Below are 72,089 nucleotides of genomic sequence, written 5' to 3' on the forward strand. Positions count from 1 at the left end.
AATGTATGTAATTTTATTTTTGCTTATTGAACCACACTTTTTTCTTCAAAATAAAAATTCTAATGTTTCCTAGATTACTCACTCTTTAGGAAGGAGAAAAGCTAGAGGGTTTAAATGAATTATATTGGAATGAATCTAAGATGTTCTCCATCTGCTTCTGTTATTGAAATCTGATGTCCATCATCAGAGTTTTCTTCTCCATTTTTGGAAATTTTCAATACTGTAGAAATTTTGAAAATGTTAAAAAGACTGCATTTTAAGAGTAATTGCACTTTATTTTATGCCAACCTTAAATGATATGATAGAAGTAAAACTGTGTTTATATAGAAACACAATCAAATTGATAGCCATTGGAAACCACTCAAAAGAATAACATGTGGCTCCCACTCTGAAATAAAATTTAAAAATAGGGAATGCATAGATAACAAATTCCTTGACTTTTTTTTTCAGATATGGATGAATGTTTTGAATGTTCAGAAGATCATTATCCAAATAAGGAAAAGATAGAATGCATTGTGAAACCGGTGATCTTTCTAAATATTGAAGAAACCCTAGGAATTGGTTTAGCCTCAACGGCTCTTTCTTTCTTCTTCTTCACAATGTGGGTACTTGGCACTTTTATTAAACACAGGGATACTCCCATTGTCAAAGCCAACAACCGGTCCCTCACCTATACCCTGCTTGTCTCTCTTCTGCTCTGTTTTCTCTCCTCTTTGTTCTTCCTCAGCCAGCCTGGTAAAGTGATCTGTCTTCTCCGACAATCAGCTTTTGGCATCACTTTCTCAGTGGCCATTTCTAGTGTACTGGCCAAAACCATCACTGTAGTTGTTGCTTTCATGGCCACTAAACCAGGTTCTCAGATGAGGAGATGGGTGGGGAAAAGATTGGCTTTTTCTATTGTCCTCTCATGCTCTCTCTTACAAGTATGCATTTGTATTTTTTGGTTGTCAACATCTCCCCCATTCCCTGAGTTGGACATGCACTCAGAGCTCCAAGAAATGATTTTACAATGCAATGAAGGATCATCTTTCTTCTTCTATTGTGTCTTGGGCTACATGGGTATCTTGGCCATCGCCAGCTTTATTGTGGCTTTTCTTGCCCGCAAATTACCTGACAGCTTTAATGAAGCCAAGTTCATCACCTTCAGCATGTTGGCCTTTTGCAGTGTGTGGATCTCCTTCTTTCCAGCCTATCTGAGCACAAAAGGAAAAGCCATGGCAGCTGTGGAGGTCTTCTCCATCTTGGCTTCCAGCGCTGCATTACTGGGATGCATATTTTTGCCAAAATGCTACATCATTGTTTTCAGGCCTCAGCTAAACCACAGGGAGCAACTAATAAAGAGGAATTAGTACATCATATACTTTTTCTTGCTATACTGACAAAGAAGAATCAAAAGTCTATTTGCTGTGTATATGAAACAAATAGAAGTTATTTCTGTGAAAGGAGGATATTTGGAAGGTTATTATGATTATTAATATTTATTAATGTCACCCGTTCAAAAAGAAGTGTTCATGATGCTGCATTTTCAAATATTTTTGAAGATTGTTTAACCTAACCTCTCTCATCCCTTCAACACCTCACCTCAAGAAGATTTTGAGAATCTAGATTTCTTTAATACTGTTAGGGGATTTCAGATATTGACTCAAAGGATATCCAAACTCTTTCATGGTTTTTATACTTTTTGTTCATAAATCACTGTATCAATAAAGTAAAAAGCTGATTAACATTTCATGAACATGTATTTGGTACAGTATCATGGGATATCAGTTTTCAATTGTTTAGGGTTCTTTTGAAATGTAAAATTTAAAAAGTTTCTGAATCCGGTACATTTAATTGAATTTGAAGGTCACAAGCAGTCATCATTCTATTTCGATTGTGACCTATTATCTGATTTTAAAAATATTGGAAATGTAGTGAAATGAAGTGATGTGAACTGGATTCTTTCTGTCTTGTCCTTTATTTGACACATATACTTTGCCGTATATGTACATATAAAATTTAATTTGCTTTGGTATACATTGTTCCTCTGTAACCTTTCCATGGAATTGTGGAAAAATAAATTGTGGATATATCAAGATACCAGGGTGCCTACCGTCCCTGTCTTACTATCCCCATTTATCTGTATTTACTTCCTTTGTTCATATTTATGTTGATACCTATACTTGTTATCTTGTACATGTTTGACAAATAAAAAAAACAAACAAATAAAAGTTGTAGTGTTCTGTTTGTTATTCTTCAGAAGGAGAATCCCGAAAGCACCTAAGGACAGAATGAACTTGCTATGATGGGGAGGTGATAAAAGATTGAATAAGTAAATGATTGCCCATCCCCAGTCAATTAACATTTCTTCTCCTACTTTCTGGTGCTTTGAAAAGTACATTGACTCCCCTCTTCTTTGTGGCAGCCTCAATAAGATAAACAAATTACTGAAGTGGTGGATATATTTTTTTTCTCTTAACATCAACTGTGAACAAGAAAGGAATCAGCACTCATGAAATAGGTTGTTGACTTTCATTTGATAGGGTAACAATAAAAGTTTAAAAGATGTTCAAATGCAATCTGAATGGAACCAAGACAAGTAGATAAATGGCTGATTGGCCCCAGAAAAAAAATAATATCCAAATTATACAATTAGTTATTAGAATTTGATAGAGCAGAGGAGGTGGTAAAAGAACCGATGATCGCATGGGCTAAAAATATAGGGCATAACATAAACCTAGATGATTGGGAAGCTATCTGGAACAAAAATTACACGTTAACAAAATTGGTGGTCTATAAGGAAAATCAGTATAAAATGCTCTATTGTTGGCACTTAGCTTCAGCAAGACTGGCTAAAATATACCCAAATCTAAGCCCCAAGTGCTGGAAATGCAATCAACACCAAGGTACCTTCTTTCATGCTTGGTGGTTATGCCCCGAAGCGAAAAAGTATTGGACCAAAATACAAGACTGGCTACAAGATTTAATAAATTGTCAAATTGAGTTAAATCCGGAAACATTTCTCCTGGGAATATTAAAAACTAAATTTGATAAAAAAAATAAGATATCTGATCCTACATATACTAACAGCAGCAAGAATTGTGTTTGTGCAATATTGGAAAGAACATAACTTATCACCAGAGGGATTGATTATCCAAAAAATATTTCAATGTGCCGAAATGAATAAACTAACTTTAGAATTTAAAAAAAAGAGGATTCGGAATATTATGTGGTTTGGGAAAAATGGTATAGATGGATAGACAACAGAAACAAAAATAGGTAATATTCATAAGGAAGTTGAGGATGCATATAATGTAGATTTTATGTGAACTGTTAATCAAAGTATATAAAAATGACAGTCTGTTTGAATATGTATTAGTGTTTTGGAAAAGAAAAACTACAATAAAAATTATTTATAAAAAAACCAGAAAAAAACCCAAAACAAATGCAAACTGAAGTTCATGGGATTGTCCAAAGCAATGGTGGTATAATTTTGAAACTTTGATGAATACCATGTTCTCCCATCGTAGAGGTAGATTCAGACGATCAATTCTAAACATTTTCTTGGAAGCTCACATATCCAATGCCATGAATAGCTACTAGTAGTGAGCATATTTGTAGAATAGGTTTAATTTTCTCCAGGTGTCATTATTTCTGGTCCTCATGACACAAGATGGACCTCAGGGAAGGACTTTAGAAAAGTAGAGGGAGAACCAGATTATGCAGATAAATACTTCATTCTTTAAAATTGGTTACTTACAACTTGGCAGGGCTTCCAAAGAAAAGGAAAAGAGAGAGAAATTTATACTGCCATTGTTAATTTCCAACAATCTGGTGTACACAAATTGGAAGAGAGAACTGAATCAAACAAAGATCAGCTTCCTTTTAAAAAGTGGAGGAGGTTTTCATAAGCCTGGTGACTGGTAAATAATTTGTTAGAAGCTCAAATGTTTCAATATTCATTAGATTTAATTGCCCATTAAAAAAAAAAAACATTGAAAAGATTAGTTTATGCTCATAAACAAATGGCATTTCCAGTTTTCTTGGATTTTTTTTGCCATACCCTAACCCCGTAAACTCCCTCTCAGTTGTTACTGAAATTGTCACATCTACAGGGTGGATTTTCATTGTTATCTTCTCCAAGTTTTTCATGACCTCCCTTCTACAATAAGTACAATCTCTATAAGGACCTGTATTTTTCAAAATCGCTGGGTTTTTTTTTTTTTTTTTACACTGATACACCCAGTTAACGTTGTAGTCTCTATTTGATTCTATAAGTGGCTGGGAAATATTGCAATGGTTAATGAAAATTGAAGCATTAATCTTTTCTAAGCAAAAATTCTTCAGTTCCATGCTAAGCTAAATAATAGCTATTGCACATCTTGTTTATTATGAAGTAAATAATTAACTTTTCCTTGAAGAGTCCAAATTACTATAATGGGTTTATCTGCTTTAAGCTCCAGAGATTTTCAGGAATCGGTGAAAACTAGAAAGCATGTTTGAAAGAGGTTATAAATTAACTCTGGTTCCATGAAGAGCTTGAGGTGGTGGGAGGAGTCAAACAGGGCTATTGAGTTCGTTTCCTCCAGCATCTGTTCTTTCTTTGATCAGACCAATTTCAGGTTGTAGAAATCTCAGTCATTATATATTTCTGTATCTCCATTGAAGTTAAAAATTTAGGCTGATGCTTTTCTCTTAGGAGGCATGTTGGGAAAACCCAGGATGCTCAGTCACATCCATTGGTGTGGGTTGATACGTTGGAGACCTCTTTTAGAAGATTTTTTGACTATTGATGTATTGTTCTTTCTGATGTTCCCCGTGATCAAAGTGAATGCACTCAAGTGACCAGAGGTTGATCCTTTTCCAGTTCCACATGAATGGTACCAACCTGGTGATGTCCTCATTGGAGGGATGGCTTCACAGAACCTCTATGCCTTCAGTGAATATTAATTTTATGAACATCCATCTCAGGAGCTCTATGAACTTTCAGAGTAAGCAAATCTCATACCTTTCTTCACCTAATGATCGTTTCTAGATATCCAAATCACTTCCTTCAATTTACAAGGGTCTTAAAGAAGGCAGATGAAGTCAGAAGTCAGACCAATCATTTCCTGATTTTGTTTTGAGATTTCAGATCCTTTGTTCCTATAGAAATGAGAGAGACTTTATAGTATTTTGAAAAAAAGTGATACAAATATGAATTTGAATGTCTAAGGAATAAATACCATATTTTTCAGAGTATAAGATGCATCTTTTTCCCCCAAAAAAAGAGGGTGAAAATCTGGGTGCGTCTTATACTCCGAATGTAGCCCCACCAGCTTCTCAAACGGAGATATCAGAGGCTGAAAAAAGCATCAGAAAAGAAGCCCCCAAACAGAGATTCAAAAAAGAAGCCCCCAAACAGAACTTCAGAGGTTTTTTTTCTGAAGCTCAGTTTTGGAGGCTTTCAGAGACAGGAAAAAAAGTTTTTTTCTGAAAAAGAGTTTCAGAAGTTTCAGAGACAGAAAAAAAGCAAAAAAAAAAAAAAAAAAAAAAGCAAGGCACAGAGCTCACAACCAAGGAACCTGTTGCTAAAATTCACCTCTGTGAACAGCTGATTGGAGGTATTTTGGGAGGCTGATCCATCTGCCAATCAGCTTTTTTCTTATTTTCCTCCCCAAAAAGTAAGGTGCATCTTATACTCCAGTGTGTCTTATATTCTGAAAAATACAGTAGATTACTGATGAGACAGAACACCATGTAGTTCAGGTGTAAACCATATAATACTTCATGCTGTTTAAGCTTGATTATTTTTTTGCAGATATTTTGTTATTAGGTTAGGTAATATCTTTAGTGTTCTAAACAGCATTGCAAAGCTTTTAATATGTTACCTCCTTGGGAGGCAAAATATTTGAAAGGGAAAAATCAAGCTCGGAGAGCACCACACACTTCACAATACCTAGAATATAAATACATAAAAGTAGGAATTCATAATATAGGAAGAAAATGTTCAGAAATGATCACTCATCTTCACAATCAACACATTTTCTCAGAAAGAGGAGGAAAAGGAAGAACAAAAATTGCTCAAAGAAGAGTAAAATAAAGAAATGGAGTAAGTTTAGTTTCCTCTATATCAGCGGTTCTCAACCTGGGGGTCACGACCCCTTTGGGGGTCGAACGGCCATTTCCCAGGGGTCGCCAAAGCCCTCTCTCGCCCCCCCCCCACGCCTTCACTCACCCTCACCCTCTGCCGGATCGCCCGGTCGCCGTTCGTTTACCCCGCCCACTCCCAATCTATTGCTGCCTCCGGAGTCCCAGCTGATGGCTAGAGGGGAAAAAAACTTTAAATTCTTGCCGCGGGGCTTCAAAGAACCGCCCTACTCTCAACTGTTTTGCGGAGGGCTCTGTTGCTAGCTAGCTGCAAAGAGGTAAATTCCTGGAGCAGATTTTTCCCCCCCTAGCTATGCTGAGAAAGGGAAATTGAAAGTAAGCAGGGTCTTGGCTGCAACGTGACAAAATGAGGCAGAGAGATTTCTTTTTCCTCACCAAAAAAGGTAGGTGCAAACTGCAAACAATGGGAAATTTAGGGCAAGAGGAGGTTCAAGATTTTAAAACACAGAAGAAAAAAAGCTCTATTTAACTAGGGAATTGTAATAATTGAGATACTATTAATTGTATATTGTGTTGAAAGCAGAAATGATTAAATTGTGGTTTGGAGGAATATATGGGGGAAATAATTTGGTTTATTATTATTGGTAAATATAATTAATTGATTTGTAAGAAATTGAATTGCATGGAAATAATTGGAATATTCATGTTCATATTGATTAATATACAAAAAAGGTAGCTATATAACTAATTGATTTATATTAAAATGTTGAATTTGTATTAAACAACTGTATTACATAATTAACCAATGTGAGGATGGATATAAAAATAGATGACAATGGGAAGGGGTATAATATAGAATAGAAGGGAAAAATTGAATTTGATTAAGATTAGAGATGAGGATGAAGGGTAATATTGGTTTTTTAAAAAATAGATGAGGAATAAATATGATAAAAAGGAAATATAAAAATTGTAAATTTAATTGAAATGACTAAATACTGTGTTGGAAGAAATATCCTTCTGGGTTCTGCTCCAAGTGGGGAAAAAGACACTGGAAACATGGAGACTGCTTGGAAAGATGGTTTAATGGTGGACAGGATCACATGGCTTGATGGGGCCCATTGTGTTAGTTTCTGTTGCTATTGTGTTGCAAATGTCCTTTGACAAAGGATTGAGTTTCTGCCTCTGGCCCATTAACAAAGGGTGGGGGGCAGGAAGGTGGGAGTTGCTTTGTCTGTAAAATATGCTTCTCCATTTCTCATCCAGGTAGGGAAATATAATATTCTGCCTTTTTAATATTTCCCAAAATATTTCATTCTTCTAGGAAAGGGGTGGATGCTAACCTCCTACAACTGTTTAAATTTGTGAACCGGCCAAATACTCTGTTCAAAGAAAATATGTTGTATGTTTGTATGTGTGTTTCTAATTATTGCTATTTATTGCTATTTGTTCTCTTTTATTCTTTAAAGTTTAACAATTCATTCTTTATCTTAATATCTTAATATTTGTTTGGGGTTGGCTTTCTTCCCTTTCATCTTTTTTATTGTACAGCAATCTTTCTCCTCAAACCTACCACCTCTCTCTTTTCTTTTCTTCTTACTTTCTCTTCCTCCCCTTCTTCTTCTCCTCCCTACTTCCTCTTCCTTTCTCCTTCTCCTCCTCTCTTCCTCCCTCTCTTACCCTCACTCCTACTCTAATTTCCCTTCCCTTCCTTCATCCCTCTCTATTGCTGTATCCTTTTATGCATATGGACTACTCAAAGGGCTGAAAAAGTTATTTTTGACTGGTCCTCGCACTTTTGACCAGTCCTCGAATTTACGACTGTCCTCACATTTTACGTTTTTTGCCCTATCTTATACCATGTTGAAGAGAAGCAGTTGTGAAATGAGTGACATGGTTGTTAAGAATGCTGCACAGGCATAAATGTGAGGATGGTCATAAGTGTGAGGACCAGTCAAAAGTGTGAGGACCTGTCAGAAATGACTTTTTTCAGCCCTCTGAGTAGTCCCTATACATATAGCCATGGCCACCCGGTCACATGACCAGCTAGCCACGCCCACCCAGTCACATGACCTCCAAGCCACACCCACAAAATAAGCCATGCCCACAGAACCGGTAGTAAAAAAATTTAGAACCCACCCCTGGTTGGGGTCACCACAACATGAGGAACTGTATTAAAGGGTCGCGGCATTAGGAAGGTTGAGAACCACTGCTCTATATAAAACAGAACACACAATCATTCCCATTGGCTATTAATAGAAAATCTAAAAATATAGTGTCTTTTTTAATGAATGACTTCCATGATACAGTACACTGCACAAGAAAATCACAATAATTTGAAGCAGTGTAAAAGGAATTTAATCTTTTTAATTTCAGTCACAGGTAGAAAGGGCTGTCCTTGATGATCAACTAATTCATTCACTGTAGAATTGTTTTCTAAAAGACATTCTTTTACTTACAGTCTGATTACAAAGTTCTACCAACATGTCCTTTCCTTGGCCTTTGCTGTCAAGGAAATCAATGAGAATCCAGAAATCTTGCCCAATATTACTCTTGGGTTCCATATCCATGACAAGGATAATGCAAGGATGACTTATCGGACCACGCTGGACCTGCTCTTCAAATCAAATTTTTGTTTTCTTTTAGCTCCCATATGGATCCTTCCCCCCAAAAGAATTTCATATCAGTAAGCTTTCTTCTATTTATTTTATGGCACCAAATGAAGGTCTTGTATACATTGGGATTATCCAATTGCTTCAACATTTTGGATGGAAATGGGTTGGACTCTTTGCTGTTGAAAATGAGAGTGGAGAACATTTTTTGAAGAAGCTACCAGAGATGTTTTCCCAGCATGGAATCTGTCCAGCCTTCATAGAAAGAATCCCCCTCATGCTTCCATTAGATGACATCCATACATTTAGTGATAAGATGAAAAGTTTGTATAAACATCTCACAGACATTAAAGCAAATGTATTGATTCTCTTATGGAGAGTCTTATACACTTCTCTGGCTCACATCTCCCATATTTATAAGCGATCCTGAAGATAAATTAAATGCATCCCTTAGAAAGGTATGGATCACAACAAGTCAAGTGGACTTATACTAACAGGAAATCTAAAGATTTGGAATCTCCAATTGTTCGATGGGGCCATTTCTTTTCAGATACATTCAGGTGAAGTTCTAGCCTTCAAAGAATTTCTGAAGTCTATAAAACCTTTTTGGAGACAAAGAGATGGATTTCTAAAGGATTTTTGGGTACAAGCCTTTGACTGTTTCTATTCTGATTTGGAAACACCAACAATGGGCATGGGAAAATGTACTGGGGAGGAGAATCTGGACAGTCTTCCTGGACCTCTCTTTGAAATGCAAATGACAGGTCATAGTTATAGCATCTATAACGGTATTTATGCTGTGGCTCATTCTTTGCAAGCCTTACTATCAAAAGAATCCAGTCAGAGTAAATCCTTGGTGGATAAAATCCCAGAACCTCAAAATCTACCACCTTTTAAGGTAAAGTTGTCCAAGAAATGTGAAAAAATTACTAGAAAATGACTTGGATCACAAAATGAGCTGAAACATGTTTTCAGACACAATATATCAATCAAATAGCTATGATTAAATCAATCAATCAATGATAAATATGTAAGGAAAGTCCTGTTCTTCTGCACTCATTAAATCCTACCACTGGGTTCCATTCCACTTTCTAACCAAGAGGAAGATGTGAAATACTTTTGACAGTAATATATTGCCTTTCAAAGCTGCGTTTCAAAGCTGAAGAGCCAGGGCTGTCCGAAGACGTCTTCGTGGTCATGTGGCCGGCATGACTCAATGCCAAAGGTGCATGGAACGCTGTTACCTTCCCACCAAAGTTTGTCCCTATTTTTCTACTTGCATTTTTATGTCTCTCTTCCTTGTTATTCCTTAGTCAACCAGGGAAAATAATCTGCCTTCTCCGTCAACCAGCATTCAGCACCATCTTTTCAGCTGCTGTTTCTTGTGTGTTAGCTAAAACTATTACCATGGTTGTCGCTTTCATGGCTACTAAGCCAGGTTCTTCAATGAGAAAATGGGTGGGAAAAAGATTGGCTCTTTCCATTGTCCTTTCTTGTTCTTTTTTTCAAGCAGGTCTTTGCATTCTGTGGCTGGCAACATCTCCTCCATTCCCTGAGTTAGACATGAATTCCCTCATAGAAACCATGATTTTGCAATGCAATGAAGGCTCCATCTTCATGTTCTATTGTGTCCTGGGCTATCTGGGCTTCTTGGCTATTGCCAGCTTCATTGTGGTTTTTTTTGTCCGTAAATTACCTGATATCTTTAATGAAGCCAAGTTCATCACCTTTAGCATGTTGGTTTTCTGCAGTGTGTGGATCTCTTTTGTTCCAACTTATCTGAGTACCAATGGAAAAGCCATGGTGGCTGTGGAGATCTTCTCCATTTTGTCCTCTAGTGTTGGGTTATTGGGATGTATCTTTTTCCCAAAATGTTTCATCATTGTTTTTAAGCCAGAATTAAACACCAAGAAACGACTAATAAAATGAAGTGATTACATCAGGTGAATATTATTTTTCCCCAAGTATACTGAGCTTAAATGAGATGGCTATAATCAGTTAAGAATTAAGCAAATAATTATTGGGGTTACTTATTCATTTATTTGTTATGGCATAATAGAAATCCCAACAGGTTTTTGCTGACCAGGAAGGCCGGGTTCTCATGCTTGAAATAGAAATTGCCCAGTGGAAGTCTTTATTGGTTTGTATTTATGCTCCTAATGACAATCGGAGGACTTTTTATCAAAACTTATATGTTAAACTGGGGGAACTGGAATATGAACATGTCTGTTTAGTGGGGGATTTCAATGCTGTAACAGATAGAATGCAGGATTATGTTGCGGGAAACATATAAGGAAGGTTGAAGGATATTAAGAGAACGTTACCAAGAATATGTAATGATTTAAGGGAGGAATTTGGATTACAGGATATATGGAGGTTGAGAAATCCCAATAAAAATCAATATACTTATTTCTCTCCCAGACACCACTCGTGGACCCGAATAGATATGATATGGATGTCTCTGGAGTTGAGGGGGCTAGTCTCGGAAGTGGAAATAGGGCCCAACCAGTGGGCAGACCATAACCCGCTAATGGTAACTTGGAAGATCCCACATTGTAGGAAGGGTAGATGGAGAATGAACATAGGTATTCTGAAAGATGAAGAATTTATGAGTAAATTTAAGAAGGAGGTATATCTTTTTTTCCAGGAAAATAAGAAAGAGGATACTTCAATATATAATACAAGGGATACGGTTAAGGCAGTGATGAGGGGATGGTTAATCAAATAAATGATTGACAAACGTAGGGCGGGTAAGAAACACTGAGGCAACTTCTTGAATAAATTACAATGCGTGGAAGAAAGGATGCAAAATGGATTAAACCAGACAACATTGATAGAGGAAAGGGATTACTGGCAACACCAGATTAAATTATTAGATCAAGAGGAATTAGCAAATAAAATAAAGTGGACTAAACAAATTTTTTTTTTGAAAGGGCGAATAAAACAGGAAGATGGTTGGCTTACTGGCTTAGAAAGGAGCAGGAACAACGGAGAATAGAAGGGCTGAAAGATGTAATTGGGAGTCTTCATTGTACTAAGGAAGGCAAGAGAATGATAGCTCAGGATTTTTTCACACAGCTTTATCAGAAAGGAGAGGAAAATATTTGTGAAATTCAGAAATATTTGGAAAAGACAGACTTGCCTAAAGTCTCGGAAACAATGAAGGAAATTCTTAATGTGGAATTTATGATGGAGGAAGTAGAAACAGTTATGAAAGCACAGGCGAATGGCAAAACCCCGGGTAGAGATGGCCTTCCAGTTGAATTATACAAAATAGTGTTTGATGTGGTAGGAAGACATATGACAGATTTATTCAATGTGGTTATGAAAGAGGCTCAGGTTCCAGTATTTTGGACTGAGGCTTATATTTCTATTATCCCAAAAGAAGGAACTGATCTATCTCTTATTAAGAATTATAGACCTATATCATTACTAAATTCCGATTATAAGTTATTTGCGGGGGTTCTTGCAGCCACGCTTAGCTGCTTCCTTAACCAATTCATTCATTCAGACCAAAATGGCTTCCTTCCTAATAGATATCTACGAGATAATCTTAGAATTATCATGAATACACTAGAATTTTTTGAAAATCGCCCGGATAAACAATTAGCTTTAATTTTTGTTGACGCCCAAAAGGAGTTTGACAGAATCAGTTGGGAATTTATGATTTCTCAATTGGAATATATGGAGTTTGGTGGGAATTTTATTTATTAACTATCTTCTTCTTTAGAGCCAGATGCTCAGAGACCTAGAAAGATAGAAAAATCTCCAGCTATCAATTTTGGGAAGAGTGGCAACCATTAAGATGTGCATGTTACCCAAATGGTTATTTCTATTCCAAACAGCGCCGGTAAGGTTGAATAAAGAGTTTTTTACAAATCTGAATAGGAGTATATCTAAATTTATCTGGCAGGGAAAGAGGCTGCGGATTAGACTTAAAATGTTACAAGAACCCAAAAATAGAGGTGGATTTGGACTCCCAAATTTGGAGCTCTATCACCAAGCAGCGAACTTGATTTGGGTGAAAGAATGGATGGTCCTACAAAAGAGACGACTTTTGACATTTGAGGGAGCCGGTCTTCAACATGGCTGGCACTATTTTCTATGGCCGGGAGCATCCGGCCGCCCTAGACACTTTGATGATCACTGTTTACATAGGATGCTTGGGTACACTTGGGGAAAGGTTAGAAGAAGAATATATTCAAAAGTTCCATGTTGGATTTCGGCGCAGGAAACTCAGATTTATCCAACATTGTATAAAGGGGAGAAAACCTTGACGTATGAAGTTTTTTTGGATGTTCAGGGCAATCTGAAGTCACGAGAATTATTAACCCTTCAAGGATATAAGATAGATTGGTGGTCTTATTCTCAAGTGCACTCCAGGTATAAAAAAGATTTATATAGTGAAGGAATCTACCATAAAAGACAAGAATTGGATAAGATCTTCTTAGAAGGAGGGAAAGGGATACTATCTAAATGTTATGCATATTTATTGTCTCTGCAGATAGGACAGGATGTAGTGAAGGATTGTATGATAGCATGGGGGCAAAATTTTGGATATCCCCTTGACTTCCAGCCATGGGAACAGATTTGGTTAAAAAATATGAAATTAACCATGGCTTTTTCATACAAAGAAAACATATATAAAATGGTCTACCGGTGGCATCTCCCCCCTGCGAGATTAGCTAAAATGTTTCCTGGGACATCTGCCTGCTGTTGGAAGTGCGGTTACAGTAATGGAACTTATTTTCACCAATGGTGGACCTGCCCGCAGGCGGTTAAATATTGGAAAAAAATACGGCAATGGGTTTTGGAAATTACACAGATTAATTTGGAATTAAGGCCCAAGATTTTGCTATTGGGGGCAAAACCTTTGAATGTTAAATCAGATATATAGTTCTTGTTGATTCACATTATTACTGCAGCAAGATTAGCATATGCGTAGGAGTGGAAAAATCAATACTTACCGATGGATTTGAAAATAATATATAAAATTAATGAGTGTGCAGAATCAGATAGATTAACTAGATTGATCAATGGTAAAAAAGATTCAGAATTTTATAATAGTGGGAAATTATGGTACGATTGGGTCCAGAAAAGGTGGGATAGAATAGATATATGATGATGTATATATATATGATGGCAAATATGTATGTATAAAGGAATGACTTTATATATATGGACAATGTAATCACATTATACCATGGTGGCAGGATTGTATATTTTATTGGTGTATTGGTGTATAGAATATATTAATAAAAATTATTTATATAAAAAAAAAGTTGCCAAGTTTGAGAAACAGTGGAATAAAGCAGTATAAAGTATATATGACGCAGTATAAACTGTGTCAGATACTAATGTGGGTACTTGGGACTTTTATTAAACACAGGGATACTCCCATTGTCAAAGCCAACAATCGGTCCCTCACCTACACCCTGCTTGTCTCTCTTCTGCTCTGTTTTCTCTCCTCTTTGTTCTTCCTCAGCCAGCCTGGCAAAGTGACCTGCCTTCTCCGACAATCAGCTTTTGGCATCACTTTCTCAGTGGCCATTTCTAGTGTCCTGGCCAAAACTATTACTGTGGTTGTGGCTTTCATGGCCACTAAACCAGGATCTCAGATGAGGAAATGGGTGGGGAAAAGATTGGCTTTTTCTATTGTCCTCTCATGCTCTCTCTTCCAAGTATGCATTTGTATTTTTTGGTTGTCAACATCTCCCCCATTCCCTGAAATGGACATGCACTCAGAGCTCCAAGAAATGATTTTACAGTGCAATGAGGGGTCAGCTTCATTCTTCTATTGTGTCTTGGGCTACATGGGTATCTTGGCCATCGCCAGCTTTATTGTGGCTTTTCTTGCCCGTAAATTACCCGACAGCTTTAATGAAGCCAAGTTCATCACCTTCAGCATGTTGGCCTTTTGCAGTGTGTGGATCTCCTTCTTTCCAGCCTATCTGAGCACAAAAGGAAAAGCCATGGCAGCTGTGGAGATCTTCTCCATCTTGGCTTCTAGCGCTGCATTACTGGGATGCATATTTTTGCCAAAATGCTACATCATTGTTTTCAGGCCTCAGCTAAACCACAGGGAGCAACTAATAAAGAGGAATTAGTACATCATATGAAATTTAATTTGCTTTGTTATATATTCTTCCTCTGTAACCTTTCCATGGAATTGTGGAAAAATAAATTGTGGATATATCAAGATACCAGGGTGCCTACCGTCCCTGTCTTACTATCCCCATTTATCTGTATTTACTTCCTTTGTTCATATTTATGTTCATACCTATACTTGTTATCTTGTACATGTTTGACAAATAAAAAAACAAACAAATAAAAGTTGTAGTGTTCTGTTTGTTACTCTTCAGAAGAAGAATCCCAAAAGCACCTAAGGACAGAATGAACTTGCTATGATGGGGAGGTGATAAAAGATTGAATAAGTAAATGATCGCCCATCCCCAGTCAATTAACATTTCTTATCCTACTTTCTGGTGCTTTGAAAAGTACATTGACTCCCCTCTTCTTTGTGGCAGCCTCAATAAGATAAACAAATTACTGAAGTGGTGGATATATTTTTTTTCTCTTAACATCAACTGTGAACAAGAAAGGAATCAGCATTCATGAAATAGGTTGTTGACTTTCATTTGATAGGGTAACAATAAAAGTTTAAAAGATGTTCAAATGCAATCTGAATAGAACCAAGACAAGTAGATAAATGGCTGATTGGCCCCAGAAAAAAATTCATATCCAAATTATACAATTAGTTATTAGAATTTGATAGAGCAGAGGAGGTGGTAAAAGAACCGATGTGCCGAAATGAATAAACTAACTTTAGAATTTTAAAAAAAGAGGATTCGGAATATTATGTGGTTTGGGAAAAATGGTATAGATGGATAGACAACAGAAACAAAAATAGGTAATATTCATAAGGAAGTTGAGGATGCATATAATGTAGATTTTATGTGAACTGTTAATCCAAAGTATATAAAAATGACAGTCTGTTTGAATATGTATTAGTGTTTTGGAAAAGAAAAACTACAATAAAAATTATTTATAAAAAAAATAGAAAAAAACTCAAAACAAATGCAATCTGAAGTTCATGGGATTGTCCAAAGCAATGGTGGTATAATTTTGAAACTTTGATGAATACCATGTTCTCCCATCGTAAAGGTAGATTCAGACGATCAATTCTAAACATTTTTTTGGAAGCTCACATATCCAATGCCATGAATAGCTACTGGTAGTGAGTATATTTGTAGAATAGGTTTAATTTTCTCCAAGTGTCATTATTTCTGGTCCTCATGACACAAGATGGACCTCAGGGAAGGACTTTAGAAAAGTAGAGGGAGAACCAGATTATGCAGATAAATACTTCATTCTTTAAAATTGGTTACTTACAACTTGGCAGGGCTTCCAAAGAAAAGGAAAAGAGAGAGAAATTTATACTGCCATTGTTAATTTCCAACAATCTGCTGTACACAAATTGGAAGAGAGAACTGAATCAAACAAAGATCAGCTTCCTTTTAAAAAGTGGAGGAGGTTTTCATAAGCCTGGTGACCAGTAAATAATTTGTTAGAAGCTCAAATGTTTCAATATTCATTAGATTTAATTGCCCATTGAAAAGATTAGTTTATGCTCATAAACAAATGGCATTTCCAGTTTTCTTGGATTTTTTTTGCCATACCCTAACCTCGTAAACTCCCTCTCAGTTCTTACTGAAATTGTCACATCTACATGGTGGATTTTTATTGTTATCTTCTCCAAGTTTTTCATGACCTCCCATCTACAATAAGTACGATCTCTATAAGGACCTGTATTTTTCAAAATCGCTGGGTTTTTTGTTTTTTTTACACTGATACACCCAGTTAACGTTGTAGTCTCTATTTGATTCTATAAGTGGCTGGGAAATACTACAATGGTTAATGAAAATTGAAGCATTAATCTTTTCTAAGCAAAAATTCTTCAGTTCCATGCTAAGCTAAATAATAGCTATTGCACATCTTGTTTATTATGAAGTAAATAATTAACTTTTCCTTGAAGAGTCCAAATTACTATAATGGGTTTATCTGCTTAAAGCTCCAGAGATTTTCAGGAAAGCGGTGAAAACTAGAAAGCATGTTTGAAAGAGGTTATAAATTAACTCTGGTTCCATGAAGAGCTTGAGGTGGTGGGAGGAGTCAAACAGGGCTATTGAGTTCGTTTCCTCCAGCATCTGTTCTTTCTTTGATCAGACCAATTTCAGGTTGTAGAAATCTCAGTCATTATATATTTCTGTATCTCCATTGAAGTTAAAAATTTAGGCTGATGCTTTTCTCTTAGGAGGCATGTTGGGAAAACCCAGGATGCTCAGTCACATCCATTGGTGTGGGTTGATACGTTGGAGACCTCTTTTAGAAGATTTTTTGACTGTTGATGTATTGTTCTTTCTGATGTTCCCCGTGATCAAAGTGAATGCACTCAAGTGACCAGAGGTTGATCCTTTTCCAGTTCCACATGAATGGTACCAACCTGGTGATGTCCTCATTGGAGGGATGGCTTCACAGAACCTCTATGCCTTCAGTGAATATTAATTTTATGAACATCCATCTCAGGAGCTCTATGAACTTTCAGAGTAAGCAAATCTCATACCTTTCTTCACCTAATGATCGTTTCTAGATATCCAAATCACTTCCTTCAATTTACAAGGGTCTTAAAGAAGGCAGATGAAGTCAGAAGTCAGACCAATCATTTCCTGATTTTGTTTTGAGATTTCAGATCCTTTGTTCCTATAGAAATGAGAGAGACTTTATAGTATTTTGAAAAAAAGTGATACAAATATGAATTTGAATGTCTAAGGAATAAATACCATATTTTTCAGAGTATAAGATGCATCTTTTTCCCCCAAAAAAAGAGGGTGAAAATCTGGGTGCGTCTTATACTCCGAATGTAGCCCCACCAGCTTCTCAAACGGAGATATCAGAGGCTGAAAAAAGCATCAGAAAAGAAGCTTCAGAAAAGAAGCCCCCAAACAGAGATTCAAAAAAGAAGGCCTCAAACAGAACTTCAGGGGCTTTTTTTCTGAAGCTCAGTTTTGGAGGCTTTCAGAGGCAGGAAAAAAAGTTTTTTCTGAAACAGAGTTTCAGAAGTTTCAGAGGCAGAAAAAAAAAGCAAAAAAAAAGCAAGGCACAGAGCTCACAACCAAGGAACCTGTTGCTAAAATTCACCTCTGTGAACAGCTGATTGGGGGTATTCCGGGAGGCTGATCCATCTGCCAATCAGCTTTTTTCTTATTTTCCTCCCCAAAAAGTAAGGTGCATCTTATACTCCAGTGTGTCTTATATTCTGAAAAATACAGTAGATTACTGATGAGACAGAACACCATGTAGTTCAGGTGTAAACCATATAATACTTCATGCTGTTTAAGCTTGATTATTTTTTTGCAGATATTTTGTTATTAGGTTAGGTAATATCTTTAGTGTCCTAAACAGCATTGCAAAGCTTTTAAGCTTTTGCCTTGGGAGGCAAAATATTTGAAAGGGAACAATCAAGCTCGGAGAGCACCACACACTTCACAATACCTAGAATATAAATACATAAAAGTAGGATTCATAATATAGGAAGAAAATGTTCAGAAATGATCACTCATCTTCACAATCAACACATTTTCTCAGAAAGAGGAGGAAAAGGAAGAACAAAAATTGCTCAAAGAAGAGTAAAATAAAGAAATGGAGTAGCTTTCATGGCTACTAAACCAGGTTCTTCAATGAGAAAATGGGTGGGGAAAAGATGGGCTCTTTCCATTGTCCTTTCTTGTTCTTTTCTTCAAACAGGTCTTTGCATTCTGTGGCTGGCAGCATCTCCTCCATTCCCTGAGTTAGACATGAATTCCCTCATAGAAACCATGATTTGGCAATGCAATGAAGGCTCCATCTTCATGTTCTATTGTGTCCTGGGCTATCTGGGCTTCTTGGCTATTGTCAGCTTTGTTGTGGCTTTTCTTGCCCGTAAATTACCTGATACCTTTAATGAAGCCAAGTTCATCACCTTTAGCATGTTGGTTTTCTGCAGTGTGTGGATATCTTTTGTTCCAACCTATCTGAGTACCAATGGAAAAGCCATGGTGGCTGTGGAGATCTTCTCCATTTTGTCCTCTAGTGTTGGGTTATTGGGATGTATCTTTTTCCCAAAATGTTTCATCATTGTTTTTAAGCCAGAATTAAACACCAAGAAATGACTAATAAAATGAAGTGATTACATCAGGTGAATATTATTTTTCCCCAAGTACACTGAGTTTAAATGAGATGGCTATAATCAGTTAAGAATTAAGCAAATAATTATTGGGGTTATTTATTCATTTATTTGTTATGGCATAATTGAATATGGCAATGTTTCTTGACAACTTTAAGATCTATGGACTGCAATGCCCAGAATTCTCCAATGAGCTGTGTTGGCTAGGGAATTCTGGGAGTTGTAGTTCATACAGCTTAAAAGTTGCCAAGTTTGAGAAACAGTGGAATAGAGCAGTAATGCATAAAATTCACAAAAACAGTACAAAGAATATGAATCAAAGTGTAAAACACCAGAACAGTGAATTATTTTGAAAATGCACAATATGAATGATGAATAAAATTATGAAAAAAATTAAATTATGTATGAGCAGTCATTAGAGTACCTATGCCTATGGCCAGATATTTAGATCATTTAGACATTGGATAGCAATATCCTCAAGGTGATGTAGTTCTTGCAGTGAACCTTCACTGGGGCATTCCATCTCAATATGATGTAAAGCTTCCAGGATGTTCTCACCATCACATTTAGTATTATCACCAATTCCCATTTGTTTTTCCAATATTGAAATATGCCATTGTTGGTTTGGGTCTGATTGAGTGCTGTCTAGTCTTCCCTTCGAAGATCAAAACCGGAAGGGTATTGAACTGTGTCAGATACTAAATCAAACAGATCTGGTTAGAAGTTACCAATTCCAGGCACCATACTGTAGTATCAAAGTCTATCAATTAATATTAATCAACCAGCAATTAATTGCTGTAGGTTTCCATGGTGGATTACAAGATATGAGTCTGAATATTTGATCATGATATTGATTGTGTAAGTCTCTGCATTCTTGCCCTCATCCTCGGATGTATATTTTTTTATAGCCCCTTGGGATACACTTTTTAGCTATGGAAAGTAGCAATCCCACAACCAATTGTCATTTTCCTCTTTCGAGGAAATTGGATGATGTGGTCAGGTTCAGTACAAAAACTTTCCATTTGGCTTTTTGAAAAATCCATCAAGGCTTAGGGGTCGATCTTGCAATTGGGATCTGCACTCCAACATTTAACAACTCATACCTGTGCTGTCTTCAAGGAAAATCTGTTAATGCTCTTTTTTTACAATGCAATGGTCTACTGTTCATATCTCTGGAGACAAAACATAAATCAAGATTATAGTTCTTACTCCATCTGGAAGTGGAAGCAGTAGTGGGTTGCCCCTGGTTCGGACCAGTTTGCAAGAACCGGTAGTAAAACTAGCAGGAGGCCACACCCACTGCCCCAGATGTCATCATCGGCGATCCCATTGAAAACCGGTAGAAAAGGTAAGTAGAACCCACCCCTGAATGGAAGGTAATCTTAACCTTCATGAATCAAGAATACATTTTCTTGGAATATTTCAGTGTTTAGAAGACAAATACCCAAGCAGGAAACATTGTCTTCCCAAAAGAAGGACTCTTCTGTCATATGAAGAAATCTTAGGCATCCTTGTCACTTCACTTGCAATTTTCTTGTCCCTCGTCAATGCTGCAGTGTTAGGAATGTTCATTAAAAAAAAAAAAACAGTTGTCAAAGCCAACAATTGAGACTTCACTTATGCTCTCCGTATCTCACTTTTCTTCTATTACTTCTCGGGTACGAGGGAAAGAGACCTGCCTTCACCACAACCACCTTCTGGCATTATTTTCTCTGTGGCTCTTTCCTGTGTGCTAACCAAAACCATCCTTGTCTCTATTGCCTTCGTGGCCATAAAACCAGGCTTAACCAGAAAGAAATGCATAAGGGAAAAAATGGCCCTTTCCACTGTCTTCTCTTTCTCTGTCATTCAAATGGGCATCTATCTGATGCGGTTGGCTCACTCTCCCCCCCCCCAATTTATTTATTTTATTTATTTATTTTCATGTTTTTATATGCCGCCCTTCTCTCGAAGGACTCAGGGCAGCGAACAGAAGATTGAAAAACAAACAACAACAGAATAAAATCCTAATTATTATTTATTCAATTATATACCTCCCTAGTGGACTCAGGGCGGTGCACAGCCAAAACTAAAATACATAACAATACAAAACTTAAAATTAATTAAAAGAATTATATACTTTGGCCCGAATTAAAACAATGCGAATTAAAACCCATTAACAGATTAAAACTAAACAATTAATAACCATTAAAAACTAAAAAAGGGGGCGGGGTTCACGCCAGCCCTGCTTGCTGGAAAAGAAGAGTTTTCAGGGCACGGCGAAAGACCCGGAGATCCGATATCCTTCTTATCTCCAGGGGCAAATCGTTCCAGAGGGCGGGAGCTGCCACAGAGAAGGCCCTCCCCCTGGGGGTCGCCAGCCGACATTGCCTGGCCGACGGCACCCTGAGGAGTCCCTCTCTGTGGGAGCGTACTGGTCGGTGGGAGGCTATCGGCGGCAGAAGGCGGTCCCGCAAATACCCAGGTCCTATGCCATGGAGCGCTTTAAAAGTGGTAACCAACACCTTGAAGCACACCCAGAAGACCACTGGAAGCCAATCCAGCTCACGCAGGAGAGGTGTCACATGGGAGCGACCCCTCGCTCCCATAATCCCCCGCGCGGCCGCATTCTGCACCAGTTGGAGCCTCCGGGTACTCCTCAAGGGGAGCCCCATGTAGAGAGCATTGCAGTAGTCCAGGCGGGAAGTGATGAGTGCCTGAGTGACTGTGCGTAAGGAATCCCGATCCAGAAAGGGACGCAACTGGCGAATCAGGCGGACCTGATAAAAAGCCCCCCTGGCCACGGCCGTCATATTTTATTTTTTATTTTTTATTTTATTTTATTTTGAATTTGTATACCGCCCTTCTCCCTGAGGACTCAGGGCGGTGAACAGCCAAGTAAAAACATCAAGTACAAATATTAAAATACAGTTAAAATATACATATATAAATTTGGCCCCATTAATTAAAAACAATAAACAAAACACTTAAAAACACTTTAAAAATTAGGCCAGCCCGGCTTGCTGGAAAAGGAAGGTTTTAAGGGCACGGCGGAAGGCACCGAGGTCTTGGATTCTCCTTATCTCTGGAGGCAATTGATTCCAGAGGGTAGGTGCCCCCACAGAGAAGGCCCTCCCCCTGGGGGTCACCAGCCTGCACTGTTTGGCTGATGGCACCCTGAGGAGGCCCTCTCTGTGGGAGCGCACGGGTCGATGGGAGATTGTCGGTGGCAGCAGGTGGTCTCGAAGATAGCTAGGCCCTATGCCATGGAGCGCTTTAAAGGTGATAACCAACACCTTGAAGCGCACCCGGAAGACCACTGGGAGCCAGTGCAGCTCGCGCAGGAGCGGTGTTACATGGGAGCGCCAGGCTGCTCCCGTCACTACCCGCGCTGCTGCATTCTGGACCAGTTGGAGCCTCCGGGTGCTCCTCAAGGGGAGCCCCATGTAGAGAGCGTTGCAGTAGTCAAGGCGAGAGGTGACGAGGGCATGAGTGACTGTGCACAGGGAATCCCGATCAAGAAAGGGCCGCAACTGGCGGATCAGGCGAACCTGACAAAAGGTCCCCCTGGTTACAGCCGTCAGATGTTCCTCCAAGGACAGCTGCCTATCCAGGAGGACTCCCAGATTGCGAGCCCTCTCTGTGGGGGCCAACGACTCGCCCCCAATAGTCAGTGATGGAGTCAACTGACTATATCGGGATGCCGGGAGCCACAGCCACTCAGTCTTGGAAGGGTTGAGCCTGAGCCTGTTCTTCCCCATCCAGATCCGCACAGCCTCCAGGCACTGGGACATCACTTCAAGGGCATCGTTGGGGTGGCCTGGGGTAGAGATGTACAGCTGGGTGTCATCAGCGTACTGGTGGTATCTCACCCCAAAGCCACGGATGATCTCGCCCAGCGGCTTCACATAAATGTTGAACAGGAGGGGCGAGAGGACCGACCCCTGAGGCACTCCACATATAAGAGGCCTTGAGGTCGACCTCTGCCCACCTGCCAACACAAACTGCGACCGGTCGGAGAGAAAGGAGGAGAACCACCGTAATACGGTGCCCCCCATCCCCAACTCTTCCAGCCGGTGCAGCATGATACCATGGTCGATGGTATCAAAAGCCGCTGAGAGGTCTAACAGGACCAGAACAGAGGAACAACCCCTGTCCCGAGCCCTCCAGAGATCATCAACCAACGCGACCAATGCCGTTTCCGTGCTGTGTCCAGGCCTGAAACCTGACTGGAACGGATCTAGATAGGATGTTTACTCCAAGAATTGTGGAAACTGTCGTGCGACCACACTCTCAACAACCTTCGCCAGGAAGCGAAGGTTGGAGACAGGACGATAGTTGGCCAATATTGCCGGATCCAGGGACGGCTTCTTGAGGAGAGGCCTCACCACCGCTTCTTTCAAGGAGGCGGGGAAGTGACCCTCACTCAACGAAGCGTTGATAACACCCTGGAGCCAGCCTCGTGTAACCTCCCGGGAGGCCAGTACCAACCAGGAGAGACACGGGTCCAGTAAACATGTGGCCGCACTAAGTCTCCCCAAAATCCTGTCCACATCATCCGGAGTCACAGCATCAAACTCCTCCCAGGTAACATTCTCAAGACTATTCCTCGTCACCCTGCCCTGATCTACCCAGTCAGAGTCCAAATCCCCCCGGATCTGAGCGATTTTGTCATACAGGTATTGTCCAAAATCCTCCGCCCTGCCTTCCAAGGGATCCTCCCGCGCTCCCGGATGGAGCAGGGAGCGGGTTACCCTGAACAGGGTGGCCGGACGATTCCCTGATGACGCAATAGAGGCAGAAAAGTAGTTAAACTTTGCCGTCTTTATCGCCACTAGGTAGGTCTTAATATGCAACCTTACCAGTGTTCGGTCAGATTCAGCGAGACTGGCCCTCCAACCGCTCCCTAGGCGTCTTTTCCGGCGTTTCATTGAACCAAGGAGCCGCGAGGGATCAACACCGGGTCAGAGGCCGCAAAGGCACGACTCGATCCAAGGCCCCACCAGCCACCCGATCCCAGGCAGCTACCAGGTCCTCGGCCGAGTCGTGTGCCAGATCTTCAGGAATTGGCCCAAGCTCCATCTGGAATCTATCAGGATCCATCAGGCGCCTGGGGCGGATCCATCTAATTGGGTCCGCCTCCCTGAGGCGGGGTGTAGCGGTTCGAAGGTCCAGACGAAGGAGTGAGTGATCTGACCATGACAAGGGTTTCATGTCTATATCCCCTATAATAAGACCACTCAACCACTGGCCAGAGACAAAAATCAGGTCCAGCGTGTGTCCCCCCCTGTGAGTGGGGCCATGAACTAACTGGGTCAGGTCCATGGCCGTCATGGAAGCCATGAACTCCCGAGCCATCTCTGACGTTTCACCAACGGACGGCAGATTGAAATCACCCATGACCATAAGCCTGGGTGTATCAACTGCCACCGTGGCTATCACGTCGAGTAGCTCGGGCAGGGCCGTTGCCACGCGGCAGGGAGCCAGGTACGTAAGCAGCAAGCCCATCTGAACCCCATGACCCCATCTCACAAAGAGGGACTCACACCCGGCAATCTGTGGCACAGTGGTCTCCCTCGGACCCAGACCTTCGTTAATAATAACTGCCACCCCCCCCGCCCCTCCCCTGGGCCCTCGGCTGATGGAATGCTCTGAAGCCTGGTGGACACATCTCAACCAGAGGGACCCCTCCCTCTGGGCCCAACCAGGTCTCCGTAATACCCGCCAGGTCCGCTCCCCCCTCTTGAATAACATCGTAAATGAGGGGGGCCTTATTTACCACGGACCTGGCGTTGCACAGCATATGCTCTTCTAAAGACAGCCATGCATCCAGGAGGACGTCCAAGTTGCGAGCCCTATCCGTGGGGGCCAATAACTCGCCCCCAATAGCCAGCGATGGCACCAGCTGGCTATATCGGGACGCCGGAAGCCACAGCCACTCGGTCTTGGAAGGGTTGAGTCGGAGCCTGTTACTCCCCATCCAGATCTGCACGGCCTCCAGGCACTGGGACATCACTTCAAGGGCATCGTTGGGATGGCCTGGGGTGGAGATGTACAGCTGCGTATCATCAGCGTACTGATGGAACTCCACCCCAAAGCCACGGACCAAAATTAAAACCAATTAGAAATCTAAAATAATTAAATAGTAAAAACCCCAGAATCAGAATCAGCCCATTTGATCGAATAGCCAAGTCTTCAGGCCACGGCGGAAAGAGTGGAGATCGGGTGCCGATTTAGATGTGAACTTGTTCATTGGAGAAACCATTGGGCAGGGTGTTGAAGGATCTTCAACAAAGTTCTATTTTGTCCTAGGCTACATGGAGTGGTGAAATCCAATTTTTTTTACTACCGGTTCAGTGGGCATGGGCACACCAAGCATGGTGTGGTTTGGTGGGTGTGCCAGGGGGAGGATACTGCAATATCTCCATTCCCACCCACTCCAGGGGAAGGATACCGCAAACTCCTTATTCCCTCCCCACTCCTGGGGGAAGGATATTGCAAAGTCTCCATTCCCACCCCACTCTGGGGCCAGACAGAGGTGGTATTTGCTGGTTCACTGAACTACTCAAATGTTCTGCTACCGGTTCTCTGAAACTGCTCAAAATTTCCGCTACCGGTTCTCCAGAGCCTGTCAGTACCTGCTGGATTTCACCCCTGGCTATATGGGCTTCCTTCATTGTGGCTTTCCATGCTTGAAAATGACCTGCCAGTTTCAGTGAAGCCAAATTTATCACCTTCAGCATGCTAGCATTTTAGATTATATACAAAGGAAAATATTATTTACAAATCCAGTATGCACGTCTGTACAAAATAATATAAAAATACAAAGTACAATATCAACTCTTAACCCACTAAGTGTCCAATGCTATTTCTCCAGGTGTTTTCAAAACAGGTTCAGTCTCAGTCATGCATTACATTATCTAAAAGAAAGATGTCGACTGGCTACATAAAGAAAATTGTCAGGTTGCCTATTGTTCAATGATAATTATGTCCCTTATGAATTACTGAAATCACTGCATTATTCTAGAAAGCCAACACAACAAAGGAACTGTGCAGAAAGGAATAGGAAGTGAGAAACCATCCACATAAATATTTCAAGAGCCACATGGAGGCAGGAAAGGGCTAATGCTGAATCTCTGGGCTTCACTTCCACACATTCTCTATCTCCTGCCTTCTCTGCCAGAACGTCTCTTTCAATGATAGATCCAGATATTTTCTCCCTAAGCAGAGAGTCATGAAATTACCTCTTCTGGTATTCCTGATGAACAAAGTGGTGACTCTGAGCTGCCCTGCAAGTGATGCTTTCCTTCTGCCACATGAGTGGTACCAGCCTGGTGGCCTTATCTTTGGTGGGATGGTGTCTCACATTGTTTACCACTTTTATGAAATTAAATTTAAGGAGCATCCGTCTTTAAAAGGTTATAGTTTACCACTGTAAGGGTTTTCTTTACTTTCCATGCAGTTTCTAATCTTAACCAAATCCTCCAAAACTTTCTGAAAACAAATGAAAGCCGTTTGAACATAAATGCTGTGTTTTTGTAATGTTATCTAACCCTGTTTGTCTTTCAAGTGTATTTGGGTGTGGGAGAAGGAATAATTTCCATTATATTATGTTAAAGTCTTTCTTGTAAAATGTATGCAAGAAGTCCTTTGAGGAATGTTTAGTGAGATTAAGGTACTTTTTTAAAAGGTCTACATGATCTATTCATATTCAGATTAGTGTTCTGTGGATAGAAAATAAAAGTGGTAGCTTGAAAAAAATCTAATCTATTGTTGTAGTACACATCTGTTGCAAATCATAGAATTATTGTGTAAAAAGTATATTTAAATTCTGCACTAATTATTGAGGGTTTTAGAAAACCTGTAAACTCTCTACTTCAGTAAGAGACAGAAATGCTTCTTCTTCTTATATTATGTTGCCACCTTACAAGAATTGTAGAATCATTTTTGAACTGGGGTATTTAACCTATTTGCAGTGTAATAACCAAATTCTACCAGCACGTCCTTGCTTTGGCCTTTGCTGTGAAGGAGATCAATGACGACTCCCAGATCTTACCGAACATCACTCTTGGGTTCCACATCTATGATAGTTATCTCAATCCAAGGATGACCTATCGCACCACTCTGGACCTGCTTTTCAAATCCCAGGAATTTGTCCCTAACTACAAATGTGATAGCCAGAAGAATCTCATGGCCATCATAGGAGGATTAGGCTCGGATACATCATCTTATATGGCAGAAAGTGTAAATGTCTACAAAATTCCACAGGTAGTTTGGGTGGGGGATGAGAGAGAAACTTTGACTTCTAATGAATGTTAGATATTAGACGTTTTCTATGCCTTTCTGCAGGACTTCACTGAAGTCCACTTTGCAATCTTTCTGTAATTGGATGCCACAATGCAGTGTATTGGCTCGAGGTAATGCAATTTTAAAAAATCAAAATCTTTTATCATGATCACAGATCAGAAAATTAAAATAGAAAACATATAATTAGAGAACAACCTTAAACCTGTTTTTTGACCACTATCTGGCAATAGGTGGTACCTCTCCTTGCTATGTCTTCATTGGGGTCTGATAAAAATAGTTTACTATAAAACTCAACTGTGTTTTCTGGAATTGTTGGACGATTGGTGCACTTGGGTCTTTTTGGAGATCTCTATAAAAAAAGCAGTAAAGGAGAACATACTGAACTGTTTCCATTTCTCCAGACTCTCATGGATAGCCTTTCATGCTTAAATGTTTTATTCTGGCAGCTACAAAGAAGAGCAGAAGGTAGTTCAATAGTCTAGCTATAAAGAACATAGAATATAGAATAATAGAGTTGGAAGGGACCTTGAAGGTCTTCTAATCCAACTCACTGCTCAAGCAGAAGACCATATACCATTTCAGATAAATGATTGTCCAGTCTCTTTTTGAAAGTCTTCAGTGATGGAGAACCCACAACTTTTTTAGGCAAGCTCTTCCATTGGTTGATTTAGGAAATTTCTCCTTAGTTCTAGGTTGCTTCTCTCCTTGGTTGCTTCTAGGTAGCTTCTGTCCAGATTTAGCTAGATTCCAGGTGTTCATGAGAACTCTGTATCAAGATGCTAATCCAATTGTATTGCATAGGTGAGGAAATATTTTATTTTGAAATTTTATTGCTTATATTGATCATCTTCCATAATCTATGAATAACTGGAGAAATTTTCACTGTAGGGACACCTTCATTTAATTTACATCCAGCAAGCAATCATTTTTTCCCATATTTCCCCCTTGCTTCTCATGAATAATGGCTCTCCCTTTTTTTTAGTTTAGTTGACTTATGGCTCTTTTGCCCAAGAAGAGTTCCAGACTGCTAAGTTATCTTCACTTTATTGCATGGTCCCAAAAGAGGACCATCAGTACACTGGAGTTATACAACTTCTTCTTCATTTTGGATGGACGTGGATAGGAGTCGTCACTCTTGACACTATTAAAGGAGAACGTTTCTTCCAGAAACTGCAGTCATTGCTTTCCCAGAATGGCATCTGCATAGCTTTCTCACATAATATTCCACAATTAGTAAACTTGGAAAACGTGTCTGAATTACTTCAGGGAAACTCAACTATCTGTAATAAACTGATAGATGACAAAGCAAATGCTTTTCTTGTCTATGGAGAACCATTCACAATTTTGTGGCTCAGAATTGTTGTGTTTCTATGTGATCTAGAGGATAAAGAGAGCACATCCTTTAGAAAGGTTTGGATCCTGATGGACCCAACTGATATCATACTGACAGCATTTCAAAGAGATTTTAATCTCCAGGTGTTCCACGGGGCTCTTTCCTTTACAGTGCACTCAAGAGAAGTTCAAGGCTTCAAAGAATTTCTTCAAGGCATCAAGCCTTCAACCCACAAAAATGGAATTTTTCAAGAAGTCTGGGAGCAATTGTTTGACTGTTCATTTTCAAATGAAGAATTTTCCTTAATACCTGATAAAACTTGTAGTGGAGAAGAACATTTGGAGAATCTGCCTGCGCCTCTGTTTGAGTTGCAGATGACTGGCCAAAGCTACAGTATCTACAATGCTGTCTATGCAGTGGCACATTCTTTGCACGAAGCGGTGAGTTCAAGATCCCAAAAGAGAGAGATTCTAAGATTTGAATTTCCAGATCTTCAGCCTTGGCAGGTAATGTCTCAAAAGATGTTTTACCTAACTTTTGTTTTAGTGAATAGTCATTCTCCTCCACTACTGATTATTTGCTTGTTTGCTATGGTCTATACTCACATATCAATACAAATATTGAGGCAACAAATCTGATAGTATAAGAGGTGATTCTAAGTAACAGAATACAAGAAGATGAAAATAACCAATGCCTTTGCAAATTTCAGTCTAGCCAATGAGGTTTATATATTATCCTTGGTTTCATAAATAACCGTTTCATTTCCACATAGAATTGACCTGTCTTGTAAATGTATCCAGCCCAGTTCCAAGAAAAATTGAATGAAGAAACATCTGAAGGCAGTGTTTCTTTACTTTGTGCCCAATACACTTTTCTAAAATGTGGAGATTTCATTTTTCTGATTAGTATTTTGTGATTTAGTCAAAAGACCGGGTTGTTAGACTTCATTTCCTGGAAAGTGAGAGCAAAATAAAGGGAAGTTTTAATCCTTCTATCCCTAACAATTTGTTTTCTTTTGGAATCCCTTTTTCTTATCCTTCTTCAAGTAGCTCCACAAATTTCTTCAAGGGATTTCTTTTAACAACTCAGCTGGAGAAAGAGTCTTCTTTAAAGACAAAAGGGAAGGTCAAGGTGGTTTTGACATTGTCAACATGATCACTTTTCCGAACAGATCTTTTCAGAGAGTTAAAGTTGGAGAGTTAAGGTCCAACGCTCCAGAAGGAAAAGAACTCATCATTGAGAGGAACACAATCCTTTGGCACCCTGGATTTAACCAGGTAGGTAATCATCACCTGCACAAATTGCATCTTGATCCAGTATGATCTGTTGATCTTTGTCTGTTAAACCATGTTGAAGGTAGTCACTTTCCGAATCTGATGTCTATTGTTGAAAGGGGGGAAAATGCACAAATGTTCTTTACCAAATTGACAAACTGGTATTATGATTTTAAAACCAAGTTTACATATGTGTGTTACAATTCCATTTGAAATTGGAGTTTGGCGGCATAGAAATGTGACAAGTAAAAAATTACAAGGATCGTATCATTTACATAAGATTGCCATCATGCCAATTTATTTAATCGCTTTGCCCCTCTTCAAGTCCACTTACACACCCTTGTAATTTCAACCCCTTTTTAATGTGCAGTATAAATCCAATCCAATTTTTTTTAGTTGATATTAGTTTTACATATCAATGTGTGAATGGTGAGATACCTGAGATTCATACATTTCAATAAAAATAAACATCATATTATTACACACAATTATTACATTTCATCTTCATTGTTTCATCTTATTTGCACATATCCTTCACTTCAGTTCTAAACCTTTTTCTTACTCTTACTCTTCCATATATCTTAATATACTAGTTCTTGTTGTTAGTTGCGAAGTCATGTCCAACCATTTGCAACCCCATGGACAATGTTCCTCCTGGGCTTTCTGTCCTCTAACATCCTCTGGAGTCCATTTAAGCTCATGCCGACTTCTTCAGTGACTCCATCCAGCCACCTTATTCTCTGTCATCCCCTTCTTCTTTTGCCCTCAATCTTTCCCAACATTAGGTTTTTCTCCTGTGAGTCCTTTCTTCTCATTAGGTGGCCTAATTTGAGTTTCATCTTCAGGATCTGGCCTTCTAAAGAGCAGTCAGGGTTGATCTCCTCTAGGACTGACTTGTTGGTTATATATTATATAATATATAAAATATTATATGTTATATATTAGTATATATATATATATACTATAATTCTATTCTATATAAACTATTTATATCTCTATTTTAGCTTTCCCCCCTTCTGTCATTATAATATTCAGATATGATAATAACATTTCTTTTCTGTTCCCTACTATTACCACACATATTTTTCTTACAATACATTCTTTCATTTCCAATCACCCATTATTTAATTCTAGCATGTTTTATACTTATTTGATAATACTATCATTCAAATTTTAATTTTCCAATTAATAACTTAATTCTTCTTCATACCTCTGTTCATTTTTCCCATCCTTGAAATTCTGTTATTAATACACATGTTTACATTAAAATATATTCTTCCAATATCTAATCACCTGTTATTTAATTCTAGCATTTCACTATTAGCCATATTTTTATACATATTTAACTATCACACTACATACAAAGTAATTATCCAACTTATATCACTTCCCGTCTGGACTACTGTAATGCTCTCTACATGGGGCTCGCCTTGAGGTGCACGCGGAGGCTCCAACTGGTCCAGAATGCAGCTGCGCAGGTGATATTGGGAGCGACATGGCGCTCACATGTAACACCTCTCCTATGCAAGCTGCACTGGCTCCCGGTGGTCTTCCGAGTGTGCTTCAAGGTGTTGGTTCTTACCTTTAAAGTGCTCCATGGCTTAGGACCTGGGTACTTACGAGACCACCTTCTGCAACCAATAACCTCCCACCAACCAGCATGCTCCCACAGGGTGGGCCTCCTCAGGGTGCCATCACTAAAGCAATGTCGACTGGTGGTTCCCAGAGAAAGAGCCTTTTCTGTGGGGGTACCTACCCTTTGGAACAGGTTACCCCCAGGGATACGAATGATCCCAGATCTTCGTACTTTCCGTCGTGCACTTAAGACCTTTCTATTTCACCAAGCCGGGCTGGCATAAATCTCTTCTAATTGTTCTAAATCTTTATGCTGCAAATTCTTAACTGTTGAACCAAATTGGCTTAATCATCTTATATTCACATTTTATATGTATGTTATTTTAACTGTTCACCGCCCTGAGTCCTTCGGGAGAAGGGTGGTATAGAAATTGAATAAATAAATAAATAAATAAATAAATAAATAAATAAATAAATAAATAAATAAATAAATATAGTTCTAATATTAATGCACATTATTATAATACTTTCATGAACTCTCTTTTGCTTTACTTTTGCTTTCTTTTTCCTTTATCCATCATCTCTTGCCAATATCGCAATTTTAGTCTTCTTTTTTTTGGGGGGGTGGGGGGTTTGCCTCCCATATCCTTCTTTTGATTCTTTTAGTTCCTATATATTTAAATCTATTTTTTGACTATGTATTCTAGCTTTTTCTCTCCTCTCTACTTTTTCCCACTGTCTCATTTTTTTAAGATGTCTGTTCTAACCCCTGTCTTTTTTCTTCAGCTATCTTCCTGTTTCTCCCATTCCCTTTTTAAATCTTTTAAGATATTTTTCTCTTGTTTTAATTCCTTAGTCACTATTAATTTTATTAGTGTCTCCTTCTTGTTGTCTTCTTCTTGCTGGCTTCTCAGTTCTGCTGTCTCCTCCATTTTTTCTAATGGCTCCATTTCTTCCTCATTGTCCTGGTCTTTGCTCATTGTTCCTTGTATTATATTTTCCAATTTTTGGACTATGTGATCAAATATTTCCATCATCTCCTTATGTTGTTCTTTTATGAAGTCCTTAATGTTTTGATACATCAACTCAATTTCATTATCTCCATTTGCTTCCATATTAGGTTATATTGTTGCTTAACAGCTCTCCTTTTAGGCCAATTGTCCAGAAATTATTAAAAAGAAATTTTAAATGTCTAATCAACAAGCAGTCAATCCAATTTTTTTAAAAAACGGGGTTGTCCACACCTTTTCCAAACACTTTTACTTGTTCAACAATGTTCAGGGGTCTTTTGGCTAAAGATCTTGTTTAATGTTCAATGGTTTTAAAGCAAATACTTGTAATCCGGCAAATGTGGATGGTTATTCCCAAGATTGCACAGTTTTCCTTTTAGCAGCATATTGCACTCTAACTTCAATTTGCTGCAGCCTCTCTGCGTTATTGCTGACAATTCTGATTTTAATTATTTAGAATTGTAAATCCAATGTGGGCAGTATTAATAAAAAAAAAAGATTCAGGATATAATTCCAATGTTTTACAATGCCTTTTCAATACCACATCTTGCACTTCGAGAGTTCAAATTTCTTTTTCTTGTTTTTTAAAAAAGTTTTATGGAAAAAAAATTCTCCATATTTTTTTTAACATTCATATTCGCCGCTGGCAAATGGTTCTAATTATGCTTCCACCTTAGATTTCTTGGGGTCATTTTCCAATAAAAGTATTCTCTCACCCAGTTCACACACTGTTTCCACTCCAGAAATGTCTTAGGTGTTCAGACTGTCTTCAGCTTCATGGCAGTCATGTTTGCTGCCACTGTTCCACGTCTTTGGATGAGGGGGATTTCCTAGTCAGGGAGGAGAGATGCAGCTCTCTTCGACCTGCCAGGCAGTCCCCCTTTACTTCACCACCCCTCCAGGGTGGCTATGACTCAGTTTTGAGCCCTCTGAGGAGGAGTGATTGAAGTGGGGCCACAGAGGTCACGGTCCAACTTCTGAAAGCTCCGGGAGTACAATCGGAGGTTCTCACAGTATAAATCCATGATGATAAAATTCAGCAGCCAATTGGGAAATAAAATATTATCTGCTTCCATAAAGGAAAAAAAATCAGAAACTGTTTTAAAGATCTCCCTTTTCAAAACCTTTTATGTTCATCACCAGGTTCTTCCACTTTCTCGGTGTAATGACCATTGTTCCCCTGGATATTGGAAAAAAGGAGATGAAGGAAAAAAATTCTGTTGCTATGACTGTGTTCAATGTCCAGAAGGGAAGATTTCAAATCAAATGGGTAGGTTAGACATTCCAGGAAGCTTTTATTAGATATGCTTAAGCAAACTGTAACACATTTAGGATGTATATAATTATCAATAGCAATAGCACTTAGACTTATATACCACTTCATAGTGCTTTATAGCCCTCTCTAAGTGGTTTACAGAGTCAGCCTATTGCCCCCAACAATCTGGGTCCTCATTCTACCACCTCAGAAGGATGGAAGGCTGAGTCAACCTTGAGCCTGGTGAGATTCGATCTCCCAAACTGCTGGCAGCTGGTGATCAGCAGAACTAACCTGCAGTACTGCACTCTAGCCATTGCACTGCCGTGGCTCGTAATTAGTAGATTTATGAATACTTCAGGGCAAATATTCATTTCATTACCTGTGGCTCAAACTCAACTTGCCATTGAGATGCCTACAGGTCATGTTTCCTATACAAACACATACATTGAGCTATGCCAATCTTAAATCATCATATCTTCATTTAACAACCCAATAATCCCTTGTGAAATGGAGTCTGGCCAACTGAATGGAGCTAGCGGAGTGTTTACTGGCTGGATGCCCTTCCTGACACCAATGCGGAGTTTTGTTCAGCAGATGCATTCTCATTGTACCCAGAGAGAGAAATATCTTCCTCTACCAAGCATCGAATTCTCAGCTTCCTAATTGTGAGGCGAGAGCTCCACCTCTAGGCCACAGCACCACTCCTTTATGCCAATCTTAAATGATACAATAGAATTAAAACTGTGCTTACATAGAAATACGATCAAACTGAGAGCAATTGGAAACAGCTCAAATAACATGTGGCTCCCACTCTGAAATAAAACTCGGGAATGCATAGGTGACAAATTCCTTGACTTTTTTTCCCCCCAGATACGGATGACTGTTTTGAATGTTCAGAAGATCACTACCCAAATAAGGAAAAGATAGAATGCATTGTGAAACTGGTGGTCTTTCTAAATATTGAAGAAACCCTAGGAATTGGTTTAACATCAACAGCTCTTTCTTTCTTCTTCCTCACAATGTGGGTACTTGGGACTTTTATTAAACACAGGGATACTCCCATTGTCAAAGCCAACAACCGGTCCCTCACTTACACCCTGCTTGTCTCTCTTCTGCTCTGTTTTCTCTCCTCTTTGCTCTTTCTCAGTCAGCCTGGCAAAGTGACCTGCCTTCTCCGACAATCAGCTTTTGGTATCACTTTCTCAGTGGCCATTTCTAGTGTCCTGGCCAAAACTATTACTGTGGTTGTGGCTTTCATGGCCACTAAACCAGGATCTCAGATGAGGAAATGGGTGGGGAAAAGATTGTCCTTTTCTATCGTCCTTTCATGCTCCCTCTTACAAGTATGTATTTGTATTCTTTGGTTGTCAACATCTCCCCCATTCCCTGAGTTGGACATGCACTCAGAGCTCCAAGAAATGATTTTACAATGCAATGAGGGGTCAGCTTTCTTCTTCTACTGTGTCTTGGGCTACATGGGAATCTTGGCCATCGCCAGCTTTATTGTGGCTTTTCTTGCCCGCAAATTACCTGACAGCTTTAATGAAGCCAAGTTCATCACCTTCAGCATGTTGGCCTTTTGCAGTGTGTGGATCTCCTTCTTTCCAGCCTATCTGAGCACAAAAGGAAAAGCCATGGTAGCTGTGGAGGTCTTCTCCATCTTGGCTTCCAGCACTGCATTACTGGGATGCATATTCCTGCCAAAATGCTACATCATTGTTTTCAGGCCTCAGCTAAACCACAGGGAGCAACTAATAAAGAGGATTTAGTACATCATACTTTTTCTTTATGTTTCTTTAAGTGTTTCTTTAGTACAACACTTTTTCTTCCTATACTAACAAAGAAGAATAGAAAGGCTCTTTGCTGTGTATATAAAACATATAGAAGTTATTTCTGTGAAAGGAGGATATTTGGAAGGTTATAATGTCACCCATTCAAAAAGAAGTGTTCATGCTGCTGCATTTTCAAATATTTTTGGAGATTGTTTAACCTAACTCCTCTCACCCTTTCAACGCTTCACCTCAAGAAGATTTTGAGAATCTAGATTTCTCGGGTACTTTAGGAGATTTCAGATATTGATTCAAAGGCTATCCAAACTCTTTCATGGTTTTTATACTTTCTGTTCATAAACCACTGTGTAAATATAGTAAAAGGGTGATTAACATTTTATGAACATGTATTTGGTACAGTATCATGGAATATCGGTTTTCTATTGTTTAGGGTTCTTTGAAATGTAAAATTTAAAAAGTTTCTGAATCCGGTACATTTAATTGAATTTGTAGGTCACAAGCAGTCATCATTCTATTTCCATTGTGACCTATTAACTGATTTTAAAACTATTGGAAATGTAGTGAAATGAAGTGATGTGAACTGGATTCTTTCTGTCTTGTCCTTTATTTGACACATATACTTGCCATATATGTACATATAAAATTTAATTTGCTTTGGTATACATTGTTTTTCTGTATCCTTTCCATGGAATTGTGGAAAAATAAATTGTGAATATATCAAGATGACTTGCCCCATTTTGGAAGGCCTCCTGCACCAACCTGGAAGCCAAAACGGAACACTTGGGGGCCTTGCATGCCCCCCACACCCTGTTTTGGGCCTGGAAAGCCTCCTGCATAAATCTGGAAGCTAATAAATAATAAATAACTTTATTGTCATTGTACGTGTATACACAGTATACCCATACAATGAAATTCACTTAACACCTAAAGACTAGATCCAACACGCATAACAATCCCAAACACACTCCCACCCACCGCAATTCTCCACCCCTAAACCACCCAAACATCCACACAACAGACCAAGTAATACTGTCCAACAGTTCACTGATGGTGGCCCTTTAGTTCATTGTTGAGTGCAATTATAGCTCTGGGATAAAAACTATTCAGAAAATGTGTGGTCTGAGTTTTAATTGTTCTGTATCTTCTGCCAGAAGGCAACAGTCCAAAAAGATTGTAAGCAGGATGGGAAGAGTCTCTGAGTATGTTGAGAATGTTATACAACTTTCTCAAACAGCGAGATTCGAAGATGTCATCCAGGGCTGGTAGCTGGAGTCCGATGATATTCTGGGCAGTTTTAATGATTCTCTGTAGAGCTTTTTTGTCCACTACAGAGCTGCTCCCATATCATGCAAGAATGCCGTATGTCAGGACATTCTCAATGGTGCTGCGATAGTAGGAAAGAAGTAAATGCTGAGATAGATTTATAGATCTAGCTCTGCAAGACCCCAAAATGCAATTTGGGCACCACCACCCCTGTGCATGTGCCCTGTCCCCCCACTTATGTGCGTGTGCATCCCCCGCATATACCCTTCCCTTTGTGCATGCGTGGCAGAGACCTGAAGACCAGCGGCCAGCTGGAAGCATGCGCGCATGCACTGTGGAGCTGGGCTGGGGCAACGGCTGGCATGTCCACAAAGATGGCTCTGCTTGCCATCTGTGGCACACATGCCATAGGTTTGCCATCACAGATATATTGTGCCTGAAAATATGGTTGAGCTCATTTGGTGATCCAAATAATTTTTTAGCAACTTTTTCACAATTATTGGGCAACTTTACCTTAAAAGGTGGTACATCTTGAGATTCTGGGATTTTATCCACTATCATTTTACTCTGACTGATTTTATTCACCAACATTTTATTCTGACTGGATTTTTTTGATAGTAAAGCTGTCAGCTCTGGAAGACATCTTTTTCTTGGATTCTTCAGGGATGCCACATTTAGTGCTGTGGGAAACTGAGAGGGGGGATTGCATGGAGTAGCAGGGATATCTAGCCATAATAACATTCCTTTCTCAGAGAGTCAAGGACATTCAGCCTGCACCTGGAGTGGCGTTACTGAGAGGCATCTCCAGTTGGACCATATATACATCGTAGACATGTGGGTGCAGGGGAAGGGACTTGGACTTTCTTTTGGGTGGGGAAAACCTGGAAGCTTCCCAGATGTGCCAATATGACATCTCTAATAAAATGGAACTATGAGGAACTGCTGGCCTTGGAGTCTTCTTTCATTAGGGGTGTTACTTGAAACTCTGACAAAAGCTTGCAAAGAATGAGCTACTGCATAGATACCATTATAGATGCTATAACTATGACTTGTCATTTGCATTTCAAAGAGAGGTCCAGGAAGCCTGTCCAGATTCTCTTCCCCAATACATTTTTCCATGTCCATTGCTGGTATTTCTGAATTAGACAAGAAATAGTGAAATGCTCGCTCCCAAACCCTTCTAGAAATCCATTCCTTTGTCTCCAAAAAGGTTTTACAGACTTCAGAAATTCTTTTAAGGCTAGAACTTCACCTGAATGTATCTGAAAAGAAATGGCCTCATCAAACAATTGGAGATTCCAAGTCTTGTTGTGAGCCATACCTTCCTAAGGGATGCATTTAATTTATCTTCTGGATCCAGGGCTGAAATCCAGCAGGTTCTGACAGGTTCTGGAGAACCGGTAGCAGAAATTTTGAGCAGTTTGGAGAACCGGCAAATACCACCTCTGGCTGGCCCCAGAGTGGGGTGGGAATGGAGATTTTGCAATATCCTTCCCCTGGAGTGGGGTGGGTGCCACACCCACCAAGCCATGCCCACCAAGCCACAACATGCCCACCAAGCCACGCCCACAGAACCGGTAATAAAAAATATTTGGATTTCACCACTGTCCAGATTACTTATAAATATGGTCAATATGAGCCAGTGAATTGTATAATTCACTGTGGTTTCGGGGTGAAGTGTCACCTGTATGCTGATGATACTCAGATGTACATTTCCACTCTGGACCATCCCAATGATGCCCTTGATGTGATGTCCCAGTGCCTGGAGGCTGTGCGGATCTGGATGGGGAGAAACAGGCTCAGGCTCAACCCATCCAAGACCGAGTGGCTGTGGCTTCCGGCATCCCGATATAGTCAGTTGGTACCATCACTGACTTTTGGGGGTGAGTCATTGGCCCCCACAGAGAGGACTCACGACTTGGGTGTCCTCCTGGATACACGGCTGTCTTTGGAAGAGCATATGACGGCCGTGGCCAGGGGGGCTTTTTATCAGGTTCGCCTGATCCACCAGTTCGCCTGATCCACCACCCTTTCTGGATCAGGATGCCTTACGCATGGTCACTCATGCCCTCGTCACATCCCGCTTGGACTACTGTAATGCTCTCTACATGAGGCTCCCCTTGAGGAGCACCCAGAGGCTCCAACTAGTTCAGAATGCGGCCGCGTGGGGGGTGATGGGGGCGACTTGGCACTCCCATGTAACACCTCTCCTGCGCGAGCTGCACTGGTTCCCAGTGGTCTTCCGGGTGCACTTCAAGGTATTGATTACCACCTTTAGAGCGCTCCATGGCTTAGGACCTGGGTATTTTGCGAGACCAACTTCTGCAGCCAGTAGCCTCCCACCGACCAATACGCTCCCACAGAGAGGGGCTCCTCAGGGTGCCGTCGGCCAAACAATGTCAGCTGGCAGCCCCCAGGGGGAGAGCCTTCTCTGTGAGGGCACCTACCCTCTGGAACAAGTTGCCCCCGAAGATACGGATCCCGGATCTGCACACTTTCCACCGTGCCTTAAAGACGTTTTTTTTGTCATCAAGCCAGGCTGACCTGACCATACTTTTTAAATTGCTTTAATTTTAAACTGCTAAATTTGGGTTTTAATATGGGGGTGTTTTAACTAAGGGCCAAATTAATTTAATTGGTTTTTAATATTGTTTTAATTTTTGTATTTTCTGTATTTTATCTGCTGGCTGTTCACCGCCCCAAGTCCTTCGGGAGAAGGGCGGTATACAAATATAATTAACTAAACTAAACTAAACTAAACTATAAGTCTCTCCATAGAGAATAGATACTTTTGCTTTAATGTCTGTGAAATGTATGTAAAAAGTTTGAATTACATCACTGAATGTATGGATGTCATCCAATGGAAGCAGCAGGGGGATTCTTTGTATGAAGGCTGGGCAGATTCCATGCTGGGAAAACATCTCCTGTAGCTTCTTCAAAAAGTGTTCTCCACTTTCATTTTCAACAGCAAAGAGTCCAATCCATTTCCATCCAAAATGTCGAAGCAATCAGATAATCCCAATGTATAAAAGACGTTCATTTGGTGCCATAAAATAAAAAGAAGAAAAATTACTACTATGAAATTATTTTGGGCGGAAGGATCCATATGGCAGCTAGAAAAAAAAAAAGGTTTTTCTTGCCATAGGCAGGGGGATGAGGAATCGAGTCTCACAGCTGCATTGAGGAATTTGCACCTCAGTCAAAACAAAACACATCCTAGCCGGCCAAAGTTAAGGCCATCTCCACAGAATCTAGTAACAACCGGAGGGAGTGACTTCTACGACCCGCAAAAATGTTTCGTTGGGGAATGTGACTGATGACACACTTTGGGGGTTAGGGGGAAACAGCGTCAGAGGGAAGGCACAAATTGAGTGAAGTCAGAGTTGGCTTCACTTGGTTCGTGTCAACATGACCCTCCTAATAAACAACTGGATTTTTTCTTGAAACTTTGCTTGAGGCTCCTGATTTCATTAGGGCATTGGTAGGAACTCTTTATTGTTCACAGTTGATTTTAAGAGAAAAAATATTATCCAACACTTCAGGATTTTCTTTATCTTATCAAGGCTGCCACAAAGAAGAGTGGGGGGTGTCTTATTTATTTTTCCAAACTTATTTCTCCAAAGCACCAGAAGGCAAGACATGAAACAATGGATGGAACTAATCAAGGAGAGAATCAACCTCGAATTAAGGAGAAACTTCCTAACAGTGAGGAAAAGTAACCAGTGGAACAGCTTTGCCTTCAGAAGTTGTAGGTGCTTCATCACTGGAGGTTTCTAAGAAAAGACTGGACACCCCCACCTATCCAATAGAGTATAGGTTCTTCTGCTTGAGCAGTGGGAAAACTAGAAGACTTGCAAGGTCCCTTCCAGCTCTACTCTGATCAATTGTATTTGAGGATTGGTATTGCAGCCCTGTATGACTAAATAGTGTTCACAGAATAGCAGTGGACACCCAGGTTATCTGTCATGTCCCTGTCGGAGTCTGACTCTGAGATGGAAGAGGAACAGCTGATAGCGAGCAAGAGAGTGGCTCCATTGGCTGTGGAGGAAACTGGGGAAGAGCCAAGTCAGGCTAGGCAGAGCAGAGGAGAGTTAGAACAAGGGAGAGGGGGTTCCGATGAAGATCAAACCCCACCTCCTCCTCATCCTAGGGCATGCAGGGAAGAACAGAAAAGAGAACAATGGGGGCTGCGTGGCTTATGAGGGAGGAAAGGGCCCCAATCTCCTTCACAAGATACACCTGGAGCTGGAGTTAAAAAGAGTCAGGAACAAACACTGAGTTCATCTTGTGTTTATCTGAGTTCCTGGCATCCTCCCAACTGGTTTAATTTACCGCCGTGCTACTTCAATTCTGAAATTCCTTATCTTGCTTGCCCTGCCAGTTTAATTGCCTTATCTTGCCCTGTTGGATTTATGGTTGGAAGTTTTGTATGCTTACAAGTTTATGGAAGGGTTTTTCTCCAGGCTGGAGAGTAATGGGACATTGGGGGCAAAGTTTGGAGCTAATAAAGGGACTTGTAATTATTTTCTGGCTGTGTTGCCTTTGTGCCACATCCCAGATCATCACATTATCCATACCATGAGGCTAATGGCAGGATTTATGAAATTGATGCTTTCCAAATGGCCAGTACTATCTAACACACCATCCACACACCTTAGAAGACAGTTTTAAAAAAGGAATGGAAAAAAATGTGAGGCAAATTTGATTATTACCCATACATGTGGATTATCATGATCAAATATTCAGATTCATATCTTGTAATCCAACATGGAAACCTGGACAGCAATTAATCTTTAATTAATATTAATTGATAGACTTTGATATTGAGACAGTAAATCACCAGGAATGGGCAACTTCTAACCAGTTCCATTTGATTTATTATCTGATACAGTTCAATACCCTTCTGGCTTTGTTCTTCCAAGGGAAAAATAGACAGCACTCATTCAGATCCAAACCGACAATGGCAGCTGTCAATATTGGAAATCCAAATGGGGACTAAATGTGACTGTGAGAATGTCATGGAAGCTTTCCATCATATTGGGAGGAAATGCCCCACTGGAGGTTCCCTGGTTACCGGCATGAACTGCATCATCTTGAGGATGTTGCTATCCAATGTCTAAATTATCTGGATATCTGGCCATAGGCTTAACTACTTTAATAACTGCTGATACATATTTTAATTTTTCCTCATAATTTTATTCATCATTCATATTGTGCATTTTCAAAATAATTCACTGTTCTGGTGTTTTATATTTTGACTGGGGAATTCTGGGAGTCAAAGTCCATACAGTTTAAACCTGTCAAGGTTGAGAAACATTGCTCATCCTATATATGCCACAAGAAATAAATGAATAAATAAACTCTGAAATTATTTAATTAACTCTTAACTGAATATCACCATCTCATTTAAATTTAAACTTTCCCAACTATTGTTGGGAAAAATATAACATGCCTATGATATAATAACTTTATTTTATTAGTCCTTTCTTAGTGTTTAGTTCTGGTTTAAAAACAATGATGAAGCATTTTGGGAAAAAGATGCATCCCAATAACCCAGCACTGGAGGACAAGATGGAGAAGATCTCCACAGCCACCATGGCTTTTCCATTGGTACTCAGATAAGTTGGAACAAAGGAGATCCACACACTGCAGAAAACCAACATGCTGAAAGTGATGAACTTAGCTTCATTAAAGCTGCCAGGTAAATTACGGGCAAGGAAAGCCACAATGAAGCTGGCAATAGCCAAGAAGCCCAGATAGCCCAGGACACAATAGAACATGAAGATAGAGCCTTCATTGCATTGCAAAATCATGATTTCTGTAAGGGAATTCATGTCTAACTCAGGGAATGGAGGAGATATTGCCAGCCACAGAATACAAAGACCTGTTTGAAGAAAAGAACAAGAAAGGATAATGGAAAGAGCCAATCTTTTCCCCACCCATTTTCTCATTGAAGAGCCTGGCTTAGTAGCCATGAAAGCTACAACCACGGTAATAGTTTTAGCTAACACACAAGAAACAGCAACTGAGAAGATGATGCTGAATGCTGGTTGCCGGAGAAGGCAGGTTACTTTCCCTGGCTGACCAAGGAATAACAAGGAAGAGAGAAAGCAGAGCAGAAGGGCGATAAGGAGAGTGTAAGTGAGGTCCCGGTTGTTGGCCTTGACAATGGGGGTATCTCTATGCTTAAGGAAAATTCCGAGCACACCAATTGTCATGAAGGAAAAGGAAACAGCAGCTGAGGCCAGACTGATCCCTAAAGGTTCTTCAAAGGACAGGAAACTCATTGTTTTGTTAAGGCATCGATCTTGCTCTTGACTTGGATACTGATCCTCAGGACATTTGAAACAATCTTCTGTATCTGGATAAAAAGATCAAGTAAAGATCATTTACTTTCTATTTCTTTCCAATATGTTCTATAATATTGTTTGAAGACTGACATTCCTTCCAATCCTACTTAGCCATGACCTTGTCAGAAATTCAGAAATTCCAATCAGAATTTACCATAGTTAAGCGGATAGTTTTCAATTTTCTCTATTACAGTGTCATACAATGCTTTGGATGACCACTATATAAAAGATGGCTGGACCAAAATTTGACCTTGGTCACTATGTATACTTTGGCCTGCAGATGACAACTTCAGGGACCCAAATAAATAGTTTGGATTTTGAATTCTGAGGCAAAAATGTCATATGAGAAAAGATTTAGATCTTATTGGACCTGTGTTGTTCAGGTCCTTAGTCTTTCAAGCCATATTGAAAGCAGCTATCAGAATAAATTGAAAACATTTCTTTTCTTTTCTTTTTTTCTTTTTTTTTGTAAATGTTTTTTATTATTTTTCAAACATAAGCATAAAATATAACTTTCAAGAGCAAAAACTCGATCCGGTCATAGATGGTTAGCACGTTTACATTTCTTTGACAGATTCCATTCACAATTTCCCATTGCATCTTTAACAGGTAAAAGTTCAAAACATAAGAAGAATAAATTTTAACATAGATTCTAACATCCTTATCTATATAAATCTATTATATCAATACAATTTTAATTTCATATTTACTTTAGCTCATTTGTGTCTAAGTATCAATCCTGCTTATATCTGATTCTTCTCCACATTGTCTTTATCATCTCTTTTACCATCAGTTGCAAAATACTTTTTAACAATATTCTAATCTCTTATTCTAATTATTAACCATAATTTTATCACCTCAAAACTTAATTTCAAATTCAATACATCTCCATTTTTCTTACCATTTATACAACAAAATTCTAACTATATTTCTTAGACTCTTGACCCATTCCATCAAATCTTGATATCTTAAATTTTATCATTACTTTTACACATTTCAAATTATACAGATTCATCCCTAAAATTTTATTTAAACTAATTGCTAGCATGTTCTCCTCCATACCTCCTTCTATTTTGGCTAATTTCCAGCATGTTGTGTTTGGCTGATTTCCAGCCTAATCTCCTCCAGAGCACCCACTATTTTGGCTAATTTCCAGCATATTCTCCTCTGAGCCTCTCACCATTACTGGCTGATTTCCAGCATTTTATGTTGGCTGATTTCCAGCATATCTCCTCCAACTCTCCTCCTGTTGCTTGGCTGATTTCCAGCATTTTATGTTGGCTGATTTCCAGCATCTCCTCCAACTCTTCTCCTGTTGCTTGGCTGATTTCCAGCATTTTATTGGCAGATTTCCAGCATAGTCTCCTCCAAAACTCCCACCATTATTTGGCTGATTTCCAGCCCATTCTCCTCCAACTCTCCTACCAATTGAAAACATTTCTTGTATTTGTGGATCTCACAGCAGCATACGATACAGTATGGAGGGAGGGCCTATTAAGCAAATTCCTCCACGCTGTCCCCTGTAGGACTATGGGCCGCCTAATAAATAACATGCTTTCAGCAAGAACCTTTCAAGTCATTATGGGTGACAAAATTAGTAAGCAAAGACACCTGAATAACGGACTCCCTCAGGGCTCCATGCTGGCCCCATTTCTATTTAACTTATATATTTCCGATATACCACCCATGCTATCAACAAAGTTCTCTTATGCCGATAACCTGGCATTAGCATATAGCCACAAGGACATTGAAGCTACAGAAGGTGTACTTACAGCCGACCTTAAAACTTTGAGCACATACTTCCAACAATGGAGGTTAATCCCAAGTGTAAGTAAAACAGTTACATCATGTTTTCACCTTAACAACAAATTGGCAAAAAGAGAACTCAATGTATACCTAAACAACTAACTGCTCCCATATGAGGCAACACCAAAATATCTGGGGGTCACCTTAGACAGAACTCTGTTTTTTAAAAAAACATATTCAGAATATGGCTGCCAAGGTTAACAGCAGAAATAACATTTTACAAAAACTATGCGGAACAATTTGGGGAGCTTCAGCCCAAACACTTCGATGTGCAGTCATCGGGCTTTGCTACTCTGCAGCGGAATACTGCGCACCTGTATGGATAAACAGCTCACATACCAGACTTATTGATGTTCAACTTAACCATACGATGAGGCTAATTACTGGGTGCATAAAATCTACACCTAGTTATTGACTACCAGTTCACATACTTCCCCCCACTTACGACGACAAGAAGCTCTCATTCGGGAGTATAGTAAGATCCTGTTAAATTCCTCTCTACCCATTCATGGCTACATTCCTGATCTCTTAAGATGCCGATTAAAGTCAAGAAACCCACCACTCTTGACAGCGCTTAAGCTGCTGGCCAATCATCAGAACACCACACAAAAGTGGATGGAAGTGTGGAGTAGCTATTCCCCCCCAAGATATTTCTGAGCATATTAATCCTAATAGTATACCTCCAGGATTTAATTTACCCTGACACATATGGGTGACATACAATAGAATTAGAACAACTCATGGGGTGTGTGCCGACTCTTTGTATAAATGGGAAAGTCACCTTCAGCACAATGTGATTGCGGGGCCCCCCGACAGACTATCCAACATATAGTGAGGGAATGCTCTAGGTATCCAGGAGATTTTAGGGACTTCCTCTGCGTAACAACGACAGCTACTGACTGAATCTCCAAACTCAACATTAAACTGTGAAATGTTATTTCTGTTTTCCTCTTAGGTTTCTTACTGCTTTTTTTAAAAAAAATGTTTTAATTGTTTTAACCTGTAAAAATGAAATGTTTTAATATTGTGTGTGACCAGCCATATGCTAAATAAATAAATAAAATAGCTTGGATTTTGAATTCTGAGGCAAAAATGTCATATGAGAAAAGATTGGATATATGAATGCTGGGATCTTGCGAAGTATCTTAGTATTCTCAAATATGAGAGATTATTAATAACTGAGGTTTATAGGGATTGCCTTTATTCCTTGCTTTGAAGCAGGGTTAAACTCAATCTCATTGAGGGCCGCATCAGGGTTGTGTTTGAACTCAGAGGGTTTTGTGTGTGTGTGTGTGTGGCCCGGGGTAGCCGTGGTCACTGTGGGTGTGACAGTGTCTCCAAAATTTGCAGCCATTGTCTCCAAAATTTGAAGGATTTCATTACTGACCTATCTTGGTAGAAATCTTCCCCTGTGGACACGGCATACAATCATAGCAGCAAAAGCTTTTCTCTTCAGATTGTCTCTTCCAAGATCCAGGATGACAGTATTGATTGCACAGAGAAACTGGAAGAACCTGTTCATAACATGAAAAATGTTGCACCATTAGTTGCCGAGTTGTTAACCATTTGGAAATAGAAGCAATTAATCATCCTATGAAGGGAATCTTGGCCAGCAGAGATCCCTTGGAGATAATTTAAGCTATTTCTTTCATTGTTTAAGGAAGATGTTAAAATATAAACATTCCACATGCTTGCAGTCCATACTTCATTAAAACTTTTGTGCCATTCAAGAATTGCCTAGAGGCATTTGAAATGCATATTCTTAAAAAAAAAAATAAGAAACTGGAATACCTCATAAATAACATTTTTTAAAAGTTGCAAAGAGATTCACCAAGTTTTTCTTCACTGGGTATAATGGAGGAACATGATACATTTTTTTAGGAAAATGTATGCAGCAATCTGACCCATTCAAGAATACCCATACCTGGTTAAAATCTTTGTGCCATGCAATCAAATTTTCATTCATAATCAATTCATTTCCATCTGCAGCATTGGGATCTATTCTTCCAACTTTCACTCTCTGGATGGATTTGTTTGAAAAGGTGATCATGTTGATGATGTCAAATCCTTCTGCAATTTCCATGTTTTCATTAAAAGACACTGTTTCTCCTGCTGAGTTGTTGAAAGAAATGCTTTGAAGAAATGGGTGCAGCTACAGAGGAAGGAGGAGGAGGAGGAGGAGGAGGAGGATGTTTAAAGAATAGTGGGATAAAACATTCTATGAAACATTTCCCATTCTTTGCAAATTTCTGTATGCAACTTGATGTGACAAATATAAAGAATTAAGGTGGAGAGTATCACAACATACAGTAATGAGCACACTACTTTCCATTTTCATGGATATAAAAAGCAATATATTACTGTCAAAAGAATTTCACATCTTTCTCTTGGTTAGAAAGTGGAATGGAACCCAGTGGTAGGATTTAATGAATGCAGAAGAATAGTACGTTCCTTATGTATTTATCATTGATTGATTAATTTAATCATAGCTATTTGAATGATATATTGTGTCTGAAAACATGCTTCAGCTCATTTTGTGATCCAAGTCACTTTCTAGTAAATGTTTCACATTTCTTGGACAACTTTACCTTAAAAGGTGATAGTTCTTGAGCTTCTGGGATTTTATTCACCCATATTTTATTCTGACTGGATTTTTTTGATTGTAAAGCTTGCAAAGAATGAGCCACAGCATAGATACCGTTATAGATGCTATAACTATGACCTGTCATTTGCATTTCAAAGAGAGGTCCAGGAAGACTGTCCAGATTCTCCTCCCCAGTACATTTTCCCATGTCCATTGTTGGTCTTTCTGAATTAGACAAGGAACAGTCAAATGCTTGCTCCCAAAACCCTTTTAGAAATCCATCTCTTTGTCTCCAAGAGGGTTTTATAGACTTCAGAAATTCTTTGAAGGCTAGAACTTCATCTGAATGTATCTGAAAAGAAATGGCCCCATCAAACAATTGGAGATTCCAGGTCCTTACATTTGCTGTAAGTATGAAGTCCACTTGACTTGTTGTGATCCATACCTTTCTAAGGGATATTTTTAATTTATCTTCAGGATTGCTTAAAAATATGGGAGATATCATCCAGATAAGTGTATAAGACTCTCCATAGAGAATAAATACGTTTGCTTTAATGTCTGTGAAATGTATGTAAAAACCTTTAAGTATTTCATTGAATGTATGGATGTCATCCAATGGAAGCTGCGGAGGGATTCTTTGTATGAAGGCTGGACAGATTCCATGACGAGAAAGCATCTCCTGTAGCTTCTTCAAAAAGTGTTCTCCACTTTCATTTTTGACAGCAAAGAGTCCAACCCATTTCCATCCAAAATGTTGAAGCAATCGGATAAACCCAATGTATACAAGACGTTCATTTGGTGCCATAAAATAAAAAGAAGAAAACTTACTGATATGAAATTCTTTTGGGGGGAAGGATCCATATGGGAGCTAAAAGAAAACCAAAAAAAAAAAAAAATTCAACAGGTGATTTAGATTTTCTTCCAACTGTTCATCTTCATGAATTAGTTTCCAGTACAACAGGGTTGAAAATGCAGCTAAATTTCTGTTATTATTTTTCTAATTGGAAGATGATCAAATACCAGCAAGTTGAAATCTGTCTTTACCAGTGCAAGTTAATTTTAATTTTCAATGTCTTCCTAAGTATGGAATGAGATTTCCTTACAATCTCATTTTTGTGAAGACAAACACATGAAAATAAATTCTTAAGAAGGCTCTTAACTAATTAAGAACTAGAGAAATTTCCTCATCCCTGGACCCACCTGTGGTATTTTGTAGAACTCTACAATATCTGCCATATGGGATGAAGTTTCTGATCCAAGTCCTCCAATAATGGCCACGAGATCTGTCTGAAGTCCACATTTGTAGTTGGGCATAAATCTATCTGATTTGAAGAGCAGGTCCAGGGTGGTCCGAAAAGTCATCCTTGCATCATAATAACTGTCGTGAATATGGAACCCAAGGGTAATATTGGGCAAGATTTCTTGATTCTCATTGATTTCCTTGACAGCAAAGGCCAAGGAAAGGAGATGTTGGTAGAATTTTGTAATCAGACTGTAAGTAAAAAATGTTTCGTTTTAGAAAGTGAATGAATTAATTGATCACCAAGAACACAGGGCCTGGTGGCTCAGCAGACTGATAGCATTGTGATTAACACCAGCTGTCTGCAATTACTATAAATTCGAATCTCACCAGGCTCAAGGTTGACTCAGCCTTCCATCCTTTCTAAGGTAGGTAAATTGAGGACCCAGTTTGTGGGGGCAATAAGCTGACTTTGTATAAATATACAAAAGTATGAAGGCTATTGCTTAACGCATTGTAAGCCGCCCTGAGTCTCCCAAGAAGGGCGACATATAAATCAAATTAAAAATAATAATAAAAAAATAGCCATTTGTACCTGTGATTGGAATTTAAAAGATTAAATTCCCTTTATACTGTTTCAAAATATCATGGAAGTTATTCATTAAACAATACAGTAATTTATATTTTTAGATTGTCTATTATTGGCCAATGAGAAAGATGTTGTGTTCTGTTTCATAGAGAGGAAACTAAACTTATTCCGCTTCTTTATTTTAATCTTCTTTAACCATTTTTGTTCTTCCATTTCCTCCTTTTTCTGAGGAAATGTGTTAATTGTAAAGAACGTTTTTCCATTTTTGCATTGCATTTATGGAGATGAGTGATCATTTCTGAACATTTTCTTCTTATATTATGAATTCCTACTTTATGTATTTATATTCTAGGTGTTGAAGTGTGTGGTGCTTTCTGAGCTTGATCGTTCCCTTTCAAATATTTTGCCTCCCAAGTAGGTAACATATTAAAAGCTTTGCAATGCTCTTTGGAACACTAAACTTATTACCTAACCTGATAATAAAATATCTGCATGAAATAACTAAGGTTAGATATCATGAAAGATTGTTTTGAGTATACCTGAGCTATATATGCTGTCTCACATTAGTAATCTAGGTGTCCCTTAGACATTCAAATTCATATTTGTACCACTTTTTTCAAAATAATATAAAGACTCCCTCATTTCCATAGAGGCATAAAATCTGAAATCTCAGGGGGGAAAAATCAAGAAATGCTTGGTTTGACTTGTGACTTTATCTGCCTTCTTCGAGACCCTTGTGAGTCAAAGAAACTGATGTAGATATCTAGAAACGATCATTAGGTGAAGAAAGATATGAGATTTGCTTACTCTGAAAGTCCATAGAGCTCCCGAGAAGGATGTTCATAAAATAAATGTTCTCTGAAGGCATAGATGATATGTGAAGCCATCCCTCCAATGAGGACATCACCAGGTTGGTACCATTCATGTGGAACCGGAAAAGGATCAACCTCTGGACACTTGAGTGCCTTCATTTTGATCACGGGGAACATCAGAAAAAACAGTGCATCAACTGCTAAAAAATCTTCTAAAAGAGGTCTCCAACGTATCAACCCACACCAATGGATGTGACTGAGCATCCTGGGTTTTCCCAACATGCCTCCTAAGAGAAAAGCATCAGCCTAAATTTTTAACTTCAATGGAGATACAGAAATAAGCAATGACTGAGATTTCTACAACCCAAATCTGAAATTGGTCTGATCAAAGAAAGAACAGATGCTGGAGAAAACAAACTCAATAGCCCTGTTTGATTCTTCTCACAACCTCAAGCTCTTCATGGAACCAGAGTTCATTTACAGTATCTTTCAGCCATGCATTCTGGTTTCACTGCTTTCCTGAAAATCTCTGGAGCTTTAAGCAGAAAAACCCATTATAGTAATTTGGACTCTTCAAGGAAAAGTTAATTATTTACTTCATAATAAACAAGATGTGCAATAGCTATTATTTAGCTTAGCATGGAACTGAAGAATTTTTGCTTAGAAAAAAATAATGCTTCAATTTTCATTAACCATTGCAGTATTTCCCAGCCACTTATAGAATCAAATAGAGACTACAACGTTAACTGGGTGTATCAGTGTAAAAAAAAACAAACAAAAAAAAAACAAACAAACAGCAATTTTGAAAAATACAGGGCCTTATAGAGATTGTACTTATTGAAGATGGGATGTCATGAAAAACGTGAAGAAGATTACAGTGAAAAATCACCACATAGATATAAAATTTCACTAAGAACCGAATGTGAGTTTAGGGTGTTTTTCTTTTCACTTGTGTCAAAATATTATACAAGTCTTACAGAGAGTGTTATTCAGGGGTGAAATCCAGTAGGTTCTAACAGGTTCTAGAGAACCAGTAGCAGAAATTTTGAGCAGTACGGAGAACTGGCAAATACCATCTCTGGCTGGCCCCAGAGTGGGGTAGGAATGGAGATTTTGCAGTATCCTTCACCTGGTGTGGGGTGGGAATGGAGATTTTGCAGCATCTTTCCCCTGTATGCCCACCACACCACACCACGCCCACCAAGCCACACCCACAGAACCGGTAATAAAAAAAAATTGGATTTCACCACTGGTGTTATTCAAATAAGCATGTCTTTCCATCCTAAAATCTATAATCTCAATAGGGAAAACTGACCCAACCTGGAGAATATATTCATAATTCATAAGTTTTTTTGTCAAGCATACATAAGATAACAGGTAAAAGTATAAACATAATTTGAATACATGAAAAGAGTAAGTAGAAAGGCATATTAGGACAGGGACAGTAGGCACGCTGGTGCATTTATGCACGCCCCTTACTGTTCTGCCCCAGCTACGGGGTCCCAAGAAGTGTAGCACACACACACAGCTCCAAAAACTCTTTTTAATACAAACAGACCCCTTTCAAAATGCAGGCTTTAACCACAAATATCCTTATCAGCCTGCTATGAATTACAGAGATTAAACAAAGTCCGACAAGGGTTGGCAATCAGCCCAGAAACCAAGTTGTAACAAAAAACTCACTCTCAAAATGCTCTGCATAGGACCAAACGTTGTTTCCAGCAACTTTTGCTATCTGTATGCTAACTTAAATAGGCTAAGGGAGTGGCCAATTAACCCCAAGCCTTACTCTCAAGGAGACTTCCTCCTGAGTAGCCACTCCTGCCTTTTGGCAGCCCTACGTGCTTAAGCATTGAGAAAAGGCTCCTCCACTTCACTCTCTTCACTTGAAGGAGCCTCTGGAGGTTCTGAAGGCCTGGCTGACTCTTATTTATTTATTTATTTTGCTGCATTTCTATGCCGCCCAACTCCCAAGGGATTCTGCCTCTGCCACCAGATCCTCTTCAGCCTCCTTGCTGTCCGACTCAAGCGTCGGCTGCACAGGCTGCTGGCGTGACACCACACCAGCCTCCTCATTGTTAGGATCAGCCACAATCCCCGCAGGCCGCTGGTGGGCCACAACACTTACAGACCTCTTAGGAAAGGGGTGAGGTCAACAGTAGACAGTTTAAGGTTAAAATTTGGGGGGGTTTGGGGAAGAAACCACAGTCAGGTAGTGCATTCCAGGCACTGACCACTCTGTTACTGAAGTCATATTTTCTGCAATCGAATTTGGAACGATTTACCTTGAGTTTGTATCTTTTATTTGTTCATGTATTGTTATGGTTGAAGCTTAAGTAGTCATTGACAGGAAGGACTTTGTGACCGATAATTTTATATACTATGCTTAGGTCAGACTGAAGTCGGCATAGTTCTAATTTTTCTAAGACCAAAATTTGGAGTCTGGTGGCATAAGGTATTTTATTGCGGTTAGAGGAATGGAGGACTCTTCTCGTAAAATATCTCTGGACTCCCTCGATTGTATTTATGTCCAATATGCAATGCAGGTTCCAGACAGATGAGCTGTATTCAAGAATTGGTCTAGCAAATGTTTTGTATCCTCTAGTTAGTAGTACAACATTACCAGAGAAGAAGCTACGCAAGATTAGGTTAACAACTCTTAATGCCTTTTTAACAATGTTGTTGCTGTGTCATGAGCTTTTTTTCAGGTTTTGGACCCATTAAAACAAGAGATATTTCCAAAACAGAGCATGGCTCCAAGAGACACTCAATTCAGAATTTTCTCCTCCACTAAAAATAGACATTATTTTTCCTTGATCACTAATCACTAATTTCCTTTTTCCTAATATATACCCTTCCAATTGGTTAGAAATGTTATTTTCGCTTCCTACTTGTGAAATCTGATAAAGACTCAGAATCTCAGCAATGTGGTAGAAGGCATCGGTTTTAAGTGCTCCAATGACGCCCAGAAAGGTTTTCTTGGTGCCCCAATTATAGTTGAGGAAGAATCTATTGGAACTGAAAAGCAAGTCCAAAGTGGTCCAATAACTCATCATTCCATCAGAGTAGCTGTCATAGATATGGAACCAATGAGTGACCTTACTCAAGAATCTGAGATTCCCACTGATTTCCTATGAACATGCTGATAGAATTTGGTTACTGCTCTGTTGAGAAAAAAATTTAAACTAAGTTTCTACTTTAGGAATTGACTTTTTAAGACACTTTATTTCCATCTATCATTGCAAATTTCCTTTATAGTGGAAAGGCAACATTAAAATAATTTGTGTGGATTTGCAACTAAATTGTTTCATTGTGAGCACAGAATTATTTTTGATTATTTATGATGTGCATCTAAAACTTTAGAATGTCTACAAATCCTGCGAATAGTATATTTATATATATATAAATATTTATATATATATAAATATATATATTTTCTTACTTCTTCGTAGGGTTTATGTGTGTTTTTCTTCTAGCCAGGTTTTCCCTATGTAACCAAGGTTTTTTGTAGCTCCAGCTCAGTAGAATCACATCCACTCGATTCTGGGCTTTTTTCTTTTCTAACAGCTAGCAAGCTCTTACTGCAAGGTGGGAGACCTAAATAGATCCATTTCTAGCTCGTTTGCTTTCATCAGTAGGCCACACCCATATCTTATGTATCCTCCCTGTAAAGGTACAATATCAATTTTCTTACTTCTTAGTAGGGTATATATCTTTTAATTCATAGGTATAAATGTGCGATATTTTTGCAATCAGGGTTTTTTCCTATGTTGAAAGATGTTAAAATGGCCATGGTGGGATGAAATCTCTATTCATCGCTTTCAGGCCTGACAGACATTTTATGTTGTTTCTTCTGAGACTTATGGGAGACTGGGATAGCACTATTTCGGCCTTCTTGGACCTCTTCAGCCAGACACACCCATATTTTATGACTCCTCCCTGTAGAGGTCAAATATTTATTTCTTTTAATTCATAGGTATAAATGTGCGATATTTTTGCAATCAGGGTTTTTTCCTATGTTGAAAGATGTTAAAATATATATATATATGTGTGTGTGTGTGTGTGTGTGTGTGTGTGTGTGTTAAATAATATGGCAAAATAAAAAATCCAAGAAAAGTAGAAATGCCATTTATTTATGAACATAAACTATTCTTTTGAATGTTCCTTTGAAATGGGCAATTAAAACTAATAAATATTTCCACATTTGGGTTCTTCTGATTGCTCTTAAAGCATGCAATCTGGTATCCTACTTAAAGTATGCAATTTGGAATCCTACTTTGAAGAATTTCTTTACTTGTCTCCAGGATTATGAAAATCTTCTCATGGAATGTTGCCCTTTAAATGGAAGTGGATCTTTGTTTGATCTACTTCTCTTCTCCAATTTTGTACCGCAGACTGGTGGAAGTTAACCATGGTGGTATGAATTTCTCTCTTATAAATAATATTGTTTTATTTTATTGTTACCCTACCAAATGATAGTCTGCAGCTTATTTCTTGAGTGTTGATTCTGTCAACTTGCAAACCTTTCCTGACCTGCTCCAAAGTTGCCATAGGGGGATCGAGTCTGGCAGCTGCATCGAGGAATTTACACCTCAGTCAAAACAAAACACATCTTAGCCAGCCAAAGTGAAGGCCATCTCCACAGAAACCAGTAATGACCAGAGGGGGTGACTTCTACGATCTGTGAAATTGCTTCATTGGGGAATTTGACTGATGACAAAAATTGGGGGAGGAGGAAACATGGTCAGAGGCAAGGCGCAGATTGGGTGAAGTCAGAGTTGGCTTCACTTGGTTCGTGCCAACATGACCCTCCTAATAAACAACTGGATTTTTCTTGAAACTTTGCTTGAGATTCCTGATTTCATTAGGGCATCGGTCGGAACTCTTTATTGTTCACAGTTGATTTTAAGAGAAAAATATTATCCAACACTTCAGGATTTTCTTTATCTTATTAAGCTGCCACATAGAAGTGTGGGGGGTGTCTTATTTATTTTTCCAAACTTATTTTTCCAAAGCACCAGAAGGCAAGACATGAAACAATGGATGGAACTAATCAAGGAGAGAAGCAACCTGGAATTAAGGAGAAACTTCCTAACAGTGAGGAAAATTAACCACTGGAACAGCTTTGCCTTCAGAAGTTGTAGGGGCTTCATCACTGGAGGTTTCTAAGAAAAGACTGGACATCCATCTATCCAAAAGAGTAATTATATTCTGGCTGTGTTGCCTTTGTGCCACATCCTGGGTCATCACATTATCCATACCATGAGGCTAATGGCAGGAGCTATGAAATTGATGCTTTCCAAATGGCCAGTACTATCTAACACACCATCCACACACCTTAGAAGACAGTTTTAAAAAGGGAGTGGAAAAAAATGTGAGGCAAATCTGATTATTACCCATACATGAGGATTATCATGATCTAATATTCAGACTCATATCTTGTAATCCACCATGGAAACCTGGACAGCAATTAATCTTTAATTAATATTAATTGATAGACTTTGATATTGAGACAGTAAGTTGCCAGGAATGGGCAACTTCTAACCAGTTCCATTTGATTTATTATCTGATACAGTTCAATACCCTTCTGGCTTTGTTCTTCCAAGGGAAAAATAGACAGCACTCATTCAGATCCAAACCGACAATGACACGTATCAATATTGGAAATCCAAATGGGGACTAAATGTGACTGTGAGAATGTCTTGGAAGCTTTCCATCTTATTGGGAGGAAATGCCCCACTGGAGGTTCCCTGGTTACCGGCATGAACTGCATCATCTTGAGGATATTGCTATCCAGGCTATAGGCTTAGCTACTCTAATAACTGCTAATACATTTTTAATTTTTTCCCATAATTTTATTCATCATTCATATTGTGCATTTTCAAAATAATTCACTGTTCTGGTGTTTTATATTTTGACTGGGGAATTCTGGGAGTCAAAGTCCATACAGTTTAAACCTGTCAAGGTTGAGAAATATTGCTCATTCGATATATACCTTAAGAAATAAATGAATAAATAAACTCTGAAATTATTTAATTAACTCTTAATTGAATATCGCCATCTCATTTAAACTCAGTATTGTTGGAAAAAATATAACACGCCAATGATACAATAACTTTATTTTATTAGTCCTTTCTTAGTGTTTAGTTCTGGTTTAAGAACAATGATGAAGCATTTTGGGAAAAAGATGCATCCCAATAACCCAGCACTGGAGGACAAGATGGAGAAGATCTCCACAACCACCATGGCTTTTCCATTGGTACTCAGATAAGTTGGAACAAAGGAGATCCACACACTGCAGAAAACCAACATGCTGAAAGTGATGAACTTGGCTTCATTAAAGCTGCCAGGTAAATTACGGGCAAGGAAAGCCACAATGAAGCTGGCAATAGCCAAGAAGCCCAGATAGCCCAGGACACAATAGAACATGAAGATGGAGCCTTCATTGCATTGCAAAATCATGGTTTCTGTAAGGGAATTCATGTCTAACTCAGGGAATGGAGGAGATGTTGCCAGCCACAAAATGCAAAGACCTGTTTGAAGAAAAGAACAAGAAAGGACAATGGAAAGAGCCAATCTTTTCCCCACCCATTTTCTCATTGAAGAACCTGGCTTAGTTGCCATGAAAGCGACAACCACGGTAATAGTTTTAGCTAACACACAAGAAACAGCAACTGAGAAGATAATGCTGAATGCTGGTTGCCGGAGAAGACAGGTTACTTTCCCTGGCTGACCAAGGAATAACAAGGAAGAGAGAAAGCAGAGCAGAAGGGCGATAAGGAGAGTGTAAGTGAGGTCCCGGTTGTTGGCTTTGACGATGGGGGTATCTCTCCGCTTAAGGAAAATTCCAAGCACACTGATTGTCATGAAGGAAAAGGAAACAGCAGCTGAGGCCAGACTGATCCCTAAAGGTTCTTCAAAGGACAGGAAATGCATTGTTTTGTTAAGGCATCGATCTTGCTTTTGACTTGGATACTGATCCTCAGGACATTTGAAACAATCTTCTGTATCTGGATAAAAAGATCAAAAAGAAAGTCATTTACTTTCTATTTCTTTCCAATATGTTCTATAATATTGTTTGAAGACTGACATTCCTTCCAATCCTACTTAGCCATGACCTTGTCAGAAATTCAGAAATTCCAATCAGAATTTCTGAAATTTAGAAAATAAGGTGGGTTGCAGTCCCTCTCCCTCTCTATCACTCTTTCCTTCTCTTCAATATTGATGATTACACTTTTTAAGCCAATTTTACAATAGTTAAGCAGATAGTTTTCAATTTTCTCTTTTACAGTGTCATAAAATGCTTTGGATAATAATAATAATAATAATAATAATAATAATAATAATAATAATAATAATAATAATAATAATAATAATAATAATAATAATAATAATTTTATTTCTATACCGCCCTTCTCCCGAAGGACTCAGGGCGGTGTACAGCCTATTTAAAAACACAGAACAAAACAACAATTAAAATTTAAAATCATTAAATAATTAGGCTCCAATTAAAATCCCAGAAATTTAAAATACCCCAATTTAAAATCGTTATGTTAATAGCCCGGCCTGGCGGAACAACAGGGTCTTCAGTGCGCAGCGAAACACCCGGAGGTCGGAGATCTTACGCATTTCCGGGGGCAGTTCATTCCACAGGGCTGGGGCTCCCACAGAGAAGGCCCTCCCCCTGGGTGTCGCCAGCCGACATAACTTGGCCGATGGCACCCTGAGGAGACCCTCTCTGTGGGAGGGGACTGGTCGGTGGGAAGCTATTGGTGGCAGAAGTCGGTCTCGAAGGTACCCGGGTCCTATGCCATGGAGCTCTTTAAAGGTGGTAACCAACACCTTGAATTGCACCCGGAAGACCACTGGGAGCCAGTGCAGCTCGCGCAGGAGGGGTGTCACATGGGCGCAACTAGTTGTACCCATAACCACCCGCGCGGCCGCATTCTGGACCAGTTGGAGCCTCCGAGTGCTCTTCAAGGGGAGCCCCATGTAGAGAGCATTACAATAGTCCAGCCGGGAGGTGACAAGGGCGTAAGTGACCGTGCGCAGGGCATCCCGATCCAGAAAGGGCCGCAACTGGCGAATCAGGAAAACCTGATAAAAGGCCCAGATTGCAAGCCCTCTCTGTGGGGGGCAAAGATTCACCCCCAATAGTCAGCGATGGCACCTGCTGACTATATCGGGGCGCCGGAAGCCACAGCCACTCGGTCTTGGAGGGGTTGAGTCTGAGCCTGTTCCTCCACATCCATACAGTCATATGGATGACCACCATATAAAAGATGGCTGGGCCAAAATTTGACCTTGGTCACTATGTATACCTTGGCCTGCAGGTGACATCTTCAGGGACCCAAATAAATAGTTTGGATTTTGAATTCTGAGACAAAAATGTCATATCAGAAAAGATTGGATATATGAATGCTGGGATCTTGCGAAGTATCTTAGTATTCTCAAATATGAGAGATTATTAATAACTGAGGTTTATAGGGATTGCTTTGTTCCTTGTTTTGAAGCAGGGTTAAACTGAATTTTATTGAGGGCCGCATCAGGGTTGTGTTTGAACTCAGAGGGTTTTGTGTGTGTGTGTGGCCCGGGGTAGCCGTGGTCACTGTGGGCATGACAGGCCTTGAGTTTGACACCCCTGCTTTAGAAGGTGGAAAACATCATCTTTAGTAAGAAATAAAAAAATCGTAATTTATGACAAAACAATTTGTTTGCAGCCATTGTCTCCAAAATTTGAAGGATTTCATTACTGACCTATCTTGGTAGAAATCTTCCCCTGTGGACACGGCATACAATCATAGCAGCAAAAGCTTTTCTCTTCAGATTGTCTCTTCCAAGATCCAGAATGACAGTATTGATTGCACAGAGAAACTGGAAGAACCTGTTCATAACATGAAAAATGTTGCACCATTAGTTGCCGAGTTGTTAATCATTTGAAAATAGAGGTAATTAATCATCTTATGAAGGGAATCATGGCCAGCAGAGATCCCTTGGAGATAATTTAAGCTATTTCTTTCATTGTTTAAAGAAGATGTCAAAATATAAACATTCCACATGCTTGCAGTACATACTTCATTAAAACTTTTGTGCCATTCAAGAATTGCCTAGAGGCATTTGAAATGCATATTCTTTAAAAAATAAAATAAGAAACTGGAATACCTCATAAATAACATTTTTTAAAAGTTGCAAAGAGATTCACCAAGTTTTTCTTCACTGGGTATAATGGAGGAACATGATACATTTTTTTAGGAAAATGTATGCAGCAATCTGACCCATTCAAGAATACCCATACCTGGTTAAAATCTTTGTGCCATGCAATCAAATTTTCATTCATAATCAATTCATTTCCATCTGCAGCATTGGGATCTAATCTTCCAACTTTCACTCTCTGGATGGATTTGTTTGAAAAGGTGATCATGTTGATGATGTCAAATCCTTCTGCAATTTCCATGTTCTCATTAAAGGACACTGTTTCTCCTGCTGAGTTATTGAAAGAAATGCTTTGAAGAAATGGGTGCAGCTACAGAGGAAGAAGGAGGAGAAGGAGGAAGAGGAGGGGGGGAGGAGGAGGAGGAGGAGGAGGAGGAGGAGGAGGAGGAGGAGGAAGATGAAGTTTAAAGTATAGTGGGATAAAACATTCTATAAAACATTTTCCTTTCTTTACAAATTTCTGTATGCAGCTTGATGGGACAATAATCAAGAATTAACGTGGAGAGTATCACTATATACAGTAATGAGTGCACTGCTTTCCATTTTCATGGATATAAAAAGGCAATATATTACTGTCAATAGTATTTCACATCGTCCTCTTGGTTAGAAAGTGGAACACTTACACTTTCTAGTAAATGTTTCACATTTCTTGGACAACTTTACCTTAAAAGGTGGTAGATTTTGAGGTTTTGGGATTTTATCCACCAAGGTTTTACTCTGACTGGATTCTTTTGATAGTAAGGCTTGCAAAGAATGAGCCACAGCATAGATACCATTATAGATGCTATAACTATGACCTGTCATTTGCATTTCAAAGAGAGGTCCAGGAAGACTGTCCAGATTCTCCTCCCCAGTACATTTTCCCATGTCCATTGTTGGTCTTTCTGAATTAGACAAGGAACAGTCAAATGCTTGCTCCCAAAACCCTTTTAGAAATCCATCTCTTTGTCTCCAAAAGGGGTTTATAGACTTCAGAAATTCTTTGAAGGCTAGAACTTCACCTGAATGTATCTGAAAAGAAATGGCCCCATCAAACAATTGGAGATTCCAGGTCCTTACATTTGCTGTTAATATGAAGTCCACTTGACTTGTTGTGATCCATACCTTTCTAAGGGATATGTTTAATTTATCTTCAGGATCGCTTAAAAATATGGGAGGAATGATCCAGAGAAGTGTATAAGACTCTCCATAGAGAATAAATACGTTTGCTTTCATGTCTGTGAAATGTATATAAAAACTTTGAATTGCATGTATGGATGTATGGACTTCATCCAATGAAAGCTGCGGAGGGATTCTTTGTATGAAGGCTGGACAGATTCCATGATGAGAAAGCATCTCCTGTAGCTTCTTCAAAAAGTGTTCTCCACTTTCATTTTTGACAGCAAAGAGTCCAACCCATTTCCATCCAAAATGTTGAAGCAATCGGATAAACCCAATGTATACAAGACGTTCATTTGGTGCCATAAAATAAAAAGAAGAAAACTTACTGATATGAAATTCTTTTGGAGGGAAGGATCCATATGGGAGCTAAAAGAAAAGCAAAAAGATATTCAACAGGTGATTTAGATTTTCTTCCAACTGTTCATCTTCATGAATTAGTTTCCAGTACAACAGGGTTGAAAATGCAGCTAAATTTCTGTTATTATTTTTCTAATTGGAAGATGATCAAATACCAGCAAGTTGAAATCTGTCTTTACCAGTGCAAGTTAATTTTAATTTTCAATGTCTTGCTAAGTATGGAATGAGATTTCCTTACAATCACATTTTTGTGAAGACAAACACATGAAAATAAATTCTTAAGAAGGCTCTTCTGCCCTTCTGCAGAAAACACATCAAGACCTTGAAAGATGGAAAAAGCTCAAATTGTCTCTGATTGGTAAAATTGCAGCGATTAAAATGAATATCTTACCTAAAATTTTGTTCCTATTCCAAAACATTCCGTTATCATTAGACAAAAAATTCTTTTTGGACTTGAACAAATATATTAGAAATTTTCTGTGGGAGGGCAAGAAATCGAGGATTTCTTTCAAGATACTCCAAGGGAAAAGGAATTTGGGAGGTTTTGGGCTCCCTGACTGGGAACTATATCAAAAGGCAGCAAAAATAATCTGGATCAAGGAGTGGATCAAGTTACAAGATAGGAGAACCCTGATTTTGGAAGGACATGACCTCCTAGAAGGATGGCACTCCTACCTTTGGGATATAAAGAATAAGAAAAAATCCTATTTCCATAAACACAAAATCAGGGAGACTCTTATTCGCACGTGGGTCGAAATTAGACAGAGGATCTATACCAAGGTACCCAACTGGCTTTCCATTATGGAAGCGTTGGCGGCTCCAAACAGGAGAGATGATTATAAATGGGGTACATACAAGGACATCCTCGATGAAGAAGGGAAACTTAAATCGCTGGATCTATTGAGGGATCAGGGCTTTAACTTGGATTGGTGGAACTATTTTCAGATCAACTCAAGATTCCAAAAAGATAGAGACAAATTCGGTATAGCAGCGAAACACGGAAACTTTGACAAAATTATTTGGGGAGCAGATAAAAAATGTTAACAAAAATTTACAACTTTCTATTAGATGAAGATAAGGCAGAGTCCATAGCAAAAAATCAACTGAACATCTGGGAAAAAAATCTAGGACATAGACTAAATTTTAATGATTGGGAGATAGCTTGGAATAGAAACTACAAAATAACCAAATCGACAACGTTTAGGGAAAATCATTACAAATTGTTACACAGGTGGTATCTAGCCCCAGCAAGGCTAGCCAAGATGTTTCCAAATCTCTCTCCCACATGTTGGAAATGTGGAAAAATGGTCGGCACCTTTTATCACTTATGGTGGACTTGCCCAGAGACTAAAAAGTACTGGTCCAAAATCCGACACTGGCTCTGTGAAATAACGGGACAGGAGGTAGTCCTAGCCCCAGAACTTTTCCTCCTAGGCATAACCGAAGAAGGCTTTAACAATAATAAAACCCAACTGATAATCCAGATCACAACTGCGGCTAGATTAGCCTTCGCAAAACGCTGGAAAAACAAACTTATACCCTCAGAAGAAACTCTAATAAATAAGATCCTAGAGTGCGCAGAAATGGCGAAACTGACAAGTGAGTTTAAAAACGAGGACAACTCAAAATATTATGATGTATGGGGTATTTGGTATCACTGGTTGAACAATAAGATGAAAACATGACTTTAGAATTTGACCTGGCACATGAATTATAGTTATTTTGTATAGAATAATGTATAGTTAAGGATGAAGCTTTTTTTTTAACTTTTGTTTCACTATATTGTATAAACACTGTACCTCCGAAAGGAGAGATAGATTGTATATTTTCTTTTTGTTTTGGAAAACTCAATAAAGTATTTATAAAAATAAATAAATAAATAAATAAAAATTCTTAAGAAGGCTCTTAACTAATTAAGAACTAGAGAAATGTCCTCATCCCTGGACCTACCTGTGGTATTTTGTAGAACTCTACAATATCTGCCATATGGGATGAAGTTTCTGATCCAAGTCCTCCAATAATGGCCACGAGATCTGTCTGAAGTCCACATTTGTAGTTGGGCATAAATCTATCTGATTTGAAGAGCAGGTCCAGGGTGGTCCGAAAAGTCATCCTTGCATCATAATAACTGTCGTGAATATGGAACCCAAGGGTAATATTGGGCAAGATTTCTTGATTCTCATTGATTTCCTTGACAGCAAAGGCCAAGGAAAGGAGATGTTGGTAGAATTTTGTAATCAGACTGTAAGTAAAAAATGTTTCGTTTTAGAAAGTGAATGAATTAATTGATCACCAAGAATACAGGGCCTGGTGGCTCAGCAGACTGATAGCATTGTGATTAACACCAGCTGTCTGCAATTACTATAAGTTCGAATCTCACCAGGCTCAAGGTTGACTCAGCCTTCCATCCTTTCTAAGGTAGGTAAATTGAGGACCCAGTTTGTGGGGGCAATAAGCTGACTTTGTATAAATATACAAAAGTATGAAGGCTATTGCTTAACGCATTGTAAGCCGCCCTGAGTCTCCCAAGAAGGGCGGCATATAAATCAAATTAAAAAAAATAATAAAAAAATAGCCATTTGTACCTGTGATCGGAATTTAAAAGATTAAATTCCCTTTATACTGTTTCAAAGTATCATGGAAGTCATTCATTAAACAATACAGTAATTTATATTTTTAGATTGTCTATTATTGGCCAATGAGAAAGATGTTGTGTTCTGTTTCATAGAGAGGAAACTAAACTTATTCCGCTTCTTTATTTTAATCTTCTTTAACCATTTTTGTTCTTCCATTTCCTCCTTTTTCTGAGGAAATGTGTTAATTGTAAAGAACGTTTTTCCATTTTTGCATTGCATTTATGGAGATGAGTGATCATTTCTGAACATTTTCTTCTTATATTAAGAATTCCTACTTTATGTATTTATATTCTAGTTGTTGAAGTGTGTGGTGCTTTCTGAGCTTGATCGTTCCCTTTCAAATATTTTGCCTCCCAAGTAGGTAACATATTAAAAGCTTTGCAATGCTCTTCGGAACACTAAACTTATTACCTAACCTGATAATAAAATATCTGCATGAAATAACCAAGCTTAGATATCATGAAAGATTGTTTTGATTATACCTGAGCTATATATGCTGTCTGACATTAGTAATCTAGGTGTCCCTTAGACATTCAAATTCATATTTGTACCACTTTTTTCAAAATAATATAAAGACTCCCTCATTTCCATAGAGGCATAAAATCTGAAATCTCAGGGGTGAAAAATCAAGAAATGCTTGGTTTGACTTGTGACTTTATCTGCCTTCTTCGAGACCCTTGTGAGTCAAAGAAACTGATGTAGATATCTAGAAACGATCATTAGGTGAAGAAAGATATGAGATTTGCTTACTCTGAAAGTCCATAGAGCTCCCGAGAAGGATGTTCATAAAATAAATGTTCTCTGAAGGCATAGATGATATGTGAAGCCATCCCTCCAATGAGGACATCACCAGGTTGGTACCATTCATGTGGAACCGGAAAAGGATCAACCTCTGGACACTTGAGTGCCTTCATTTTGATCACGGGGAACATCAGAAAAAACAGTGCATCAACTGCTAAAAAATCTTCTAAAAGAGGTCTCCAACAGATCAACCCACACCAATGGATCTGACTTAGCATCCTGGGTTTTCCCAATACGCCGCCTAAGAGAAAAGCATCAATCTAAATCTTTAACTTCAGTGGAGATACAGAAATAAGCAATGACTGAGATTTCTACAACCCAAATCTGAAATTGGTCTGATCAAAGAAAGAACAGATGCTGGAGAAAACAAACTCAATAGCCCTGTTTGATTCTTCTCACCACCTCAAGCTCTTCATGGAACCAGAGTTCATTTACAGCATCTTTCAGCCATGCATTCTGGTTTCACTGCTTTCCTGAAAATCTCTGGAGCTTTAAGCAGATAAACCCATTATAGTAATTTGGACTCTTCAAGGAAAAGTTAATTATTTACTTCATAATAAACAAGATGTGCAATAGCTATTATTTAGCTTAGCATGGAACTGAAGAATTTTTGCTTGGAAAAAAATAATGCTTCAATTTTCATTAACCATTGCAGTATTTCCCAGCCACTTATAGAATCAAATAGAGACTACAACGTTAACTGGGTGTATCAGTGTAAAAAAACCAAAAAAATCAAAAACAAAAACAAAACAGCAATTTTGATAAATACAGGGCCTTATAGAGATTGTACTTATTGAAGATGGGATGTCATGAAAAACGTGAAAAAGATTACAGTGAAAAATCACCCCATAGATATAAAATTTCACTAAGAACCGAATGTGAGTTTAGGGTGTTTTTCTTTTCACTTGTGTCAAAATATTATACAAGTCTTACAGAGAGTGTTATTCAGGGGTGAAATCCAGTAGGTTCTGACAGGTTCTAGAGAACCAGTAGCAGAAAGTTTGAGCAGTACGGAGAACTGGCAAATACCATCTCTGGCTGGCCCCAGAGTGGGGTAGGAATGGAGATTTTGCAGTATCCTTCACCTGGTGTGGGGTGGGAATGGAGATTTTGCAGCATCTTTCCCCTGTATGCCCACCACACCACGCCCACCAAGCCACGCCCACAGAACCGGTAATAAAAAAAAATTGGATTTCACCACTGGTGTTATTCAGATAAGCATGTCTTTCCATCCTAAAATCTATAATCTCAATAGGGAAAACTTTGACCCAACCTGGAGAATATATTCATAATTCATAAGTTTTTTTGTCAAGCATACATAAGATAAAAGTATAAACATAATTTGAATACATGAAAAGAGTAAGTAGAAAGGCATATTAGGACAGGGACAGTAGGCACGCTGGTGCATTTATGCACGCCCCTTACTGTTCTGCCCCAGCTACGGGGTCCCAAGAAGTGTAGCACACACACACAGCTCCAAAAACTCTGTTTAATACAAACAGACCCCTTTCAAAATGCAGGCTTTAACCACAAATGTCCTTATCAGCCTGCTATGAATTACAGAGATTAAACAAAGTCCGACAAGGGTTGGCAATCAGCCCAGAAACCAAGTTGTAACAAAAAACTCACTCTCAAAATGCTCTGCATAGGACCAAACGTTGTTTCCAGCAACGTTTGCAATCTGTATGCTAACTTAAATAGGCTAAGGGAGTGGCCAATTAACCCCAAGCCTTACTCTCAAGGAGACTTCCTCCTGAGTAGCCACTCCTGCCTTTTGGCAGCCCTACGTGCTTAAGCATTGAGAAAAGGCTCCTCCACTTCACTCTCTTCACTTGAAGGAGCCTCTGGAGGTTCTGAAGGCCTGGCTGAGTCTTATTTATTTATTTATTTTGTTGCATTTCTATGCCGCCCAACTCCCAAGGGATTCTGCCTCTGCCACCAGATCCTCTTCAGCCTCCTTGCTGTCCAACTCAAGCGTCGGCTACACAGGCTGCTGGCGCGACACCACACCAGCCTCCTCGTTGTCAGGATCAGCCACAATCCACGCAGGCCGCTGGTGGGCCACAACACTTACAGACCTCTTAGGAAAGGGGTGAGGTCAACAGTAGACAGTTTAAGGTTAAAATTTGGGGGGTTTGGGGAAGAAACCACAGAGTCAGGTAGTGCATTCCAGGCACTGACCACTCTGTTACTGAAGTCATATTTTCTGCAATAGAATTTGGAACGATTTACCTTGAGTTTGTATCTTTTATTTGTTCATGTATTGTTGTGGTTGAAGCTGAAGTAGTCATTGACAGGTAGGACTTTGTGACCGATAATTTTATATACTATGCTTAGGTCAGACTGAAGTCGGCATAGTTCTAATTTGTCTAAGACCAAAATTTGGAGTCTGGTGGCATAAGGTATTTTATTGCGGTTAGAGGAATGAAGGACTCTTCTCGTAAAATATCTCTGGACTCCCTCGATTGTATTTATGTCCAATATGCAATGCAGGTTCCAGACAGATGAGCTGTATTCAAGAATTGGTCTAGCAAATGTTTTGTATCCTCTAGTTAGTAGTACAACATTACCAGAGAAGAAGCTACGCAAGATTAGGTTAACAACTCTTAATGCCTTTTTAGCAATGTTGTTGCTGTGTCATGAGCTTTTTTTCAGGTGCTGGGCCCATTAAAACAAGAGATATTTCCAAAACAGAGCATGGCTCCAAGAGACACTCAATTCAGAATTTTCTCCTCCACTAAAAATAGACATTATTTTTCCTTGATCACTAATCACTAATTTCCTTTTTCCTAATATATACCCTTCCAATTGGTTAGAAATGTTATTTTCACTTCCTACTTGTGAAATCTGATAAAGACTCAGAATCTCAGCAATGTGGTAGAAGGCATCGGTTTTAAGTGCTCCAATGACGCCCAGAAAGGTTTTCTTGGTGCCCCATTTATAGTTGGGGAGGAATCTATTCGAACTGAAAAGCAGGTCCAAAGTGTTCCAATAACTCATCATTCCATCAGAGCAGCTGTCATAGATATGGAACCCATGAGTGACGTTAGTCAAGAATCTGGGATTCCTATCAATATGCTGGTAGAATTTGGTTACTCCTCTGTTGAGAAAAAAATTTAAACTAAATTTCTACTTTAGGAATTGACTTGTTAAGACACTTTATTTCCATCTATCATTACAAATTTCCTTTATAGTGGAAAGGCAACATTAAAATAATTTGTGTGGATTTGCAACTAAATTGTTTCATCGTGAGCACAGAATTATTTCTGATTATTTATGATGTGCATCTAAAACTTTAGAATGTCTACAAATCCTGCGAATAGTATATTTATATATATATATATATATATATATATATATATATATATATATATATATATATATATATATATATATATATATATATCAATTTTCTTACTTCTTCGTAGGGTTTATGTGTGTTTTTCTTCTAGCCAGGTTTTCCCTACGTAGCCAAGGTTTTTTTGTAGCTCCAGCTCAGTAGAATCTCATCTACTCGGTTCTGGGCTTTTTTCTTTTCTAACACCTAGCAAGCTCTCACTGGCTAGAAGAAAAACACACATAAACCCTACGAAGAAGTAAGAAAATTGATACTATGCCTTTACAGGGAGGAGATGGGTGTGGCCTACTGATGACAGCTAACGAGCTAGAAATGGATCTATTTAGGTCTCCCACCTAGCAGTGAGAGCTTGCTAGGTGTTAGAAAAGAAAAAAGCCCAGAACCGAGTAGATGAGATTCTACTGAGCTGGAGCTACAAAAAAAACCTTGGCTACGTAGGGAAAACCTGGCTAGAAGAAAAACATATATATATATATATATATATATATATATATATATATATATATATATATATATATATATATATATATATATATATATTTTCTTACTTCTTCGTAGGGTTTATGTGTGTTTTTCTTCTAGCCAGGTTTTCCCTACGTAACCAAGGTTTTTTGTAGCTCCAGCTCAGTAGAATCACATCCACTCGATTCTGGGCTTTTTTCTTTTCTAACAGCTAGCAAGCTCTTACTGCACATAAAAGCCTACGAAAAAGAAAAAAGACACATTGTTCCTTTACAGGGAGGATATCTGAGAAGTGGGTGTGGCTCACTGATGAAGCCTTATAAGGCAGAAATAGCTATCTGAGTCTCCCAGAGAGCAACACAGAGTTGCAGTTTGTCAGCAAAAAAAAGGCCCAGAAACTTGTGAATGAGATTTCACAGAACCAGGGCTGCAGAACAACCTAGTTTACGTAGGTAAAACCTGGCTAGAAAGAATATGCATATATATATATATATTTGCCATATTATTTAACATACATACAAACATACATTCATACATACATACATACATACATACATACATACATACATACATATGTATGTATGTATGTATGTATGTTAAATAATATGGCAAAAAAAAAAATCCAAGAAAAGTGGAAATGCCATTTATTTATGAACATAAACTATTCTTTTCAATGTTCCTTTGAAATGGGCAATTAAAACTAATAAATATTTCCACATTTGGGTTCTTCTGGTTGCTCTTAAAGTATGCAACCTGGTATCCTACTTAAAGTATGCAATTTGGAATCCTACTTTGAAGAATTTCTTTACTTGTCTCCAGGATTATGAAAATCTGCTCATGGAATGTTGCCCTTTAAATGGAAGTGGATCTTTGTTTGATCTACTTCTCTTCTCCAATTTTGTACCGCAGCCTGGTGGAAGTTAACCATGGTGGTATGAATTTCTCTCTTATAAATAATATTGTTTTATTTTATTGTTACCCTACCAAATGATAGTCTGCAGCTTATTTCTTGAGTGTTGATTCTGTCAACTTGCAAAGCTTTCCTGACCAGCTCCAAAGTTGCCATAGGGGGATCCAGTTGACAGCTGCATCGAGGAATTTACACCTCAGTCAAAACAAAACACATCCTAGCCAGCCAAAGTCAAGGCCATCTCCACAGAAACCAGTAATGACCGGACCAGTCTATGACCTGCAAAATTGCTTCGTTGGGAAATTTGACTGACGACAAAAATTGGGGGAGGAGGAAACATGGTCAGAGGCAAGGTGCAGATTGGGTGAAGTCAGAGTTGGCTTCACTTGGTTCGTCCCAACATGATGCTCCTAATAAACAACTGGATTTTTCTTGAAACTTTGCTTGAGATTCCTGATTTCATTAGGGCATCGGTCGGAACTCTTTATTGTTCACAGTTGATTTTAAGAGAAAAATATAATCCAACACTTCAGGATTTTCTTTATCTTATTAAGCTGCCACATAGAAGTGTGGGGGGGGTGTCTTATTTATTTTTCCAAACTTATTTTTCCAAAGCACCAGAAGGCAAAACATGAAACAATGGATGGAACTAATCAAGGAGAGAAGCAACCTGATTAAGGAGAAACTTCCTAACAGTGAGGAAAATTATCGAGTGGAACAGCTTTGCCTTCAGAAGTTGTAGGTGCTTCATCACTGGAGGTTTCTAAGAAAAGACTGGACATCCACCTATTCAAAAGAGTAATTATATTCTGGCTGTGTTGCCTTTGTGCCACATCCTGGGTCATCACATTTTCCATACCATGAGGCTAATGGCAGGAGCTATGGAATTGATGCTTTCCAAATGGCCAGTACTATCTAACACACCATCCACACACCTTAGAAGACAGTTTTAAAAAGGGAGTGGAAAAAAATGTGAGGCAAATCTGATTATTACCCATACATGAGGATTATCATGATCTAATATTCAGACTCATATCTTGTAATCCACCATGGTAACCTGGACAGCAATTAATATTTAATTGATATTGAGACAGTAAGTTGCCAGGAATGGGCAACTTCTAACCAGTTCCATTTGATTTATTATCTGATACAGTTCAATACCCTTCTGGCTTTGTTCTTCCAAGGGAAAAATAGACAGCACTCATTCAGATCCAAACCGACAATGGCAGGTATCAATATTGGAAATCCAAATGGGGACTAAATGTGACTGTGAGAATGTCTTGGAAGCTTTCCATCTTATTGGGAGGAAATGCCCCACTGGAGGTTCCCTGGTTACCGGCATGAACTGCATCATCTTGAGGATATTGCTATCCAGGCCATAGGCTTAGCTACTCTAATAACTGCTAATACATTTTTAATTTTTTCCCATAATTTTATTCATCATTCATATTGTGCATTTTCAAAATAATTCACTGTTCTGGTGTTTTATATTTTGACTGGGGAATTCTGGGAGTCAAAGTCCATACAGTTTAAACCTGTCAAGGTTGAGAAATATTGCTCATTCGTTATATGCCATAAGAAATAAATGAATAAATAAACTCTGAAATTATATAATTAACTCTTAATTGAATATCACCATCTCATTTAAACTCAGTATTGTTGGAAAAAATATAACACGCCTATGATACAATAACTTTATTTTATTAGTCCTTTCTTAGTGTTTAGTTCTGGTTTAAGAACAATGATGAAGCATTTTGGGAAAAAGATGCATCCCAATAACCCAGCACTGGAGGACAAGATGGAGAAGATCTCCACAGCCACCATGGCTTTTCCATTGGTACTCAGATAAGTTGGAACAAAGGAGATCCACACACTGCAGAAAATCAACATGCTGAAAGTGATGAACTTGGCTTCATTAAAGCTGCCAGGTAAATTACGGGCAAGGAAAGCCACAGTGAAGCTGGCAATAGCCAAGAAGCCCAGATAGCCCAGGACACAATAGAACATGAAGATAGAGCCTTCATTGCATTGCAAAATCATGGTTTCTGTAAGGGAATTCATGTCTAACTCAGGGAATGGAGGAGATGTTGCCAGCCACAGAATGCAAAGACCTGTTTGAAGAAAAGAACAAGAAAGGATAATGGAAAGAGCCAATCTTTTCCCCACCCATTTTCTCATTGAAGAACCTGGCTTAGTAGCTATGAAAGCGACAACCACGGTAATAGTTTTAGCTAACACACAAGAAACAGCTGCTGAGAAGATAATGCTGAATGCTGGTTGCCGGAGAAGACAAGTTACTTTCCCTGGCTGACCAAGGAATAACAAGGAAGAGAGAAAGCAGAGCAGAAGGGCGATAAGGAGAGTGTAAGTGAGGTCCCGGTTGTTGGCTTTGACGATGGGGGTATCTCTCCGCTTAAGGAAAATTCCAAGCACACTGATTGTCATGAAGGAAAAGGAAACAGCAGCTGAGGCCAGACTGATCCCTAAAGGTTCTTCAAAGGACAGGAAATGCATTGTTTTGTTAAGGCATCGATCTTGCTTTTGACTTGGATACTGATCCTCAGGACATTTGAAACAATCTTCTGTATCTGGATAAAAAGATCAAAAAGAAAGTCATTTACTTTCTATTTCTTTCCAATATGTTCTATAATATTGTTTGAAGACTGACATTCCTTCCAATCCTACTTAGCCATGACCTTGTCAGAAATTCAGAAATTCCAATCAGAATTTCTGAAATTTAGAAAATAAGGTGGGTTGCAGTCCCTCTCCCTCTCTATCACTCTTTCCTTCTCTTCAATATTGATGATTACACTTTTTAAGCCAATTTTACAATAGTTAAGCAGATAGTTTTCAATTTTCTCTTTTACAGTGTCATACAATGCTTTGGATAATAATAATAATAATAATAATAATAATAATAATAATAATAATAATAATAATAATAATAATAATAATAATAATAATAATAATAATAATAATAATAATTTTATTTCTATACCGCCCTTCTCCCGAAGGACTCAGGGCGGTGTACAGCCTATTTAAAAACACAGAACAAAACAACAATTAAAATTTAAAATCATTAAATAATTAGGCTCCAATTAAAATCCCAGAAATTTAAAAT

General features: G+C 38.9%; 4 protein-coding genes across 4 annotated transcripts in view; 2 read left to right on the forward strand and 2 right to left on the reverse strand.

The window, feature by feature from the left end:
* Nucleotides 1-452: 452 nt before the first annotated feature.
* On the forward strand, nucleotides 453-1,349 carry LOC139324317 (vomeronasal type-2 receptor 26-like). Its single transcript, XM_070954040.1, has one exon. The coding sequence runs from the start codon at nucleotides 453-455 to the stop codon at nucleotides 1,347-1,349; it is 897 nt and encodes a 298-aa protein (XP_070810141.1).
* A 7,789-nt stretch (nucleotides 1,350-9,138) lies between these two features.
* LOC139324318 (vomeronasal type-2 receptor 26-like) lies at nucleotides 9,139-35,405 on the forward strand. Its single transcript, XM_070954041.1, has 8 exons — nucleotides 9,139-9,523; nucleotides 10,192-10,533; nucleotides 18,483-18,705; nucleotides 26,856-27,147; nucleotides 28,174-28,959; nucleotides 29,569-29,796; nucleotides 33,522-33,648; nucleotides 34,507-35,405. Exons 1-8 carry the CDS (start codon nucleotides 9,139-9,141, stop codon nucleotides 35,403-35,405), a joined length of 3,282 nt encoding a protein of 1,093 aa, XP_070810142.1.
* Nucleotides 35,406-42,157: 6,752 nt separating this feature from the next.
* LOC139324319 (vomeronasal type-2 receptor 26-like) lies at nucleotides 42,158-50,229 on the reverse strand. The gene is made up of 6 exons (XM_070954042.1): nucleotides 50,066-50,229; nucleotides 48,630-48,921; nucleotides 47,434-48,297; nucleotides 46,770-46,997; nucleotides 46,233-46,359; nucleotides 42,158-43,050 (listed from the first exon to the last, which is right to left on the reverse strand). The coding sequence occupies exons 1-6, from the start codon at nucleotides 50,227-50,229 to the stop codon at nucleotides 42,158-42,160; spliced, it is 2,568 nt and encodes an 855-aa protein (XP_070810143.1).
* A 20,434-nt stretch (nucleotides 50,230-70,663) lies between these two features.
* LOC139324320 (vomeronasal type-2 receptor 26-like) overlaps nucleotides 70,664-72,089 on the reverse strand; it is an 8,198-nt gene continuing 6,772 nt past the window's right edge. The window contains exon 6 of the mRNA XM_070954043.1: nucleotides 70,664-71,556. Coding sequence (XP_070810144.1) covers nucleotides 70,664-71,556 — 893 coding nt within the window. The remainder of the gene's footprint in view (nucleotides 71,557-72,089) is intronic.

This window comes from Pituophis catenifer, unplaced genomic scaffold, assembly GCF_029215685.1.
Source record: "Pituophis catenifer annectens isolate HBS135680 unplaced genomic scaffold, rPitCat1.0.hap2 SCAF_15, whole genome shotgun sequence".
NCBI lineage: Eukaryota > Metazoa > Chordata > Lepidosauria > Squamata > Colubridae > Pituophis > Pituophis catenifer.

Excerpts from the sequence above, each read along its gene's own strand:
- LOC139324317 (XM_070954040.1), top strand. The coding sequence starts at position 453 with ATGGATGAATGTTTTGAATGTTCAGAAGATCATTATCCAAATAAGGAA.
- LOC139324319 (XM_070954042.1), bottom strand. The coding sequence starts at position 50,229 with ATGAAGGCACTCAAGTGTCCAGAGGTTGATCCTTTTCCGGTTCCACAT. Across the intron at positions 48,922-50,065 it reads GAGCTCTATGGACTTTCAGA|TCTGATTACAAAATTCTACC; the intron begins GTAAGCAAATCT and ends TTTTACTTACAG. Across the intron at positions 43,051-46,232 it reads GAAGATTTCTACCAAGATAG|ATACAGAAGATTGTTTCAAA; the intron begins GTCAGTAATGAA and ends CTTTTTATCCAG.
- LOC139324318 (XM_070954041.1), top strand. The coding sequence starts at position 9,139 with ATGGATCACAACAAGTCAAGTGGACTTATACTAACAGGAAATCTAAAG. Across the intron at positions 29,797-33,521 it reads GGCACCCTGGATTTAACCAG|GTTCTTCCACTTTCTCGGTG; the intron begins GTAGGTAATCAT and ends GTTCATCACCAG. Across the intron at positions 33,649-34,506 it reads GAAGATTTCAAATCAAATGG|ATACGGATGACTGTTTTGAA; the intron begins GTAGGTTAGACA and ends TTTTCCCCCCAG.